The following is a 72,089-nucleotide window of genomic DNA, read 5'->3' on the forward strand; positions in this document are numbered from 1 at the left end:
GCACTGGCATGCATAAGAATATGATGTAAACTTGTTTTTTAAAAGGCATCTTTGGTTTGCGTTAAAACAACTTCAACACACGCAATGTTCTGATTGTGCCACAAGCGCAGTAGTCATCCTTACCTTTCACAGAGGCACTGAGTTTTATAAATATGAGCATGATAGTGTAGAATAATCATATCCAAGGACCAGTGGTGGGTTTCAAAAAAATTTGGAAGCTCTTCTGTAGGTGTGGCCTGCTTTCCCGGTCCACTGGTGGAACCTCTTCTAACCGGTTCGGTAGATTTGATGAACTGGTTCTACCGAATAGGTGCGAACTGGTAGGAACCCACCTCTGCCCCTGGTGGGGGGGAGTGTTTACAGGTAACTATATGGGGTGTTGCTTGTAGAGCATGACCAAAGAGACCGAAAAGCTACCATAGCTTTTTATACTTAGAACTTGCTCGGGATGGAGCAATGGCATCCAATTATATAAATTGCTAGAGAGTTTTGAATTATTATTTTTTTTGGTGTTTTCTCTGTCTGTGGAGCCTGTGGTGAGTTGTTCTCTTCACCTCTTAACAACGAAGGGCAGAGCAGCAATTTGAATCAATCTGCTCCCGACTTTTTGGCCTATGATTTTCCACTGGCAATTTTGCTAATGCTGCCTTTAAGCCACAATGTCGAAAGGAGTTGCAGCGTTTGCTAGGAAAGGGGGCTCCGTTTCTACAGTCTTCCCTCCCCTTGAGGGAGGCTGTGCAATTAATCTTTAATCACATTCAAAAGAGACATCACTGGCAAATAAAAAGCATGCCTGATGAATGCTGATAGGTTTTCCTTTTCTGAGACCAGAGTGGCATTGTTTTTCTCCATGGCAAAACTTTATCACTCATTTTCCTTGATTTTCCTGATAATGTTCTCTCTCTCTCTCTCTCTCTCACACACACACACACACACACACACCCACACACACACACCCCCACACACACACACACAGGAGGGAGGGAGAGAGAGAATAGATAGTTGGTAGGTAGAGGGATAGAGAGAGAAATAGAGAGAGAGAAATACAGTAGGTAGGTAGGGAGAGAGAGAGAAATAGAGATAGAGAGAGAAATACAGTAGGTAGAAAGAGAGAGAGTAGGTAGGTTGGTAGGTAGAGGGATAGAGAGAGAAAGAGAGAGAGAGAGAGAGATACAGTAGATAGGTAGGGAGAGAGAGACAGTAGGTAAGTAGGTAGATATTTCCAGGTGTATTTATCCATGTGCTGGAGAAGGAAATCGCTGACAATCTGCAGCACCTAAGACTTTGTTTTTGCTGGCACAGCACTTGATCAATGTAATTCTCATCAATCACTTAAAGAGCTTTCCAAAAGGAAAAAAAAGTTTTTGCACTATGCAAACCTCCCAAAAACGGCCCGGTTTTTTTTGCAAAAACGGCCCGGTTTTTTTGCAAAAACGGTCCGTTTTTTTGCAAAAACAGGCCTGGTTTTTTTTTCCAAAAAAAGAGGCATGAATAGTCTTGGGGGGGGGGCTTGCAGAGTGCTCCTGGGGGGGAGAGGCCAAAAACGAGCAAAAAATGGCCTGTTTTTTGCGAAAACGGGCCCATTTTTTGTCAAAAAACTTTGCATGCATAGCCTTGTAGAATGCTGCTGGGGGTTGGGGGACAGAAAACAGCCCGTTTTGTGCCCATTTCTGCCCTCCCCAGCCCCCAGGAGCTGTCTGAAAGCCTCCTTTAAGACTATCCACGACCATTTTGGTGAAGGGGGCAGGGCTTCGGGAGGCAAAAACTGCTGTATTCAGTGTATAAGATGCACCCAGATTTTAAGCCTCTTTTTTGAGGAAAAAAGGTACATCTTATACTCCAAAAAATACAGTAATAAGAAAATGAAGAAGCTAAAATGCTATGAGAGTTAAGAATTTAAATAGACACCATATGCCACATAACACCCCAGGCTTAACAACCGATGATAAGAAAGAGAAAAATCCCTGGAGAAGAGACATGGCAAAACCTGGAGACAGCAGAATAGAAGAGAAAGAACTGGAAAAGATAACAAAATACAAATAGAATTTGTATTTCTATTTATGGAAATAGAAATAGAATGAACTGCGGCAAAAAAGAAGAAGAAAAGAAGCAAAGATAGTATAAATAGAAACGGGCACCTTCGGTGCTATCCCAAAACAGCTAGAACATCACCTGAACATCAATGGCATTGACAAATTCAATCCATCAATCAATTGCAGTTTTACTCAGAACAGCTTACAGATAGTCACTGACCTGTGACCACAATTGAGCCTAAAACTTGTGTCCCTAAGCAAGACAGTTCAGCGAGGTTTGCCCCATTTTATGGCCTTTCCTGCCACAGTGAAGTGAATCACTGCAATTGTTGAATAAGTAACTCGGTGGTTAAGTGAATATGGCTTCCTGCTGGCTCTGCTTGTGAGAAGGTCACAAAAGATGATCACGTGACCCAGGGACACAGCGACGGTCATAAAGATGAGCCATTTGCCAAGCATCTGAATTTTGATCATGCGACATGCAATGGTTGGAAGTGCAAAAAATAGCCCTAGGTCATTTTTTTCAGTGCCATTCAGCGGTGGGATTCAAATAATTTAACAACCGGTTCTCTGCCCTAATGACCATCTGGGTAGGTGGGGCTCGGTGGTCATGTGACTGGGTGGGCGTGGCCAACTCAAGGTCACTCAGGTCGATGGATGCTTCACCTTAGCTGTTACAATGTAATAAGGGTTAACCGGAGAGGCAGTTTCTGTAAGCAGGGCAATAAAGATTAGGCTAGAAACAACACCAGAATGTTTCCTTCCTGCCTTCCTTACAGGATTAGCCCTGTAAAGTGGGGAAAAAACAAAAGGAGATTTCTTCCAACAATCGGTTCTCCGAACTACTTAGAAAGTTACCAACCGGTTCTCCCGAATAGGTGCGAACTGGCTGAATCCCACCACTGGTGCCATTGTAATTTGATCAGTCATTAACAAGCGGTTGTGATCCAGACAAGGTTCTGATGATTAAAACAGGTATAATGACAATTTAAACCTTCCTGGTAAATGCTGATGGTTATAATAAGCCAATTAACATCAGGTATAAATGCAAACCCTATTTATCCTTTTTTTAAATTGGGACACATCCTTTCTCTCTCATATTTGTTAGCAATGCATCTGTGACTATTACATTGCTAGCTCTGTTTTTAAAATATGCCTAAATGTTTCAAAACAATGGACCTCACGCTATAAATATCAACACTCGTCAGAATAGAATGGTGTTACATTATTCATGTATTTTTCCTTTTTTAACCCTACCTCTTCCATAGCCTCAGAATGACTCAGAAGACAATGCAACCGAGATATATTTTTTTTCATCTATGCAGTGCAAAACGTTCAGTAATGTTGAGATGAAAAGGAGGTGGCGGCTAGAGAAAAAGAGGAGGTATTTCTATGGAATGGCATAACATGAGGTAAAAAAGGTAAAAGTTCCCCTCGCGCATACGTGCTAGTAGTCATTCTTGACTCTAGGGGGAGATGCTCATTTCTGTTTCAAAGACAAAAGTGCCAGCGCTGTCTGAAGACATCTCTGTGGTCATGTGGCTGGCATGACTAAACACCAAAGGTGCACGGAACGCTGTTACCTTCCCACCAAAGGTGGTTCTTCCCTGTACTTCCTGGGCTCATCTGGGGTACAGCTGAGCCCACTGCCCTGAGCCAGTGTATGGAGGCACCGCCGAGTGCAGCTGGGAGTGTGCTAACCTTGCCCTCACCATTGCCACTGCTAGCTCCTCCTGCTGCCCTCTCTTCCCGCCGCCACTGCCCTATCCTTCCACCGCATGAGAAGATGGATCAGCAGCGGGAGATGCTGGCCAGACAAGGGGTGGGCTAGGTTAGCACAAATGATGTTACCTGTGTGAAGGCAGGAAGAGGCAGTTGTGTGGATGCATGTGGCGAAGGCAAGGCAGGGCGGGCACCCGAGTAAGCCGATTTTGGGGCGTGGTCAGCCAGATATCACTACTGGTTTGGTGACCCACGCCCAATTACCACTACCGGTTGTCCCGAACCAGGAGCAACCCAACCAGATCTATGCTTAAAAAACACAACAACAACTATTGAGTCAAGTATTGAAGGAATGTATGTCAATGTAACGCTGGAAGAGCTTCTACAGGTGATGTGATCAAATGCAAATTCGCAGCAAATTCCTTCTGAATGCTGTTTTGACACTGAAACTTCTTAAAGAAGCAAAAATTCTCTCCCCCCCATCCCAATAATATTTAAAAAGGATTTGTGAATAAAAACAATCTTTCTTTCTTTCTTTCTTTCTTTCTTTCTTTCTTTCTTTCTTTCTTTCTTTCTTTCTTTCTTCCTTCCTTCCTTCCTTCCTTCCTTCCTTCCTTCCTTTCTTTCTTCTTTCTCTCTTTCTCTCTTTCTTTTCCCCTCTTCCTTCCTTCCACCCTCCCTCCCTCCCTTCTTTTTTCATATAACTAATCTACTATATCTCATCTATAACTGTATTTACCTACTTAAATCTCTCTCTCTCTCTCTCCCCTCTGTCCTCTGTCATCTCTTATCTCTTTTCTATCAATAAAATGCAAAAGCTGAGAGAAGCAAAAAAAAAATATTCTGCTTCATTTCTCATCTGTTCCTCTAAGGAATTTCTCTGCTTGAAATTATTTGAGTAAGGGTGGGGCTAAAATCGATGGTTTACAATTCAAGTAATGGGATGCATTGATTTAGTTTCGTAATGTATACACTGAATCAGCAGCAACTAAGCAAAACTGCATGACTATAAAAGGATAGATAAAAATATACCATAACCTGGAGAGAGAGAGAGAGAGAGAGGGAGGGAGGGAGGGAGGGAGGGGGAGAGAGAGAGAGAGAGAGAGAGAGAGAGAGAGAGAGAGAGAGAGAGAGAGAGAGAGAGAGAGAGAATGAGAATTCAGAACAGAAAATGTAGAGAAATTTACATGCCCTCCAGTTGTTCTAGTCCTCTAAAGGGGCAGAGCAAATAGCCTTGAAGGACAGGAGGAAGAGCTTCTACCAAGACCATGGTCAGATAAGACACATTTAAGCCCAGGCCAAGAAACCAGTTTGAGCCTCTCTCTAGTTCCCATGAAAGATTAAAGTAAGGAATGGAGAACCACATTCAGACTTGAACGTGGTAAGCACAATGCTGAATTCACATGTTGAAGTCTCTTGGCACGAAGGTCTCAGTTGATACGTCTTTCTGGGTCAGTCCCTCTCCTCCTTGCTTGTTTATTCATTCCTTTATTTCCCTGGCCCCCCTGAATCCATTCTATGCAGAGGTCTCCCCGCAAATTTTGTCTCGCACAGAGCAGCAAGTGGGACCACCCGCTGCCAGGCCCATAAGTGTCTGCTGCAGCAGTGGTGAAATCTATTTTTTTTTTACCACCGGTTCTGTGGGTGTGGCTTGGTGGGGAGGGATCATGGGACTGGGTGGGCGTGGCCAACTTTTTTTTCACTTTTTAAAGCATATCCCCCCCTACCTATTTGCCCAAACCGGCAGGAAAACAATGCTTTAAAAGGGGGGGTGGGAGGTTCCGATGATTGCACGGATCAGCTGTGAGCCACATGATCATCAGAACCTTCTCTCCCTCCCCCCCACTTTTAAAGCTTTTTTTTTTTTTTTACTACCAGTTCGGGCAAACCTTAGCATTTTTTGCTGCCGGTTCTGGTGAACTGGTCAGAACCAGTAGCATTTCACTCCTTGTCTGCAGGAAGCAGAATGACTGGCCTTAAAAACATGCCTAAATAGGATGCCATAGAACCGGGGTGGGTGGGCAGGCCCACCTGCAATTTCCGCTACCGGTTCGGACAGACCAGTCCAAACTGGCTGAACAGGACCTCTGCATGTAATGACATATTAAAAAGGACTGTCATGGAAAAGCATCCCAAATGTTTCTGAAGATGCAGATCAGTGGTGGGATACGATCGGTACGCCCCAGTAAGGGCATACCGGTGCCTGCTGGGAGCACCAGGTACCGTTCCGGCATGGTGCTCCAGAGGGCCCACCGGCCCATCTGCCCTCCTTACCTGTATTTGAGCCGGTAGGGCCTTTCGTGCATGCACAGGGAGCGTACGGCACCAGTGCGATGCTCCACCGAGCAGCTGCAGTGTTGCGGGCGGTAATTACGCATGCACATGCTGCATGCTTGCTGCATGTGTGCATGTAGTGGATGCCCGGCCCCGTTGCACTGTACCGGTTGCAACAGGATCTGGAACCCGGTTCCACCACAATACCGCGAAGCCCTTATCCGCGGAGACATAAGCGCGAGCGCTAATCCGCGCCATCCGAATCGCTAAAGCAAATGCGACCTTACCGCGCTGACATAAGGGCGGAGGGCAAATCTGCGCCTTCCGAAGCACCCTAACCCTAACCCTAACCCTAACCCCTAAACCTAATCCTAACCCTTACCTTAATTTAAATCGGCTTTCTGCCGCCGCGCTGTTTTAAAGCGCCCTTCTGTCGCCGCGCTATTGTCGCAGTGGTGATGATGCGCGGTGATGACGTCGCGGCTTTAGCGACGCGGTTTTATCACTGCTACTTTCATGAGCGTGGTTTTATTGTGCCACCACTGGTGCAGATGTTAGAACCAGAACAATTATGCAATGAATTTTTATGAATGCAGGGATTTCTTCAGAGGGGAAAATGATAGTGGGAGAAAGCAGTCAGCGGGGGATTCACCAGCAGGATCAAAGAGTCACTTGGAAAGCCACCATGATTTCCCTACTAAATAAGAGGGAAGCGGGGGAACCCTTGCAGGGCAGAGCTGAGGATTATGCCCAATTCTTAGCGGACAAAATTGCTCGGTTTCGGTCAGACTTGGACTCTATCTCTGCAGTTCCAGCCGAGGCACAAGAGGATGAAGTAGACCACCTCTGGGTTGAGTTTCAGGATGTTGCCCCCGGGAATGTGGACAAGGCCATGAGGGCTGTAAGTGCCTCCACCTGTGTACTGGACCCGTGTCCCTCATGGCTGGTTACTAACAGCAGTGAGGTGACACGAGGCTGGATCCAGGCGGTTGTTACCGCCTCTCTTCGGGAGGGGAACTTCCCCGCCGCGTTAAAAGCGGCGGTGGTGAGACCCCTCCTGAAGAAGCCATCTCTGGATCCAGCTGTTCTTAATAACTATCGCCCAGTCTCCAACCTTCCCTTTCTTGGGAAGGTTGTTGAGAAGGTGGTGGCCTTCCAGCTCCAGCGGTCCTTGGAGGAAGCAAACTATCTTGACCCCTTCCAGTCAGGCTTCAGACCCGGTTACAGCACAGAAACCGCTTTGGTCGCATTGACCGATGATCTTTGGAGAGCCAGAGATGGAGGACATCCCTCCATCCCGGTTCTCCTTGACCTCTCAGCGGCTTTCGATACCATCGACCATGGTATCCTTCTGCGACGACTGCGGGAGGTGGGAGTGGGAGGCACCGTGTTGCGGTGGTTCACCTCCTACCTCTCGGACAGGTCGCAGTCGGTGTTAGTGGGGGGGCAGAGATCGACCCCTAGGCCCCTAACATATGGGGTACCTCAGGGTTTGGTCTTATCCCCCCTACTATTCAACATCTACATGAAACCGCTGGGAGAGATCATCCGCAGGCACGGGATAAGATACCATCAATACGCGGACGATACCCAGTTGTATCTGTCCGCCCCGTGCCAACTCAATGAAGCGGCAGACGTGATGAACCGAGGCCTTGAGGCCGTTATGGACTGGATGAGGGCTAACAAGCTTGTACTCAACCCAGAAAAGACCGAGTGGCTGTTGTGCTTCCCTCCCAAAGATTCGACTAATATTCCATCACTCAGGCTGGGGGGTCAAATTTTACACCCCTCAGAGAGGGTTCGCAACTTGGGAGTCCTCCTGGATCCACAGCTATCCTTTGACCACCACCTGATGGCTGTGACCAGGGGGGCATTTGCCCAGGTTCGCCTGGTGCGCCAGTTGCGACCCTACCTGAATCGGGAGGCTCTCACAACAGTCACTCGTGTCCTTGTGACCTCTAGGCTGGAATACTGCAATGTGCTCTACATGGGGCTGCCCTTGAAGAGCATCCGGCGACTTCAGCTAGTCCAGAACACGGCCGCGCGAGTTATTGTGGGTGCACCTCGGTTCACCCACATAACACCTATCCTCCGCGAGCTGCGCTGGCTACCTGTCGACCTCCGGGTGCGCTTCAAGGTGCTATTAGTCACCCATAAAGCCCTCCATGGTAGTGGATCTGCGTACTTGAGAGACCGCCTTCTGCCAATTACCTCCCTGCGACCAATTAGATCTCATAGATTGGGCCTCCTCCGAATTCCATCTGCCAGCCAGTGCCGGCTGGCAACTACAAGGAGGAGGGCCTTTTCAGTAGTAGCTCCGACCCTTTGGAACGAGCTCCCCGTGGAGATTCGTACCCTCACCACCGTCCAGGCCTTCCGCACAGCCCTTAAGACCTGGCTAGCCCGTCAGGCCTGGGGACAAAGATAGCCGCCCCTCCCGAATGATGAATGAATGTTGCCTATTATTTTTACTTATGTGTGTCTATGTCATTGTTTGTATTCCCCTTCCTGATTTTATGTGAGCCGCCCTGAGTCCCCTCAGGGAAAAGGGCGGCCTATAAATGTTAATAAACTAAACTAACTAATAAACTAAACATGATTGGATTTGGCAAGAAGATGAAAAAAGTCTTTTCACTCTCCGTTGTCAATAGTTTTGAAGCATCCCAGTTCTTGTCCTGGTTTTGCTGTTGTGGACAACATTTTAAAAGGAAGTTGGGAAGCAATATAATATGATGATATCTCATTCCCTTTTCTCTAGCAAGCCATTAGAGTTTGCATTTTATGCCAGGCTAAAGATATTGTATAAATGGCTGGCTGATATACAACAGTAAGATAACCTGGGCAATTGATCAAAATCCACCTCAACAGGAATCGGCATCTTCCTGATCTTGGCTGATCTGGGAAGCTAAACTGGTTGGATCTGGCTAGTATTTGGATGGGGAAACCACCTGGCAATCCCAAATCTGTTGGCTAAACTAAGAAATTTAGTTCAATATAAGTCAAACTGTTTCTGAAATGCTATCAAGAAAATGGCTGGATCGGACGTTGATCTTGATTTAAAAGTCTCTTTGCCTTTATCTTTTACCAGATGAAAATCTAGTAAATCCGCACGGCCCTCAAGATCTGGCTATCCCGTCAGGCCTGGGGATAGGATTTACTCTCTCCCCGCCCGAATGCTGAGTGAATGTTGTGCTTTTATTGTTAATTATTTTTTACTCACATTTTCTTTTATGTCTTGTCTTGCACTCCCCTCCCTCATTATTGTAAGCCGCCCTGAGTCCCCTCAGGGAAAAGGGCAGCCTATAAGTGTTCAATAAAAGTAAAAGTAAAAAGTAAAGTAGATGAGGAAATTAATCCCACATGGAAATTATGTGGAAGAGGACATCTCCAGCAATGTCAACTGGGGGGACCATCAAAGGGAAGCAAGAACGAAGAAAGTAGTGTTGTTGCATCACATCCCAGTGATGGAAGTATCCCCCCCCCCTTTTGTACATGACGTCACATGGATGATGCAAAGGGGGAGCAGCTTGAGGGGCAATGATGTGTTGCAGCCTTTGACATTTGGATGAAAACAGTGAGAACCTGTGGAAGCTCATGGCTCCAACCTACCAAATGCTACAGTATTTCTAGTTTAAGAAGAGAAAATATTCTTCTCTTGTCCTAAAAGAGCACTAAAAAAACAACAACCGTGAGGAAAACCGGACCAGCAACAAAATCCTTCTCGCAGACTACAAGCATCAGATATAGATCCACACCATTGGAGTGGGTTGATCCAGGGGTGAAATGCTACCGGTTCGGGCCGGTTTGCCTGAACCGGTAGCAAAAAATGCTTTAAAAAGTTTTTTTAAAGTTCCGATGACCAGCTGTGTGACAATCAGCTGTGCTGCGCATGTCAGAACTTTTTTTTTTTACTTCTTTTTAGCATTTGTTTTACTACCCATCAGCTGTGCAACAATCAGCTGTGCCTTATTGTCTGTGAGGTTTCAGTTTATTGTAGGGGCCATTTTGTGTGAAGTCCATCTGCTTTTGCATTGTGTGTGAATCAGTTGTGTAGCTTTCGTGTCGTTTTTGTGTGAAGTGTGACAGTTGGTTTTTGAGCTCTCTGTGACTCTGTGGGGTTCCTGCTTGTTGCAGGGGACATTTTGTGTGAAGTTCAGCATTGTGTGTGTGTGTCAGTTGTGCAGCCATGCCGACCCAGTCACATGACCACCAAGCCATGCCCGCCTGGTCATATGACCACCAAGCCATGACCACCAGGCCACGCCCATAGAACAGATAGGGATTTTTTTTTGAATTTCACCACTGGGTTGATCAGCTGGAGAATTAACCTCTTTTAGTCTCAGTTCAGTCTTAATCCAACATTTGTCACTACTTGGACAACAGCTAGTAAGTCAACTGCAGTTTCATCAGGTTTTTGTGACTCATGCCCTGATAACTTCAAGATTATTGTAATATCCTCTTTGTAGAATGATCTTCCAAAGTTCCATGTAATCTCTGTGTTGAATTTCACTTGTTCCTGGTTTCCTTTGAAGCCCACATTAAGGGGCTCACAATAGTGTGTAAAGTTTAGGATCAAGGTAACTGCAGGACTGCCAGCTCCCATGCAGTCTGTCCTGCGTTCTTAGATAACCAGGCAGACATGTTTTACAGGCCTCACCAAGGGTATTTTTGATATAACTTAATTCTGTCTTCCCTGGGGTAGGGATCGTGGCTGTATGCTTGTTGATGTCATTGTATTCCTGTAAATTGCCATAAGTCATTAATGGTGCTGCATACAAATTCTCCAAACAAATCAATCAATACAGAGGTTTTTTCAGTATTCATGATTTGACAGTGTATTTGACAATACAGATTTTATTGACATGCTGCTTAGATAGTATTACAGAATCTCAGAGTCTTCATATTTGACCCCTCACATATTTAGAGATACCTAAAATATATTTTTCTCAATTCCAGTGAGTGATGCATTATTTCCTTTTAACTGGATTTAAAATGCTTTGTAGGTTATTTTCATTTTTGGGGGTTATATTTATGCAAAGCACTGAAAACAAACTGAGATAACTGATATAAATAATGAAATTATTATTGACATGGTGTGCCTTAATGATTTAATTATTGATTAGTCTGCTTTATATTTTTAAAAAAGTATTTGGTTGCATTGACTCCATTATGTAGATGTTTGGCCTTTTTGGGACAACACAGCTTTGGATTATATATTATTTCTGTAATGAATTCAGATATTAACCAGAGATAGTAAAATCCTCAGGTACTAACAAAAGCAATAAACTCCTCCAGGGATGTTCAAGATAGCCAGGTTTGGGTGAACAAAACACCATCCCTTTTTTAAATGTGTGGAATTTTTTGATAGCATTGCAAATGCTTTTGATGTGTCCAGGAGTTATATATTTATTACACAGGATTTCTCAATCATGTTTGACTTTGGTGGTCAGCCAAATATTTGGTCACCTGCTCTTCCCCAAATGATATTGACCTTGGGCATATGAGTTGTGCCATGAATAAACTATGACTACAGAGATGAAGCTTTTTTTGAGTTGAGACTAAATCTGTGGGCTAAGCGGTTTGGCAACATTTCTGGGGGATAGAGAAGGGGAAGGGGAGAGAAAGAGGGAGGGAGGGAGAGAAAGAGAGAGGGAGGGAGAGAGGGAGGGAGAGAAAGAGAGAGAGGGAGGGAGGGAGAGAAAGAGGGAGGGAGAGAAAGAGAGAGAGGGAGGGAGGGAGAGAAAGAGAGAGAGGGAGGGAGGGAGAGAGACAGAGAGAGACACAAAGAAAGAGAGAGAGAGACTTATTATACTTTAGAGATAGACACATACAGTGCTGTTCACATTTCCCTACAGGAAGCATTTTTATTTTCCCAAGAGAGAGGAACTATTTGCCCTCGACGTTATATTCTCTGGTGCAATTCAAACTTTGATTTCTGATAGATTAAAAATAATGGGTAATTTCTAAGTTAATCTTTGTCTCATTGCAGAAATGGAATTGTAACTTGGCCAAGTGCTTTGTTGATCGTTTGGCAAGATCTCTGATTTTTTACACCTAGATGCAGCACTTTCCACATTTCCAGAAATTTCTCCTGCAACTCTAGCGAGAAAAAAATTACGTTCCTTCTCCCGTCAAGCAGAATTGGAACCCCACTTTTAATTCCTGTTGCTAAATTAGAATCTTACTTCTGTCAGACTGAAAATCAACTTCACAAGGAGCGGCAGATTTCTTTTCCTCCAAATTTCTAAGTTTCTTTGCAAGAGGGAACATTCAATACATTGCACTTGACTTCAACATGACTGAGTATTGTATAGATTTTAGGCAGTTACATTTTAAGAATGGTTTTCCTGAACATTTGATGTGTTGTATAATCCTTGTTGTTCCTTCCACCATTCTTTAAGTGGCAATTCATTAAAGTCCCCTACAGTGTCCTTATAGGAAGGATTAGAAAAGATTCCCCTCCCTATGAAAGACTATTAGGGATTGTATGGCTGGGCAGATAGGGCCCAAGGACAGTAGAGTTGAAGCCATGATAAAAACGTGTATTGCTGGCCATTCTTGTACTTGAGAGACCGCCTGCTGCCAATTACCTCCAATAGACCGATTAGATCCCACAGATTAGGCCTCCTCCGAATTCCATCCGCCGGCCAATGCCGACTGGCGACTACCCAGAGGAGAGCCTTCTCTGTGACTGCTCCGACCCTCTGGGACGAGCTCCCCGTGGAGATTCGAACCCTCACCACCCTCCAGGCCTTCCGCAAAGCCCTTAAAACCTGGCTGTTCTGACAGGCCTGGGGCTAAAGAGCTGTTGCCCCCCATCTCGAATGGTATGACTGCTGTGTGCTTTTAAATTATGCATTGTTATGTTCCGTCTTTTATTTTTTGTCTGTACCCCCCTCCCCTGATTTGAATTGTGAGCCGCCCTGAGTCCCCTTGGGGAAAAGGGCGGCATATAAATGTAATCAAATCAAATCAAATCAAATCAAATTCCCACTGATCTTTTCCATCCCTTCTAAATATTCCCTATTTTTCCTTCCTGACTTATTCCCTCTTTGCTCATGGAACCTGGTATTGCTCTTACAAAAAAATGTGATATCCACCTGAGACTCAGAGAAGAGGCCACCATAGATATTTTTCCATGCTGGCATGGAATCCAGCATGGATTGCCTTTGTAAAAGTAAATGAGAAGGGGGTATATTTTATCTCTTCATTTTGGCCCCGAGTAGCGTAAACAACTGCTTTTTCACCATAGGTAGCCACAACCCCAGACTCAACATTACCCTGCTCCACAGTTATATATGTTCTGTATCAGGTTGCTTTTGTGTTGATTCCATTATCAAAACTCTGAGCAGCTCACAGTGGTAACATAATACACACCAATCGTATCAGTCATATCCAGGAAATAATAGCATAATGAAACCATAATCACATGAACGTACTGATTTAGTTTACACAATTTCTTCTAAAAGGAAACATGAGGAAGAGGAACAATAATGTAAAATAGCTTTCTGGTTGATCAAATGCTCATTGTGAAGATCAAATTTGCTACATAAATTGTTCGCATTGTGTGGATGAGACACTGCTATTTCAACACTGGAAGACTCAATTCAAGTGGATATCCAATAGTTCACAGTCCATTTACAATAAAATTATTACGGATTAACAATTGAAGTAAGATTTTGTATTGTTTACTGGCAGGTTTGTTTAAAATACCTAACAGATGTGTTGGCTGTAAGCCAAATATTGGAGATATAAATATTTAATATAAGTGGCCCTGGGTCATTGCTTTACTTTAGCAGGGAGAGTCCAATTAATAAGCTCAAAATCTATGCATCCTTTTTGGATGCCTGAAAATAATTAGTGTTTTTATTCTCTCTGAAAATAAGTTGTTAAACCAAAGTTTAATTCAACTTCTGTTAAGGATGAGTAATCTATTAAGGATTCCTTATTTAACAAGTGCCTGCAATGGCATGTGGGAAAGGCCTGAGATGGGGCAAAGAGATGCTGCCTAGGGAATGGTTAGAGAAGAGGCAGCATAGGCTGCAGCTGTATAATGGACAGAAGAGGTGCAGGAGGGACTCTAAGGGTGATGGCGGGAAAATTTAAAGACTTGTAACTTCCTGTTAATGTAACTTACAATACAGTAGAATTAGCTTTTGTGATCCTGTTTCCTTTGGGGTCTCTCTGTAAGGTTGACAGTAGTTATATTTTGGCTGCTTCTTTCTTTGTGTTTGTCTGTGTGTGTGTGTGTGTGTGTGTGCGCGCGTGTATGCATGTGCATATATTTAGCTGCTTCTCTAAGAGCCAACCAGTAACATTTTAATTTCAGGAAGCAAGCCAATTTGAAGGTAGCATATGACAAAATGTTGCCATAAATTTAATTGTTTCTCTTCTGCCGTGAACAAGAAGAAAAACAAATTAAGAGACATAGGTTGTCAGTATATCTTATTTCCTGCTGACGCAGCCTTTTAATTGGTAAGTTATTGACTTCTGAAAAATTGAAGTACGTAATGAAATACTGACACACTGTAAATTAAGCATGTTGCTTAGGTAGTGTGGGTTGTAATTATGGGGACATAAAATATTCTCAGCCATTCCTTTGCAAGAGCAGATGCAAGCCACCGGAAACCATTGAATGTCGTGGGATGAACTACTGAGAGGAGTGACATAGCCTTGAATTTTGGTTGTTTTGACACTGTGCATTCACCAAGTTATCAAAGGTTAATGCCATCTTCATTTATTTCCTTGACATTTGTGCTTGATGCAAAACAGAAAACATCTTCCTTAAGAGCTCCTGTTTAAATGATGTATGTTTATATCAATAAAAAGATGTACACTTGAAAAATATAGTTCAGAGTGCGGTCTTTCTTACGCATTCCAATTTTCTCCTTCATCTTGAGTATTATTGAGGAGCGAGAACTTTGAAGCGTCTAGTTTCTATCGAGAGTCCCATTGCTGTTTTGCTGTTATGGTCATAGAAAAGGACACCAAGTCTGGATCACCTATGACAGTGGTTCCCAAACTTGGCAACTTTAAGACTTGTGGACTTCAACTCCCAGAATTCTGCTCTGCTGGCTGGAGAATTCTGGGAGTTGAAGTCCACAAGTCTTAAAGTTGCCAAGTTTGGGAACCACTGCCCTATGAGATCACTCTCTAGTAATGGATGGGCCTTTTGATCCACCAAACAGCGCCTGAGATATGATTCCAATTACCAAAGGGCTGCAGAAGCTTATGTATCAAATATTAAAACTAGTACAATGTAGTGGTCATGACTTGTATAAAAATACCATTATTCTTTCATCTTCCTCTCTATACAATCCCATTTTAGGTTCCTAAGATTTCCATTCAGCTTTTAACGACCTTGCTCATCTTCAAAGTTCACCACTAAGGCACAATAGCTAAATTGATTTCATTTCAGTTTTCATTTAAAAAAAAAAATCCCAACCTTTTGAGTAATTTCTGTCCCCATCATCAGGAGCTTACTCCTATCATGTCTGCAGTGTATGCACCTAACTATGTATTTCCACAAAGTTTAAACACCAAACACTAGCGCTATTAATGTAGAAATTGTGCTCGGACTGCTGTAGACATTTAGAGAGTTGGGCTTGAATAGTAATTGATTTTCAGTGGTTATATATTGCTCAATAATGTGCAATCTTGGGTAATTTACATACACAGGAATCCTTATCTTCCATTAATACATTCAGTGATTATATTGATCATTGATTTATGTTTAATTTATTGGAAAATGAACTTGAAATCAACACAAATCATGAAATGAACATACAGAATAGGACATTAAGAATACATCTGGAAATTATTTTAATTATTACATAAATTATTTCCAGGATAATATATGTAACGATATTTTATGTAATAAACCATGTTCATACTTGTTATTTTTATTGATGCATTTTATTATTTAGTTTTCTACGTTTACAGTTGTTTCTTCTTCATGGAAAAATATACTGATTTCTTTGAACAGTGTATTTTACTATTATTACAGAAAAGAAAGGTAGGTTATATAAACATTGCTTAAAAAATAAACAATTCTTTTCTCATATATTGCAATGAACATAAACAAAATTCTGGAGCAAGTATCTATGTACGAATGAATAATCTTTTCCATGGAAGAAATGTGTCTCTTTTAAACTTTAAAGAAATCAAGAATTTAAGTCAGCTTTTATACAAAACTTCTGTTAGCTATGCTGTTTTACCCCAGTAGCTAATGGTGCAAAAATTCTTTGCTGCTTTTGGAGATAATGTTATGAAAAAAGCAAAGTGTTGAAGGAAGGTCAGAGCAGGAAGAAGAGAGCAAAAGGCTAGGCTAGGCTTTAAATATTCTGAATCAAGCATTTTCTCTTGTTACAAATCTCTCCCATCCTTTTCCCAGAAGAGGCTATGCCTTGAATTTGACCGAGAACCCTGAATGTAAATATAAGCTATTTCAGAAGGCTTGGACTTCTGCCATCAAGGCCTAAGAAGCTGATCAGAGCGACTGTTAATATTTTGAGGATGTAACAAAAGCTATTCTGAGGGGAATTCTCCCCATTCCAGTCCCACCAGGAGCAAATACACATTAAAGGACACAGATGGTTGCTTTCACCTGCATAATTTAATAGGCCACGGAACTGTGACAGAGTGGGCAGAAGTTATAGTTGCTGATTTCTTGAGCTTGGACACAATGCTTGCATTTATTGCACATCCAAAACTGATATTCTGTGATGGGCCTTCCTGTAGCAACGCATGTTGGAAGCTTTCCTTCTCCCCTATAAAACACAAGAAAAGAAAAACAGTATCACAAGATGTCAACGTTGATAGAACTATATTAGCCATCCATTCAAATTTAAGATTACAAGGGTGGATTACAAATATTTTGTTAGTATGCAGCAGATAAAAGTAAAAGGTAAAGGTTCCTCTCGCACATATCTGCTAGTCTTTTCAGTAGTAGCTCCGACCCTATGGAACGATCTCCCCGTGGAGATTCGTACCCTCACCACCCTCCAGACCTTCCGCACAGCCCTCAAGATCTGGCTATCCCGCCAGGCCTGGGGTTAAAGATTATAATCCGTCCCCTCCTGAATGATGAATGTTGCTTCTATTTTTAATTACGTACTGTTTTATATGTCATTGTGTGTACTCCCTTCCCTATACGTTGTAAGCCGCCCTGAGTCCCCTCAGGGAAAAGGGCGGCCTATAAATAAATTTATCTAAATCTAAATCTAGTCATTCCAACTCTAGGGGGCAGTGCTTATCTCTGTTTCAAAGCCGAAGAGCCAGTGTTGTCCAAAGACATTCTCCATGGTCATGTGGCCAGCATGACTAAACACCGAAGGTGCATGGAACCCTGTTACCTTCCCACCAAAGATGGTCCCTATTTTTCTACTTGCATTTTTACATGTTTTCGAACTGTTAGGTTGGCAAAAGCTGGGACAAGTAATGGGAGCTCACTCCGTTATGTGGTGCTAGGGATTCGAACCGCCAAACTGTCCACCTTTCTGATCAACAAGCTCAGCTTCTTAGCCACTGAGTCATTGCGTCCCTTTAATATGCAACAGGTATGACTGGTTAAAAAAAGGAGAAGCTTGAATTGCAATACAATTATTTTAAAAATAATTGCAATGTCAAGGTAAGATGAATGCTCTCAAAACTGAGTATTATTCCTAGATTAATTTATCTTCTGAGAGGAATTCCCATTTATATATGTGACAAATATTTCCAGGAAACAAATTCTTTGTTTAGAAATATGGGTTTTTCAATTCTGAGAATATCTTTACAGACAGTGCAATTACCAATGAATGAGGATTTGGTTTTCCAAATCTGGAGCTGTATCATATGTTTACCTATTGTCAACCATTAAATAATGGAAACCAACAATTGGTGTTAATTTTCTGAATAGGGCAACGTTGGGATACACATACATAGCACTTTTGATGGGGTGTTTTTGGGGGGGAAACAGTGGGCTGTATAAATGTGATTGTGAGACAAAAGCTAAAATTTCCAGATGATAATGTTCTTTTGCATACCTAGTACTTGGTATTTAACAACTGGACAACTGAAATGGATTGTCCATGTCCTTACAATGAAATGACCAATATTGTAGTATGGGAAAAGTAAATATATGACCCTTTTACTCCATGGATTGTGGACTTAACTGCCACCTATAAATGGACTGCCTAGACGTAGACCTTGTATGAAGTATAATAAAACATAGAACCCATTTATACAAAATATAGGAAGATAAAAGAGCAGGCCAGTTATATACAGGTATTAGAAATTTATGTATACATACTTTAATAATTGCATTAAATTATATATAGAATTGTAATTTACTGTTAAAATGATATGTTGTTGTATTTTACTTCACTTTAAAAATATGTATGTATTTTTATTTTTGCATTTTGCTCTTTTTTCATTTTATTTTAAAACCAAAAGAATACATTAAACATGAGGTGTGCAGGTAGTCCTCATTTAATAACCATAATTGGGCTATTAAATCAGTAAGGGAAGTGATTAATAAAACCACAACTGTGTTTATGAACTTTACTTCAGCTTCCCTTTGCTTTACAAACCTGCGAAGATTGTAAATGTAAGGATTGGGTCTCAAAGTTACTTTTTCATCCGTGTCATAACTGTGAATGGTTGCTAAATGAGAACCAACCTATATAAAGAACACTTTTCAACATAGTATGAAGGCTTTTGCAAAGGGAGAATCCTCTTCTCTCCCTTCTCCTATGTTTTTCTCCCTTAATCCAAACAGACTTTGGGAACAGACAGAACTGCCGGGAGAAAGGGAATATGTATCACCTACAATATATGTTTTTTCTGTTGCACCACTGATTTCCATCAAACTCAGGATATTGTATGGTAATGACAAGAAAGAGAACCACGCTTACTCTTCAAGAAGGCCATCCAAGTCCGACTTTTTGCTATCTTTAGGATAGTGTTTTGTGAATATTTGCAGGGCAAGTTCTTCATATTTTTGCTTCTGGTCTGGATTAAGATTTTCTAAAGATTCCAGTTTAACGAAGGCTTTTGAACAGGTACCGAATGCTCTGTTAGCACATGCACAAAGAGCCAATAGGGAATAGATTTCTACTGCAGGAATAATGTCTTCGTAATCCCTCAGGTGAAGAGCTGTTAATGTAAAAAGCAATTGATTCAGAACATATCCATCTATTAAATTAAATAAGCAGTTTTGTTACATTAGTACTCCTATGTTAATGTATTGAAAACATTGGCTGGCACACAACGGTTGCGATCCACAGTATGAAGTGGCTTAATACAAGCAACAGGAAAGATCTGCGTGGAAGAGCACTCTTCTATACTATATCCCCAAACTGGAAGAAAAATGTTCAACATCTGGAATACAATAGTTCAGGGGTCTCCAACCTTGGCAACTTTAAGACTTGTGGACTTCAACTCCCAGAATTCTGGAAGTTGAAGTCCATAAGTCTTAAAGTTGCCAAGGTTGGAGACCCTTGCAATAGTTGACGACTTAAGTAGTCAATAGCCATAAATGATTCAGGCTAGGAGATTTAGATCTTTAGCGATTTTAGTAGGGTTTCTTTGGAGGAAAGGATTTCTCCAGATAATACAGAATAGGGACACTGAAAACATCTGCTTAAGGACTGGATACGTAACACAAACATTGCCTTATGAATATAAAGTGGAAAAAAAGGCGGCAGCGTACCTGTTTTCATTGCTGTGTCCACATAACCTTCATACAGCTGCCTTTGAGCAAGTATGAAAAAATGGTAAGCCTCAGCTCCTCGCCAAGCATTATCGATCAGGCGGCTGTCTGTGGAAAGAACATCTTCTTCTAGCAAGCCAGCTATGGCTGAAGTAGCCTGGGATAAAAGATACAATAAAAGAAACAAGCGATAGCATGCCTATTATTTACATTAAGTTCGCGTGCATTTCATGCATTGTAACAATGTAATTCATGATATATAACAATGTTAAGTTGTACGCCAGCGAAGTATAAACAGGAAAAGCTTTTAAAGGGAAGTAAGACGATGTTTATTTCTTAGATTACACATTAATCCTAATAACCAAACATAGTTAGCACTAGCACTTAGATTTATACACCACTTCATAGCGCTTTACAGCGCTCTCTAAGCGGTTTATAGATATTGCCCCCAACAATATGTTTACAGCATATTGCCCCCAGCAATCTGGGTCCTCATTTTTACCGACCTGGGCGGATGGAAGGCTGAATCAACCTGCAGCTGGTGAGAATCAAACTGCCAAACTGCTGGCAGTCAGCAGAATTAGCCTACACTGTAACCACTGCACCACAGCTCTTTACTTGGATAATGGTCAGATCAACAGAACTTATACATTTCAGAAGGGGGGGGCATTTTGTATACAATCAAATGTCAATAAAGGGGACCAAGAAGCTGTTTCACCCAAGGTTTTCCTCCTACCCTGTTTCCCTGAAAATAAGAAATCCCCAGGTAATAAGCCCAATCGGGCTTTTGAGGGCATGCGTTAAAATAAGCCCTCCCGAAAATACTGCAACACAGCAGCAGCCATGAGATGACCACGCTTGCTGCCTCCTGCACCTCAAAAATAATAAGACTTCCCTAAAAATAAGGCCAAGTGCTTATTTTGGGGTCAAAAGAAAATAAGACCCCATTTTATTTTCGGGGAAACGCAGTACTAATTAGAATTTTTCTTAAGGGAAAAGTGTCATTGGAAATTCCACGATTTTCCTTTTTTCTACGGAAGATGTAAACAAAGGAAAACTGTCTGAGGAACAGCAATGGCTTCTGCATGATGGTGAGCATGGAATAAGTGTTTTGATTGTGCATCAATTTTTACAAATATACAAAAAAGGGACAGGGCATGGTCTGTAATGTTGTGTCCACCATCTTGCATTACTAACTTTTCACTCCAAAATGCTTATGGTGAGGAATCTATCCTATTTTGACATATAGCTTTGACTGAATGCATTTGTAAAACCAAAGGGTGTTCTAAATATTGTTGGATAATATTGGTAGGAAATATGAGTTGTCACGTTATGGAAATACTTCACAACTCTATATTCTGAGGGGTTCCTTGCAGTCACACCAGAGATGATGAAGTATTCTGAAATTTTACCTCTGAAGTTTTTCCTTTGACTTTTTCTCTCTGTGAATTTTTTATTTGTTCATGGTATTGTTCAACAAGTAAAGCCGACATGACATATAGCTTTTTAACCCGTAAAGGTTTGGTTCTCTTTTTAGTCTCTTCATCTGCAATCTTTAAAACGGCAAACATTACAAATTAGATTTATTTTCTAATTACAATGCCATATACAAAACTAGGACTATAAAAGCATTTTGCACAATAAATAGATTCATATCTTACTCAGACATTTGTAAAAAACTGACAATACTTCAAAGTGTTTTCCCCTTAACAATTTTCTCTCTTCCTTGGAAGCAAAGGATTTCTTAATAAAAGTCTTTTTTTGCATTCTTATTAAATTGAATATGACCCATAACAGAATGGAAAAATAGGCAAAATATGGATCTCTTTGGAGGGAGTGAAAAACATCTGTACTTTTTTTTAAAGTTACAAACCAAATGTTAATTTGTATGTGAAAGGTAAAATGAATCAAGTTTAATATCACAGGAATTCAACATTAAAGGTATCTTCATCTTCATCCAAAAATCTGTATGTCAAAAATACCACGTGTAATTAGTCTTCATGCTCATGGTCTGGAGTCTCAGAAGGATATAGGAAAAAACAAACTGTAAAAGCAGCTTCCAGTTCAATACAATACAACTATTGCCGAACAAACTGATAAATGCTAACAATGTGCACAGAATCTCCTTTAAGCCTGTAAAGGCTTTAACAGATCAAATAGAGAGTATGACAAGAGAAATGTGTATATTTACTGTATTCCTATTAATAGAAGCATTAATGGCAAATTAAAAAAAAATCTACCATGAATAAAAACTGTCAATTTCTTAAATAGTTAGCATCAAGCTATGCTCCTTAATATACCAGTAGACTTTTGGATCTGGCAAAACCTGCCCTAAATCTTCTGCAGCACAAAAAGAAGAATCTATTCCATCAGATGTTTTTAAAACATCACTGTTTATTCCATCTCGCCCTTTTTTGTCCAGATATCCCTTAACAACAGTACCTTGAACATGAGTTTCGCAGCATCGAAGAAATAATTGGCTTTACGATATAGTTCAACGGCATCAAGAGGTTTATTCTTTTCCAATAACTGAGATGCATATCTAGCTAGAAGAGAACCAATCTCTTTCATGTTGTGTTCCTTAGCTAGTTCAACAGCTTTACTCCACTAGAAGAAAAAGCAACATCCATTAATCAATGCAATTCTAAATTTAGGAGCAAGTCTGGAATAAATGTACTTTCTTATCACAGAAAGTAATCTAGGGGACTTGATGATTACTAGGCCATGGGTACACTTCATTTTGTAGGGATATATTGGGGTTGTAATCTTGTGGAACAGTTCTCAGAGTTGTGGGAAAGTAGGGCAAAATAAACATCTTCTATAGCAATAACGCTTAAGAGTTATATTCACAGTACTGTACAGCCCTTTCTAAGCAGTTTACAGAGTCAGCCTATTGCCCCCAACAATCTTGGTCCTGATTTTACTGACCTCAGAAGGATAGAAGGCTGAGTACCTATAAAAATTATTGTTATGTCCGTTTACATGGCTTCTTAAGATAACTAGATGTCATGGAGTTACAAGAAGATTTACTAAACGGTATTTTAAATGGAAAAAAAATCTGTCTTTTATGATAAGATGACAGTTTAAATAGCATAGAGGTAGTTCTTGATTTAACTATTTGGAGTTAAGACAGCCTTGAAAAGGATGCTTTGCAGACTGTAAAGCACTTCCAGCCATCATAAAAAGTCACTCCTACATACACACAGTCACATCATCACATTTTGAGTACTTGGCAGCTGGCTCAGATTTATGACTGGAGTCCCATAGTCCCATGATCATAATTTGTAAAGTTGTTTGCTGGTTTCCAGTATTTTTTGCCGGTTTTTAACAAAAAAGTGCCCATCTGAGAGAATGGATTCAGTCAATGCGTGATCTGCTTAAGAACCATCATAAAAAATTGACCATGATATGGATGCCTCCACTTGTGACTATCATGACTTATGACTGAAATTCCAGTTCAATTTGCAGTCATAATTTGAGGACTACCTGTAATTCACTATTTGTATCATTGGAGCTAGAATTGTGTTTTTAATCTAAAAAAACCAAAAGTAACAATTGAAATCATAGAAAGATGGATATGGTGGGAATGAAAGTTTGCAAGGCCTTGGTGTTATCGGAGTTTGGCTGTTACATGGATGCCATCACTAAACTGTGAGTCACAGATACTCTCTTCTATTGAAATAAAGTTTATTGTACATTTGTTGGATTAGAGAAAATGCGATAAACAGAATAGGCTTTTATTACAGAATGTTTTGTGAGACTATACTTTTAGTTCTTTCCTGGCTGGTTAAGAGTATACTACTATACCACTCTTATAAATGTGGAAAGCCTAACGAATGGTTCAACATGGAGCAGAAAATAAGACAAGTATGTGTGCTATTTCTTCAGTAGTTAAATGCATTTATATATAAATGTTTAAGGAATGATTATGGTAATATTAAAGATATATTTGTCAGGGACATGAATGTACCTATTGAATGCAAATGATACCATGTTGTTAGTCAAATGTTAGATGCAACAAAGAATATGGATCTGGAAATTAACTTTTAGTCTGACAGGACAATGGAGTGAACAATTATAAAACATATCAATGGCAAAAATAGAGCATAGGTAGTCTCCGGCTTACAACACCAATTGGGACTGGGATTGCTAAATAAACTGGTCATAAAGCACAATTTCCCATGGCTGTTGTTTAGTGATGGCTGTTATAGCACTTCCAGTTGTTGTCATTAGGTAACCATCACATCCAACTTCCTGCTGGCTTCACCACTGAATTTCCTTGTGGGAAGTTGGCAGAGAATGATCGAAATTGACAGTCAGCTTTCTATCATGTTTTGAGGACTAGTAAATCCCGCGAATTCAGCACTATCATAATTTTGAACAATCACTGAGTGAATGGATAACTCAAGAAGCATCTATACATGAATTAATTTGTGCACCTTAGTAGAATGTCTACTAAATGTTGGTAGAAAGAAAGTTTATCAGAAGGAGAGAAAAAGGTTGTGTATAATAGCCTGCTTCTCTCCATTGTGTCATGTGAAAATTAGAATTTGGTAAGGTAGGATAAACATAACAGTAAGATGAAAGCACCGACTGTGGGGTGCATCACAACTGGGTGAAATAAAGCAAGAATATAATAGTGGGTGTAATAAACTTAAGGAAAACAGACTCAGAGCGAAAGAGTGTGTGTATTGTGCGTATATGTATGTGTGAGTGATCAGTACAAAAGTAATACATTAAGATGGCCTAGGCATATGGTGAGAATGAATGAAGATTGAATTGCAAAATAAATATACAGAGGAGAAAATGAGTTGAAAGGAAATGAAAAACCAACAAGGCTCTGGATGGATAAGGTAATTGGGATTCTCAAAAGGAGAGAAGTGAACTGCTTGAAGAAAAGAAGTTTAATAATAAAATGCCCATGAGAATCAATATATACTTGTGTTGCTACTGCATTAATCTATTTCCTTACTAACAATGTAATTCCAACTCCATCTGGAATCTCCATTTTTTTATATTTGTATATTTATATATTTTATATTTGTCTATTCCTCTTCCATTATAGTAAATGCTGTAGTACCTACTTTTGAAGGTAATATTTTTGTTGCACAGGGAAGCAGGGATATGGTTGATACAATCATTAAATGTCAGAGTCATTTGTCATTTAGGAAGATGAGAATTTTAAGAGGTGAAACTTGTTCTTTAAACATTTTGTTCCTTAGCTTTCTCCATCAAATGGGGTGGGTGGGAGCCCATGTTTAGGCTTATTTAGACAGCAAAATGGGTCCTTTTTCCTTTACGTTCTTCCAACCGCCACAAAAATGGTTTGATTAAATATTTTGTCCCCAATTTTGCATATGATCCATGGATTAAACCTCCTCCCCCCTCATAATTTAGCTGCAGTATCTTTTCTTCCTACCCCAACAACGTATTTTAAACAAGTAGCCAAACTATGTGAGACAGGAGATACCTAGATTGGACCTCCCATATGTTTCTAAAATTAGTTGTGCAAGACCTTTTGAATGGAACCATGGGAGAAGAGAATTAATTTCCCCCATTGTTAACTGTTTGAGAACCTGTGTATTCCCTTGAAAAATAGGTGAAGTGTATGTTTGATATTTGCGGACTATGAAAAAATATTTAAGCTTCTCAAACTGGGCCCTGGGTTTCCAAACATGCTTTGAGGCAGTAAGAGAACTGATTATATATTTCTCATGTCATTTCTGATTTGGCCATTAGAGATACAGAACATGAAGACACATAAATCCCTAGGTTGCTATATTCTCTTATATATTCAATTTCTTAGCTGCCAGTTGAAGCTGCAAGGGAAGCTATTTTGAAATCAACCATTAAATTAATATGGACAAGCTCCCGCAAACAATGTCTCCTATATGATGCTTATATTTTTACCTGGTTGAGATTTACACAGACTTCTACTGCATCCTTTGGTCTGTTACATTTCAGAAAGGCAGCTACAGCTTGTTCACACATTCCCACAGTAACAAACTTATGGCTTATATCCTAAAAGATATGGAAAGGTATTATTACATTCTAGAAGAGTAGCAGCATACGATATCAAAACTCCTTAATCTCTAACAAATTAAATGTGGCAGGTGCTGGCAAAGAAACTCATTTGGGATGTGATATTCTAGTAACCAAGATTAATCAAGGCAATTATTACCACCATCGTTTCTGGTGTTTTATTCTTTATATTGTTGATATACTTGTTGAAGTATATCAAGTTAACATAAATATATCAAGTTTTATAAATTTAAAGAGTAACCTGTGCTGTGCTGTGCTGCTTTTGCTTTATTATGTACAGAGAGCCATTTCACAATCACAGCCCCTTTGGGTAATTCCATCTTAAAAATGTGTTAAGAGTATGACTGCTGTTATTTTTGTTCTAAAGGTCATATATGACCAAAAATATCATTTTTAAATTTTATTGGATGGCATTATATTTTTTAATTAGATTTTCCTTTCAACATGAGAAACAACCTGGTTTTTAAACTTTCCATTTATGTCCTCAGTATTTTTACCCTCAGTAGAATCAGATCAGGAGGATTTATTTTTTCAGATGAAAAAACTTGCTCAAATCAATAAAATACAGAATACAGTCCTAAGCATATGTAACTAGAAACAAGTCTCCCAGAACTTAGCAATAACACTTAGACTTATATACCACTTCATAGTGCTTTGACAGCCCTCTCTAAGTAGTTGACGGAGACAGCCTACTGACCCCAACAACATTTTACCGACCTTGGAATGATGGAAGTCTGAGTCAACCTTGAGCCGGTCAGGACTGAACGCCTAGCTATGGGTAGAGTTAGCTTGCAATACTTCATTCTAATCACTGAGCTATTATGGCTGTTAATCGATTTCATTCAAGATAAGCAGCTTACAGTAACTAATCCCAAAAAGCTGCTTTTTATACTCACTGGAAGCAACTTGTTATTTTCTGGAAGGGAATTGGCCAAATTTTCTAATGCTTGATAGTCTTCCAGCATATAATAACATTCAGCTAAACGCTCATGGTTTCTGCCTTGTACAAAGTAGGGAACTGCATTCGCCCTACAATGGAGAGGGGGAAAAAAGGGAAATGGCTGATGGTTTGTGTATATTGTTAAACGTGTAATGAATACTCAGGGTATAATCAAGTAAAGGCATGATTGCTGGGAAAAAAAGTCCAGTTATTTATAATTCTGTAACCTAATTTTAACAGATTTTGCACTAGAGTCATTTTATACTTCAGTTTCTCAAAAGAATAATTCTCTATTTCCCTGCAAACAATTTCTTTAATTAAAATTGCAATCGGAGAAATACATAGTGCTATTCCATTTTCATCCTTTGCTCTGCAAAATGCAAAAAATGCTCCATCAAAGTCAGTCGCAATCACAATTCCACAACTGCAATTGGTCACAACCGGAAGTTACAAGCATACCATTTCTGCCTATCGGCGAAGTACTCTCCAATTTCATTGTGCGCCTGTTCAAGGAGGCTGTCGTCTCCATGGCCTGAGCCTGTTTGCAACAGCTGCACTACTCGAAACCCATTGCCTAGTTTCATTCGTAGGTCAACGGCAAGATCTCTGTGAATGTGACAAATAAGACAACTTTAGCAAAACAACAACAACAACAATGCTATGTTCGCTTAATTGTAGAAGTTGGGCATCAGACTAGAAACCGGGAGACAGTGAATTCTAGTCCCACCTTAAGCACAAAGGTGACCTTAGGCCAGTCACTTTCTCTCAGCCCTAGGAAGGAGGCAAGGACAAACAGCTTCTGAAAAACCTTGACAAGAAAACTTCAGTGACTTGTCTAGGCAGTTTCCAAGATTCAGACATGACTGAATGGGGGGGTGGGGGGGGAAGGTAGCAAATGAAGAAAGTATTTACTCAAATCACATCTCAGTGGACAATCAAGATCTCATCTCCTTGGCTTTGGCATCATTGGCAGTCATAGTGGTGCATTTTACATAACCCAGTTTTAGAAATTATTAGATTATGGTTAGAAATGCTCTGTATTTTGTAAAGCTATGTCAAAGCTATACAAAATATTCAGCTTTCAGCAGCAAAGTTGATAATCCATGGGTCTGTGTGTATGTGTGCAAATGACAAAGGGAGTGTTTGTGTTGTTGTACCACAACTCTATCTGTTGTGTACATGAGTCAAAATGTCACACACATGTATAAAAGGGGCAGAGCCTGAAGGGAGAAACAACACGAAGCTGCTTTTGTTATTCAGACATCTCTGGACGCCTCTGAAAACAACTTCAATTCAAGCAAAAAATTTCAATGCTGCAGATTTAAATTGGCTAGTTTGACCTTTCTGTAATCCTCCTTCATGCTTCATGTTCTTGTTAGTCTTTCTAAAGAGTCCAGTTTGGGAAACGTAATTTATGTATGCACTTACACTTTAAAATTAATCAGTTTAAAAACATGTCTTCCCTCCATCAAATGCTATTATATACTTGGGATTTTTTTTTACTCTTAATTAAATTTATCTAGGGCAATTTACCTTCTATCCATGTCCAAATACATTCTTTCAGCTTCTTCAAATTTTCCAAAATAAACGGCCACTTCAGTTTGCCTAAGTGCTTCGCTCTGGAGATTGTGAAGGCGTTTTACAAACTTAATACCCTGGTAATTTTTATAACGTACAAAAGCTTGCTCAGCAGTGTGAAGATCAAGTTTCTGGAGAGCTGTTTCAGCCAGGAGACGCCTGTATAAAGTACACATAGTTTATATCTACATAGATATCATCTTTATTTGGAATACAGATAGTCCTTGACTTATGAGCATTTGTTCAGCGACTGTTCAAAGTTATGATGGTGCTGAACAAAACGATTTATGAACCAGTCCCCAACCTTATGACCATTACGATGCCCTACTGTCATGTGATTAAGATCTGGGCATTTGCAATGCATTCACATTTACAACCAGTTGGTAAATGCCCTGTGATTCTCTTTTGCGATCTTCTCTGCTGGCTTCCCCAGGAAGTCAATAGGAAAGTTGACAGGGTAGATCACAAGCCGTTGCCACTTTCTAAAAGGATCCTTCCTGTCTTTAGGGACTAGCTGAAAAAGCTCTGTGCTGAAATCCAAGAGGATTTTGGCATCAGGCATTTCAGCCAGCCCCCGGAATCAAGTGATGTTTAAAACCAAAAAGGATTTTCAGCCCTGGAGGATTTTCAGTCCCAGATACAGAGGCTTCAGAAGTGACTGGCATGGTGGCTTACTGATGAAAATTCTGAGCCTCCCACTCAGAAGATTGAGTTCAATCCTAGGTAGCAAAGGATGTTTTCCTTCTAGGGCGTGAAGAAAACATATTTGCTGTGAACTCCACATAGGCATCAGGAAGGGCATCCAGCTAGTAAACGTTCAACTCCATCCAGTCACCCTGACTATACCCTGAATTAAGGAATTACAGTGTCATGAAAAGGGAGGTCTTTGTTATGGAGAAGCCTCTTGACACTTGGACTGAAAATCCAAGTGGTAATGAGGCCTTTGCACAGACACCCTGACCCTCCCCCATACCCTTGAAAACCCTCTCTGACTCATGCTGTACCCTCATGCTCCTGCACCATAACCCCATGGACCCACTCAGACCTTCTCATATATCCCCTTACTCCCTCCCTCACCCAGAAGTATGTTGGGGTTTGCAACTTGCTGCCGGCTTCCCCACTGACTTTTGATTATGGGAAGCCGGCAGGAAGTTGCTTCCCTTAATGATCAGGGCTTTCACTACCTGGGATAGCTGGTGTGTTGTTGATAAGGAAGGGGACTGCACTTTTCAACAATCCTGCTTAGCAATGACAATCACAGTATTCCACGAAAAGCTTCACTATTTCAAACATTTTAGTTGAAGCCTACTTCTTGGGATGTGAAAGCTAACAGTCAAATTTGAAGAGAGTGGCATGCCATAATGAGTAGCTTAAAATGTTGTGTGTATAATTCTTCTGAACTTACTTTTGAAGCATATTTAGTCCTATTAAATTTATCCTTCAAAATCACAAAACTGTAAGAAGTCTCTGAAAATCTTTGTCCCAATTTTCACCTCTGCACTTTCTCTTGTTTCTTCTATTTTTCTTTTTAAGTAGGATAATTTAAATTACTGGGAAAAAAAATCTCTGCCTGACCATTATAGAATAATGGATAGTCATTATAAAATAACTATCCATGGTTTAGGAGAAATAAATAGCCCTGAAAAATTTCCCATAATTTCTCTATGTCCAATATTCTCTGCCAGTAATGTTTATTCTAGGAATGTGATAGGAATTACTGCAAGCTACTATTATGAATCATTATACTGATAATACATAAACGGTGTAGGGAAAAAAATGGAAATAGATTTTTACCAAAGCCTTGGATGTGAATTTTCTTCAATGAACTGAGAAGATTCTGCAATCCCGGCCTCTTTAACAATAGCCTGAGCATCTCGTAGTGATCTAATATCAAAATGTATTATGCAGTCCTTATTAGGGTGTTCAGGATTCTATTTAAATAGAAAAAAAAAATCTCTTACTCATTTCCATTCAAGCTATTTTTTTGCATGTGGCATTTTCTTTGATTAAAATGTATTTTTCTTTACTTACCTTTAATATTTCATCCAATAAGACAGATTTGATTTCTAAATCTTCAAAGTTGCAAATATATCCAGAAGTTTGAATGGGCTCCTTGGAATATATAAAGGTAATTAATGGTAAAAGAAAAACTTAAATGCATTTCGGAAAGCCTATACAAAGTCTCTTTGAATCCTGCTTAAAAGATTTTTACCCATGCTATCATAGTTTCTACACCTGCAATTAGAATGCTCAAGGGATTGAACACCATAGATTGAAAGCCCAAGTATTTGAAACTTTTACATCAGTGACTAAGGGACAACTATGAGAATAAAAAGTATCAATTAAAACAGATAGGACTGTACTTGTTCTGAGGGATAATCAAAGATGACTCCAAAGATAATTCAGACAATTGGAAGATATTCAATTTTGGTGATAGCCAAAAGATGTGAAGACAAGTTAATTATTTCTCACCGCATGATTAGGGTAAAAAAAAAACCCTCAGAGAAATAACCGTTATACTTTACTTGTAATCTTCTAAAATGATAGTCTATCTTTAAAGATAAACCATGCTAAACCAAATATTGCTATTGTTCAATACTTTTATGCTCAATAAATGAATGTTTAATTCATTTATCACCTTATAAATGGTCAGATGGAGAGGCACCGAAGGGGTGGTAGTGGCAAAAATCAAAAGCAGAACAACTCCTTGAAAATGATTATTCAAGGAACCTTTAGCCTATTTAAATGACCTTCATCACTTATTATCTTTCTGAAATTCAAAGAGGTGGTTATGATAGTGATCACAATTAAATTAATATTTTTTTTCATTATTGTTAGTTACTTTACCTCCGGATCCAGGTTTCTAAACACATACATCTTTGATTTCTCCATCGTGGCAAACAAATCTGGATTATCTTTGGCCCATTTCATATCCCAGACATCTTTGCGTTCCAATTTGAGTTGTTCACCGACTCCTTGGGATCCTGAACCATCTGTTACTCGTGTATCCAAGTCAAAGAAAGTCAGCAAACCTGACATGTCTATGATAGCTACACGACTGCAAACATAACAAAAGCAGAGGAGAAAAAAATACTTTTGATTAATATTTCAGTGTTAAATTAGAAAGCAACGTTTTCTCTGGATACCTCTTCAGCAAAAACAAAAAGAATTTTAAACTGAAGTTTGCTATGTAATACAAATATAGAGAATTTCTCCTCACTTCTAAGTTGCTTCTAAACTAATTTGTTCAAACAAAATTTGACATTCCCATCGTAGTTGCTCTTTACCTGTTTTAAAATCTTGTTTTCAGTATAGAACATTATCTACAAGCCTTCAAGACCCATTTAACCAATTTATAAGACCTGTAATTAAAAAATTGAGAATTGCTTTAATAACAAATCTTTTTTTTCTTACCTAGACTTGCAATTCAAAGACATTTGGTAGGGCCGACAGTTTAGGATATATTTTCGAATTAAACCAACATTGGGCAACCTGTAACTCTGAATGGTGCCAGATTCTCTTCCCTAGGCAAAAATAAATAGTGAGGCACTATGAAGCAAAACGATTCCTCATTAGAGGCACTTAGTAAGGCAAATAGTGTATCATGTCATTTAATAAACCTTTGCTGCACTTCGGAAAGGCTTCTGTATTAATATTCAGATTAAATTAGTAACTGGCTAAATGAATAATTGGTGCATACCCGCATGCATATGTTAGCTTAACAAACTGACATGGGAGATCTTTTTGCCTGTGCATCTAGCATTCCTTCCTTCAAAACACATAATGATTATAGAGAATTTTTTAGTCATAATTAAGAAAATACTGTTGTTAGGTTTGGTATAAGCCAGATTCTTAAACTACAAAATGCAAAATATTTGTGCAGATTGTCTCTCCGAAATGGGTGACTGTGTTTCACTCAAGTTTTGTCTGTCAATTTATTTTTATACAAATGATGCATAGCTCTAATTCTGTATTTCTTAACTGTTATTTTAATTATCATCCAGAAAAATATTTAATGTGTAAAATTCTTCATGTATGTGGTTGCATTGTGCTTTTATGTAAAATGTTGTAATCCCTGCTGGGGTTAGGCTGAAACACTTGGCCTTCAATTTTCCAATAAACTAATTAGAATATTGTTAAAGTATCAGGTACTGTACTCTCTCTCTGTGTTGTTGCAGATTACCTTTCATTATAATTTTTCCCTATTCCTAATACAATTCTGTTTATTAATGGACAATATATAAATTCAGATCCATAATGGCTAGATACACTACTTACTTTTAAACTAATTTTACTCTTCTCAACTGCTTTAAGAACTGTTATATTTGAAAAACAAAGAACAATTATTGCAAAATAAAGCAAAATTACTTCTCGATTACTTACAATAATCAGTGTCTTATCTGATGCAGTTATTGCACAAATAGGATCCCTTGTTCCCTGAAACCATATAAATAATAAGAGTGTAATAGGCAAAATTAACTTATTTCTCTAGAACAAGATGCAAAGCAAGCCACTAGGATAGGTGAAATAACATTAAGAAATGTTGCTGAGCTATAACACAGAACATGTCTTTTTAAATAAAAAGGTGACTTCATCTTTAAGTTGGAAATAGTAACCCATAAACAAACTTGGCACCTGGAATTCAGCTACTGTTTAAAAGGGGAACTTACTTGTAGGACTTTAGCATAGTCAAGAGCTCCATCACCTGCACCGGAAGGACTATCATCCACATGGTAAATCCTAAAAGAAACCAAGGAAATATTGCACTGCAGTTTACATTGAGAAAGGATACAACAGTTTGGGATAACCTATTCAAATAAAAGAGTTTTAAATTCTAATTATGACGCCTTGCATCAGCATACTTTCATTTTCCAAGAGAGATCTATTTACAAGTAACAAATTATTTCAATTGCATTTGCAATTACTCAAGGAACAGCCATTTTAATTCTTTTTAGATAAACATTCCTTTAAATTGCTTTTGATGCTTTGGTGACTACATGGACAGTTATGCAAGTTCTTGACATCAATGTGGATGTGATTTTCTACATCCTTCTCCTAGAAAGTATTTTTTTTCTCCTGCTAAGGTTATTAATCAAATGTGATAAAATCACCATAAGTGGCAAGATATTCAGCACAGGATAACGAGGTAAGAAACAACAACAAATGGACAAACCTTTCCTTGCCTTCTTTTCTGGTCCGTGCTACCTGATTAATTTCCATTGCTGTGAGCTTCTTGTCTACACGGTATTGCCAGATATAAAATGCTTCTTTTGAAGCTGCTATGACTTGGGTTTTGGTCATTGTAACAAACAGTGGGGCTATTATAAAATTCAAACAAAAAACCCAAATTAAAAAGTCACCCTACAAAGGTGATGGGCGGCATAAATATATAATAATAAATAAAATAAATAATAATTAGAACAGGACCAACAATACTTTGATGCAAATTCATCTAGTATCAAGATGCGAACAATGAACAATAACATTGAAAAGCTTTTGCAAAATTGTTGTGCTTAAATTAAACATATTAGGACGCATAAGTTCTTTTAAAAAGCGTAAATATTTTTGTAGTCTAAGGACTGAGTTGTAGTTTGGAAGAAAAATGTGTCATTTCACCTTATCCACCAATTCACAAGATGAGTGATGTAAATTATATTAATTATATAAGGGACTGTCTCTCAGCCACAGACCTACATTCACAATAAGAATATAATATTGTCCATCTTTATTATTATAATATGATCTAGTTTAGTCTATACTGAGTATCATATGCTGAGTCAGTTTAGGAACTGGGTCTAGGGCAGTGATGGGCAACCTTTTTGGCGTGGTGTGTCAAAAATCGGCAAAAAATCGAGCATAACTCGCGTTGTGTGTCACTTCGACAAAAACATAATTTTGCGCAATTTATAGTTTAAACTACAAAAATGTATAATTGCAATATATAATTGTATTTAATAAACCAAAAACAAATTATTTAACATACCTGCTTAGTAACTTCTTTGTTAAGCGCTTTTGCATGCTGAGCTATGGAGTGAGCAATGCTCAAACTTGCAGAGTTTAAATTTGTAGAGCCTTTCATAAATTTAAGGATGGAGTTAGATTGGCTCTTATAAAGGTGTAGCTTCCTGGAAATGTATTCCCTCCTTTCATCCTCACTTTTTTCCAAGAGCTGGGAATGATTAGTTTCAAAATGTCTATTTATATTCCACGTTCTGCTTACTAGCGTTTCAGTACATGATCTGCCATTTTTTTCTATAATGCCATACATCTCGCTCCATGTCTCTTGAAAGGGTCTGCCACTGCCACTACCACTCCCTTTACTTAACCTTTGTTTTTTATTTTTTGGGTGCTCCATCAGTGGGCCAGTGACAGCAGATAGAATTATAGATAGCCAATTAGGGGTTAACTAGCCTAACAAGCTAACACAACCTCCCCCTCACTTATCTCAGTTATTGTGGGCAATTACAAGTCCATGGCACCCCAATAGTTGCTGCTAATGGGTCTCACAGTTCCCGTTGGCACTCCGCTGTTCCCTGCTGTGGTGCGGTCGTAACCGACAGTCCCAGGAGTAGACTCTCTGTGCCGGCCTGACTGGAGAGAGGCGCGCACTGTTCCCGCGCTCCTCTCCTGCGGGTCCTCCCTCGCCGCGCTGATGACGTGTGTGCGCATGGCACGCACGCCTTACCAGCAGCCCCTGCGCTCAGAAAGGGGCGGCGGCAATACAGTAAGTGAGTGTGGGTGGGGGAGATCACACGTCCCGCCCCCCCCGTTCCTCTAGCACAGATTTTTTCATCCTCGGCGGCCGTGCAGGAGCCGAGGATGAATCGCATGAAATCCTGTGCGTGTCACCCCAATGGCTACGCGTGTCAGCACTGACACGCGTGTCATAGGTTCGCCATCACTGGTCTAGGGAAATATATTTAAAACAATGCAGAAATCAGAAAAGCTTAAGTAAAACAACTTGTAACTTGCAACAAAAAGTCTACCAAATAACCAGTGTTAATGAGGACAGCAGACTGAGAATAATGTTCACACAAACATATACAGATATACATTAAATATTTGCTTACCAATATCTATATATTTTGGATCCAAGGGTGTGCCAATGGAATTACAAAGCACAAGTACATACTAGAGAAAAATAAAAAAAACACATGCAATTATTACAAGAGAAATCCAACACTCCAATATAAGTCAATATTTTGCATGGATTACATAAAGAACAAAGTGAACAATTTATTATTTGAAAATATAACCATATTTTTAATACACTGGGGAAGAAAAAAGCAGCAATACCCATACTTTATTAGCATTACGTTAAAGCCTTTTCAATTTTAAAAAATAAACATAGAGTTTAAAAGACTCCTGTTCAGAAATAGAAGCACCTGTGTTATGTAGAGAGAGCCATCAGTCTCTTCCTTTGTACTACAATATATCTTATATATTCTTGCACAAATCAAAGCCCCCCACCAAATATTATCATTTATAATTAAAAGAAGTACAAAATCTCAAGTGAGAAAAATGAAATATCATAAAATATGACAATTGTGCAAAGTGGAAGCTTTTCCAAGATTGTATTAATTTCAAGATTTCCCCACTAGAGGCCTCTACCCCCTTCTTCCTCCCCATTGTCCCACATAGTCCAGTTTATTCTGGACAGAGTTAACAGTCACAGTTAGCTGCCTTGGTCAGGTCACTATGATCTTGGTCTTCTGTTTATTTAGTCCTCTCTGACCCTTTAAGTCTCCCCCTATGTGCATTCGTGCCTCCTACTAGGCTTATTTGCCTACTTTTGGAATTAGTGCAGGCTTGGCTTAGCCATTACAGTGTTTTGTTTCATTGTGGTTGTGTTCCAGCTGCAAGACAGTATTACTGCCAACCTCCAAGCTAAGCTCTAAGCATCAGCATGAACTCCCAAGCTGAGCTTCAAGCAGTGCTGCTACGTAATGTGGCTCTTGACCCAGAAGCTTCCCATTTAGGTCCTTGTAAGCAGCAGTTGGCAATGTTGCTCAGGTCTTGCCAATGGCATCCCTACTTCCTTTCTCTTTCTTCTCTTCACATGAATGTCTCCCCAGTTACCTATCTCTTTTTATCCTAAGAGTCATATGAGATAGTTATGAATATCTTCAGTAGGAGGGTAATAAACCAAATGAGCACATCTATTTTCTACTCTGTATAATTTTGCCACTAGGCAAAATGATTCTATTCTTATTTATTTGTATCCCACCTTTATTATTTTTACAACTAACTCAAGGTGGTAAATCTATCCAACACACCATCCTCCTCCTAGTTACCGCACAGCAATCCTGTGAGGTGGGTTGGGCTGAGAGTTAGTTACTGGCCCAAGGTCACCCAGGTGACCTTTCACAGCTAAGGTGGGAGTAGAATTCATGGTCTAAAAATCACATATTTCTGATTTTTATATTACTTTGGATTTTGCTTCTTGTTTCTTTTACTATAGTTTATTATTTAGAATATCTATCATAAACCAGTCTAGAATAACTGTTCTGAAGAATTAAAATAAAACATAAATAAACTTTTTTTCCAGAGAACTAAAGACAGTTGTGTAGATATATGCATGAGGATTATATATATACATTTCGACCTATTTCACCCTATGTGAGTAGATAGTGATTTTTCTCATCTAGCAACATCTGTGAACCAAGAAAAGACAATTGCAGGAATTATAATGAACCAAGGTATGGTTTATACTAATTGCTTCGTAAGAAAATGCTATTTTGATAGATGTATCGATATAACCACCACCCTATCAATTAAGGCAACGTTTAAAAAGAATTGTTTTACCATTCCACCAACGGATTCTGTTTCATCCTCCTCCTTTGTAAGCATTGTGCAAGAGAGATGAGAAATAATGTTTTTTTTTCCCAAGAAGATAAAGCAGTAGCAGTTACAGCTAAGTATAGCAGAACATTCTTGCCTGAATCATTTGGATTTCTGAAGTAGATGCTGCTGTATGTGGTAAACATTTACAAATTTCTAAAATGCTGTCACATACAGAAGGAATGGACTTGTACTTTGTTGAAATCAAAGGTAGTACAGGCTGAATACTAAGAGGAATTTCACAATTATAAGTGCTGTTATGCAACAGAACAGTTTGCCCAGAAGAGTGGTACACTCTTTACTGGATGAATTAGGGCAGGATGGGCACCTATCAAGAGATGGTTTAGGGGATTTCTATACTGAGGAGAGGATTACACTAGGTAACCTATAATATTCTTTCCAATTCATATGTTCAATAGTGCTAGGAAGAATTTAGAATTTCATGATAAGAATTCAATTATAGATCAAGAAAGCATAACAGTTGGGACTAACAGATAAGATGATAAAATAAGCAATAATACCTGTAATTGATTTTCATCAGCTTTAGTGGCCAGAATACAGAAGTCTCCACAGGTTGTTATGGAGATTAAACTCTTGACAAATTTCAAATACTTTTCATTGTTTTTTATATCCCAGAAGACAACACAATATTCTGGACGGTCAGGTCGGGTATATGCATACACTACTGTGTTCGTGCAATAACCCCACTGTTAACAAAAACAATAATATTAATATACCTCAATAACATTGTAATACAGTATGTAGAAATTTACTTATAAAGTCAACATTGATGAATATCATTCTCATACCGATAATTAATCCCATTTAAAATTTTTAACACTGTAGATAATTATTATTTGTGAGAATGGTATAGGGTCTTGAAGGACACTCCCTCCCCCCCAACTGATGTTTTGAATCACAATTCCAATAATTGAAATAGAATTTATAGCAATAAAAATAATCGTAACTAGTGAACTATAATATACCAAAAGCCCACCCAAAAACATATTGAGTAGTACAGTAGCAAGTAGGTGCTCAATTAGAACCTGTTCAGGGTCTGATAGTATTTTAACATGTTCCTTACCTTGTAGTCTGGTCGAATATTTGCAAAATAAATACAGTGATCAATAGCTAATGCTATTTTTAAACCACCTCCTTCCCAAGATAAAGCCGATACTTGTTTCCCTGGAATCTTTAAGGTACGCAAATGCTGAAATGACATCAACCATAAATTAGCTGCATACTATTAGAAGTATTTTGAAAATAGAGATAAATAAGTAGCATATTGAGTATTTTCTTGGAAGTTACTGAAAGAGGTTAAATGAGCAAAGAAAAATCTTGAGAAATATTTATCTTGAGTCTTAAATTTTAAAACTGTATCTTCTAATAATGTTACATATTTATGTGAATAAATTACTTGAAAGTTGATTACTTCCAATGTAAACCTTACTGTTTTGAATATTAATTACAAAAAAACCCCAGATATTAACAGGTTTGAATAAATGCAAAGAAACCCAGATGACAAAAATATCACCTCAATCATGTGAAAATGTTTTGAGAAAATCATATTTACATTAGAATTAGATAAGCACACCATAGAAAAACAACCGTAACTATTTTAAATAAAACATTACAAATGCTAATGTTAGAGGATATAAGTCATTCACAATATTTTCACAATCACTATAACTGAATTATAAATCAAAGTCTTTATGTGATTCATTCATTCCACCTATAAGGATAAGTACTGTATGTTATATAAGCTGGTAGAAAGATTTAGAGTAGCCCTCACTTCAACTTTACAATACTGCTAATCTTCACAGCACACTTTTCAGTATAAGATTTCAATTTTTTGACTTTTGGAAACACTGTCCTATTTGTTTTTCTGCCAAACGTGTTGAACATCAGTTATCACTTGCATATTAAAAGGAGGGGTTTTTTTCATCCACATTTTGTGTACACAAGTTACAAAAGGCAGTCTATAAGACTTTTGGACTGGTTATCCCAGATGTTACAGAGGAAAATTGGTAGTGTGCAAGTTTAAGGAATATTTCTCGGCCTTTACTGATTCTATTCACTTCTCATAAGTTCAAAATGGTTTGAATATTTTGGTTTTTCAGCTATCAATATTTAGTTCTTTTTATTTTACACTGAATATAGAAATAGGAAAATCCACAACATCCATATTTTTTACCTCACCAAATGGAGAATAGAACTGCATAACATTGATATCTTTATCTTGCACAGGTATCTTCTGGACGCCTGCAATAGCCAGCATGTTGCCACAGTGGTTCCACTGGATGGTCACAACAGTCAGGGCCGCATCAATTAAGACAGGATCTGGTTGTTGTTTTAAATAAACAAACAAATACTGATATAAAGGGCATATACAAATATATTAAGGGAAAGATAATTCTTACAACAATATTTATTCCTTGAATGGAATATGGAAATGGAATGGAATATTCTTTATAGCCAAGTGTGATTGGACAAACAAGGAATTTGTCTCCAGGACATAATCTCTCAGTGCACACACAAACAGAATAATGATAAGTCAAAGTTATGTGTCTCACATAAATTGTAAGACACAATCATAAATCATAAGATACAAACAAGGGATAAATCCTAAAATACCAATAAGAAAAGATAGTCGGAAAGCTGAGAAAATGAGAAAGATGAGAAAATGGGGATGGCAATAGCATTTTGACTTATGTACCACTTCATAGTGCTTTATAGCCCAAAGTGGTTTACAAAGTCAGTATTTTGCCTCCCAACAATGAGTCCTCATTTTACCGACCTCAGGAGGATGGAAGCCTGAGTCAACCTTGAGCCAATGAGAATGGAACTGCCAAACTGCTGACAGTCAGCACTCAGCAGAATTAGCCTGCAATACTGCATTCTAATCACTGGGCTACCATGGCTCTTTAAGAGCAATAGCAATGCAACCTTACTACATGAATAGGAAGGTTTCTTTAGGCCTAAGACAGTGCTCTGGGAGTTAGGTGTTCAGCAGAATGATGGCATGGGGAAAAATATTTTTGTGCCAAGTTGATTTGCATGCAATGGCCTATAGCAGCATCCTGAGGGGAGAAGTTAAAAACATGTTATGTCGAGAATGTAGGGGGTCTTTAGATATTTTCTTAGCTCTCTTTAGACAACTAAATTTATGGTACTTCTTTACAACTCTTAACCACAATGTATGCTTACTTTGATCATTCTCATGTCTCATTATTTGGCATCTTCCATTGTCAAAACAAATGGCAAGGCAAGGACAATCTGGTTCTACATAGCCCTCTGTTCCTGGGTACCAAAGGATTCCTGCAATGCTGAATGCTCCAGTTACATTCACCAAGCAGTTCATTTTCATTTTCATCTATAATAGTAATTCAATATACACAGGTAAATATATATTTTCACAAATCTAATTATTGTCTGATTGGCTGAACACTATTTAACTAACAAACATTTAAATGAGCTTACTCATAAGTAAGTGAAGAAACGTGAACCACATAACAATAAAATCAACTTAATATTAATATGTAAATCACAAAATTCTTTTTAAAAGTGAATTAAATAACTTTCTTTTCATATAAGATTTTTTTACAACAGATGTATTATAAGAAATAACTAGAGTTCACAAATCAAGGTGATGTCCCTTAAATCAACTTCACAAATAGGCTAATTATTAGGCCTGTGTTATGCTATATTAAATAGTATAATATACTACTTTAAATCCCTGTGATGATTGGAAAAATATTTATAAACTCTGCAATTGCAGAATTAAAAACCATGGTTTTATATCTTATCACTGTAGATTGTGCTCGAATGCTTAGAAAAACATTTCTAACACCTGGATACTAAGATATCCGAAAGGTAATTACTTAGTACCATGTTTCCCCGAAAATACGACATGTCCTGATAATAAGGTCATGCCACATTTTTCGGGTGGGCAAAAATGTAAGCCCTCCCCCCAAAATAAGCCCCCTGGACAACCCCTTCCTCCAGCCAGGCAGAGTGCCACGCACTGACATAGAGGTATGCCAAAGGCGCCAAGCGGCAGGAATGGGGTGGGGTGGGTGGGGGCAAAGGTTTGTGTTGCTTGGTGCCTTTGGCCTACCGTTAGGTCGGTGAGCGGTGCTGTGCCCAGCTGGAGAGGGGGGTTGCCGGGCGGTTGCTCTCTTGCGAGCGGGCTCCTGAAGAGCCGGGCACAGCCTCAGGGCCGAATAGCTGTGTTGCCCTGCCGCAGCAGCACTACACAACAGCCATGAGGTGACTATGCTCATGAGCAGCCACCCGGCAACCCCCCTTTCCAGTTGGGCACAGCGCCATTCACTGATCTAGGAGTATCTCTAAGCCGTGTGAGCGCCTATTCGCCGCCCTCCAGCTCCCACAGCTTGGCGCCTTCAGAATGTCCCTAGGTCAGTGAATGGGGCTCTGCATGGCTGGAGAGGGGAGTTGCGCAAACGGCTTTTCCTCTCCCAGCTCGCGTGCCTCCCAGCCTCACGATGCCCTTGCCTAACTCTCCCTGCAGAGCCAGGGCATCTCCGCTGCCGCTGCTGCCTACCACCGCCGCATGGCTTTTTCTGCGGCTTCCAAAGCATGGAGGTAGGATGCCGAGTCTTCCGGAAGTTGCCACTCTGGGAATACGCTCTATGGTTGTACGCTCTGGAAGTACGCTCTGCTGGCAGCCAGCCCACAACCATAGAGCATACTCCCAGAGCGGCCACTGCCAAAAGACTCAGCTGCGGATCTCCGGAGTTTGGAAGCCGGAGAATAGGTTATGTCTGGAGTGCTGCCGCAGCGGCAACAGCCTGGCCTGGCAGGGAGAGCTAAACCAGGGCATGGTGAGGTCAGGAGGCACATCAGCTGGGGACGGAACAGGCACTCGCGAAACCTCCCTTTCCAGCCGGGCAGAGTGCCATGCATTGAGCTAAGGGTATCCTGAATGCACCAAGCCGCGGGACCTGGGGGGAGGGCAAAGCACCACGCGGCTTAGCACCTTTGGGATATCAGTGGGTCGGTGAGTGGTGTTCTGCCCGGCTGGAAAGGGGGGTTGCCAGGTGGCTGCTCGTGAGCATGGTCACCTCATGGTTGGTGTATTGAGCTGCTGCGACAGCACAACACAGCCATTTGCTCCTGAGGCTGCGCCTGGCTCTTTGGGCATCCGCTCGCAAGAGAGCCCCCCTGATAATAAGACCCAATCAATATTTTGTGGGTCAAAAGAAAATAAGACCCTGTCTTATTTTTGGGAAAACCCGGTAGAATATATCTCTAAACTTACCATAAAAGTCCCATTTTTGTCATAAATGTGTATTTCTCCATTGGCCATTCCAAAGAGTAGAGTTCTACCATCTGGAGACCATGCAACATGGTGAAGCTGTACTTTTAAATCCTTTCCCCAAATACGATTCCCTTTTAAAGGAAAATAAATTCAATTAATCTCACAACTAGGACAAAATGTTCAAAACTGAAAATATTAAAAATGGAAATTGGCAAAGAATTAAATCTCTTAAACAGGAATGAAAGCTTTATTTCTTTTTTTATCAATTCCTCCCTCTAAAAGCTACCTTTTCAAAATTACTGATATACATTCTTGAATATATAAACTTGGATCTACATATGTGATTCTTACTGTTGATAACACTACCCTTCAGTCTTCAGTTTCTTTTTTGTGCTGTGTTGTTACATACCATTCTGTTTCAGAAGATCATCTCGCTCAGCATTAAATGTATAAAAAAATAAGGATTATGGAAGACAGGAAAGTTCCATTCTTGGAACACAACTCTGTTTCTTTCACAGTGACTAAAGTAGGAGATTACTGTATTTTTTGGAGTATAAGACACACCTTTTTCCCTCAAAAAAAGGGGCTGAAAATCTGGGTGCGTCTTATACACTAAATACAGCATTTTTGCCTCCCGAAACAGAAATGAGCCAAAAACGGGCAGGTTTTTGCCCAATTTTAACCTCTCCCCAGCTCCCAGGAGCACTCTATAAGCTTTCTAAAGGCTATTCATGCCTTTTTTTAAGGGTGGGGGGGAAATGGGCCTGTTTTCATGAAAAACGGGCAGTTTTGGGGCGGTTTGCAGAATGCAAAAACTTCTTTTTAAAATTTGCCTCTTCAAAACCTTGGTGCGTCTTATACTCCGAAAAATACAGTAACTGAATCAGGACTTATAAGCTTTAAGAAATTATGTCAAAAACGGAAATGGAATTGTACATCTTCATAATTATACATTAACTTAAATATATGCCTATCTATCTTCTAATAAAGCTAATTGGGTTATTTAAAAATGATATTCATGTACTGGGAAAGCAAAAATTAAATGTGACTTAATTTCAAATGTTTCTTTTAATATGGAAACAAATGATAAAGTAAAATATATGGAAAATTCCTTCTCTATGGTTAGATATTGCCCAGTGAATCTAAGTTATTGAAAAATAGTGGCATATTCTTTTTGGACAGCAATCATTCTAGTGATGGTAACGTATCTTGGAATGGAACTATTTGAAGGGACACGTGGGAATACATGGTTTAACCTCTTCTGCTCAAGGACAAATGAACATTTATGACCCCTACACTTTGGGCGTTGGGGGCTCCCTCCCTCAGCTTTGTACATTGAACAGAAAGACCGGATAGAAAACTGCACAGTTGTTGAAATAAGTTTCAAATCCTACATAATCTGAAAATTACAGCTATTGGGAAGATCTTAAATGCATTCTGCTGAATATGCGGAAACATACTCTCAGTTCTTTCTTTCCATTCAAGATATGGGAACCTAGAGATGGAGTTAACAGGGCAATTGTGCAAGGGAATGATTACTGAAGGGGGCTAACACTATAAGAGTTATTAAACCTTTAAAAAAACTGCACATTCTATTAACATAAGTAGTACTTTACCATCCACAGAACCAACAATTACAGCACCATCTTCATATATGATGCAAATTTTCTGCCCATCAGCATTCCATCTCATGCTTCTAACCACTGATTTATTTCTATTGTTGATCATCTCCTCATACCAAGCACCTAAAGCCAAAGGGGAAAAAAATCATCCATATCTACCACAATCTTATTTTTCATCTGAACATTTCTTATTGAGAATAATACAAAAGGAATTATTTGCAAACTCAGTGACTTCTATTGAGCTGGACATTGATTCATGGTTATTGTGTCACTGCCATGAAGTTGCTCTGAAGAGCATTCCAACCCTGAGAAATGGAACTGGAGGTGCCGAAGAAGGAACTCTTAAAAACTGCTCTTCAATTCTCCTTCCTTAGCAAAAGGAAGTTTTGATGTGTATGCAATAACGTATTTTTGTTTATGCGTTTCAGATGTTCTTAAAAAGCTCACGCAGCTCTAGATCGCGTCTGGGTGCTTGTGGTTTTTCATTCTGCTCCTTATATAAAGAGGCTGGGAAACGGAAGAAGCTTCCCAAATATTCTAGTATTAACACATGGGGCCAAAGCAATATATTTAGTTGGTGAGAATGCCAACGTGATATTAATTTAAAAATAAATCTCTTAGACTAAATTGCAATATTATTTGGGGGGGGGAATAAATAATTCTTTTTAGAATCTTTGAGCTTACAACTAAAGAGCCAAAGGTATAGTGTAGAAAGCTTGGAGCCAACTAGGAAATAAAATGCCACAAATATATAATAGCCATTCTCCAGTAAGTCACCTACCTTTATACAGCATCCAAACTATAATAAGTCCATGCTCGTCACTACTAGTTAGCTTTTGATATTGTTCATTCCAAGTCACTACTTGCACAGCACCTATAAAATTGTATAACAATACTGTTGAATTACACTAGTAACAACAAGATTATTTGGGGGAAAAAAATTTTCTATTAAAAATAAGCATCATATATAAAGACTGATCCAAACCCAGCTTACAACATAGGGACTGTCCTGGACTCACGATTCCTGCTTGATGAACAGTTGTGGCTAGGAGAGCCTTTCTTAGCACAGCTTTGGTTTGTGCATCAGTCTCAGACTTTCCTGGTTCACAACGCCCTGTGCTTGGTCACTGAAGCCCTAGTTTAGTGATGGCTAACCTTTTCCGGACCGAATGCCCAAAGCATGTGCACACCCAAACCAAGATGCAATGTCCGTGTGGCCCCTATGCATGTGCCCCACTCCTGAATATGCATGCACGCATCCCCGAATGTACCCCATCCCCCATGGATGTGCACGTGCCCTCCCCCCCCACGCATGCACAGCAGAGACCCGAAGACCAGCTGGCCAATGGGAAGCATGTGTGCATGCACAGTGAAGCTGAATTGGGGGCAATGGGTCACGTGCCCAAAGAGAGGGCACTATGTGCTACTTCTGGCACGGATCACGGATCTATATATCCTTGTCGTTTAAGGAAAGCATCATGACTTTTGAAACAGCTACTTTTTTCCATCTCTTGAGATGCTCCCTTTCAAAAACTTGGGCTTACTGTCGTCAACAGGGTAATCTCTGATACTTCTTTTCATCTGCAGAGTTGTGCTGTCAGTGGCTTCCCCCATTGACAAACCTTCTAACACCAGGGCTTACAGAAGGTTATTTCTACAATCAGTATCTCAGCTAGCATCAGCGGGGCTTCAGAAAGGCAAAGATTTCCTTGTATTGTTCCAGTCCTTTTAGAGGAACTTGAAGGTAATTGTATCAAATGTGCAAATAATCAATTTCTTACTGCTAGCATAACCGGCATTTTGTTCTGATTATTTTTGCATTCTGTGTGAATATATTCTGAACGATGCATAGGCTAATTTGAAGTTGCAAGGAGAAAATTTTCAGTATACAATGAGAGCTGAGGTACAGGCATATTTCTACTTTATATCCATATCCATATCCATCCAATATCCCTGAAAGCAATTTGTCTTCTTTTATATTCAACAATAGATATTTCCATAATATTATTTTATTTTTAAGCTTGCTAATTTATATCCCAAGAAATTACGGGAATTTATCTGTTAGCAATTGAAAGATCATCACTGAAACTATCATTTTCTAAACAAATTAGTAAAAAAGCAATTTTATTTTACTGCACAGTATAATTCGTACCTGTGTGGCCCTCAAGAGTCTGATTCATTGAGAGATTGCTAGGTGCAGCAAGTCCTTTTAATTTGGCTTCATCTAAAAGCAAAACAAAACCTCACATAAGACATGAATCCTAAATAAACTAGCATTTATAATTTTTACTAGCTTACTTTTTCCCTAGATGGTGCCCCCTTTCAATTAATCATAATATTTAACCTTTGTATGTCCTGCAGAACCTGATGAGGGAGAGGAACTGAATGTCCTCTTTTGCTCATTAAAAAGAAGTTGAAATCCCAAATCCAACTTCTCTTTTTTTAAACAGTATTTTGATTATCTAAGCATAGGAGAAGGAATGTTAGAACTTGAGAGCAGAGTTAAAAAGAGGGATCAGCTTAGAATCCCTATATAGCCACAAGAGGACTAAATCCAGCCTCTCTTGAATTCCGTTGACCCTTATCTAACTATATATATATATATATATATATATATAGATAGATAGATAGATAGATAGATAGATAGATAGATAGATAGATGATAGATAGATAGATATAGATATAGATATATAGATATATATAGATATATATAGATATATATAGATAGATAGATAGATAGATAGATAGATAGATAGATAGATATAGACATAGATAGATATAGACATAGATAGATATAGATATATAGATATATAATATATCATTTATTTAGTTAATTGTAAATGACTACTAAACTTGAGCTAAAGGTGAATATCAAGAATCAGAATCAGTACAATATAAATCATTGAATGGAATTATAAAGTATAAGTTCATTCCATATTACTAAAATATTTCGATAATTATACCTGAAATCCTGCCTAGCACCAAAGGATTAAAAAAATGTCCATAACAATTAACACCTATAAAATAACATATTGCTTGTTATCAATTATATTAAGATTTTATTAGGCTTTGCATGAAAAGTCCTCAAAAGACCTTTTCTGTAACTTAGAAAAGATATATCCTTTATTCATACTTTTGATATTGAATACTTCATATTCTGGACTCTCATCATTGAGGCAATTTTGCCTACAAGTCATCCTCCATTAACAATGGAAATAGGGCCTGGAATTTCTGCCCACTAAGTGACGTGGTCATAGTTTTGGTCTTCCAATGTCCAAAATCAGTGGGGAAGCCAACAGGAAGTTGCAAATCCCACGTGATTTGCAAGAAGGCAGGAAATGGCTACTGCTGGGTGGAGGATGGAGTGTGAGGGTGAGTAGGTGGTTGGTTAGGCGTAGTAGGTTTAGGGGTGTCTGTTGCTGGGTGAATGAGACTGTCTGAGGGTGCAATTCGTCCCAGAGTTATGGTGTGTCCCCCCCCCCCATTCATGGCCAGGATGGGGAGCCCAGCAGAGTGAGGCAGGTGAAAATGATCATCTGCTGGGGGAGGTGGCAGGAGTGATGGGTGGGTGTGATCACAAATGCGATTTGGCTCAAATTTTTTATCATGTGACTGCAGGGGTACTAATGACCTGTCACAATTCAATTTTTTCAGCATATTCATAATGTTCAATAGTTACAGAAAAGACCTGAAGTGAGGATTACCTGTACTTTATATGAATAGGAAAACTGCAAGTTACCTAACTCTGTTATTTAATATACAGGGAATTTTAATAAAATCTGTCTCAACAAAATGTGTCTCAACTACATTTCATATTGTTCAGGTTAGTTATACTAATGTTCCAAAATATTGGAAGATTAGACTATAACAGAGGTTGTGGGATTGTCCTAGAACAAATAATGTGAGCAATGCTTGGAGAGAACAAGATTGACAAGTTACAACACAGCAAAAAAAAGAAAATCACTGTGTGCCCCAGGTTGCCAACAAATTTATAATGTTACAAATGTCATTTACCTGCTTTTGTTTCTAACTTTAAAACTTTCAGTAGACCATCTTCACCTCCACAGGCTATATAACCTTGGTCTTTGCTCCAACAAATAGATCTAAATCTAACATTACCAGGAATTGTAATCTGAAATAAATACATTTTTTAAATAAAATGAAAGCAATACCAACACCGAAACTGGACTCTAATTGTGAATTGTTCCAGCAATTAATTTAACTTAAATCAAAACTGGCATATACACTATTTTTAGGTACAAATGTTTTATGGAATATATATATACAAATAACAAGCCTGCAACAATTATTAACAATTTCCAGAGGTGCTCTGCTTTTAAACTTGTTCATGTAGCATATCTAAAAGTAAAAATATTTGACACAATAGCTAATTTTACATCAACATCAAAATGGGAAGTGAGGTATGGCGGTTCTGAAAATGTCTGCAAAATCAAATCAATATTTTAAAATTTCTCAGTTTTAATTTCTAATACAAAAAAATATTGATAGATTTAACCCACATAAACCAAAAAAAAATTCTGTACCCAATTTTTAAGAATGAGACCAAATAGTTTGAGAACTGTTGCTATATAGAATAACTTATTCCTTATATAATAATATAACAATAACCATTAATAACATTCCATATTATTATGCCATATAATATTGTATAATATTATATCAATTAACCAATCAGAATAGAGCTGGAAGGGACCTTGGAGGTTTTCTGATCCAACTCCCTGGTCAAGCAGGAGACTTTATACCATTTCAGATAGGTGGCTGTCCAATCTCTTCTTAAAAATCTTCAGTAATGAAGCCCCTACAAGTTCTGAAGGCAAATTGTTTCTTACTATTAGGAAGTTTCTCCTTAATTCCAGGTTGATTCTCTCCTTGATTAGTTTCAATCTATTGTTATGTCTTGCCTTCTGGTGCTTTGGAAAGAAAGTTGACCCCCTCTTCTTTGTGGCAGGCCTCCAATACTAGAATACTGCTATCATGTCACCCCAGTCCTTCTTTTCTCTAGACTAGCCAACTTCTTCATATACTGTATTTTTCGGAGTATAAGACGTACTGGAGTATAAGGTGCACAAAGGTTTTGAAGAGGCAAATTAAAAAAAAAGTTTTTGCACTCTGGAGACCTCCCAAAAATGGCCCGTTTCTTTTTGCAAAAAATGGGCCTGGTTCCCACCCCCCCCAAAAGGGCATGAATAGCCTTTAGGAGGCTTGCAGAGTGCTTTGGGGGGGGGGAAACGAGCCAAAAATAGCCCGTTTTTCACGAAAACAGGTCTGTTTTTTGTCAAAAAAAGGGCATGAATAGCCTGAAGGAAGCTTATAGAGTGCTCCTGGGGATAGGGGGGAGGCAAAATTGAGCAAAAAACAGACCATTTTTTGCTTATTTCTGCCCTCCCCAGCCCCTAGGAGCACTCTGAAAGCCTCCTAAACACCATGCACAGCCATTTTGGTGAAGGGGGCGGGGTTTGGGGAGCCAAAAAATGCTGTATTCAGTGTATAAGACGTATCCAGATTTTCAGCCTCTTTTTTGAAGGAAAAAGGTGCGTCTTATACTCCGAAAAATATGGTATATCTGTCTCCAAGCCTTTAATCATCTTAGTTGCTCTTCTTTGCACCTTTTCCAAAGTCTCAGCATATTTTTGTAATGTAGTGACCAAAACTGGATGCAGTATTCCAGGTGTGGTCTTACTAAGGATTTATAAAGCGGTACTAATATTTCATATATGGGACTCAGTGGCTAGGACACTGAGCTTGTTGATCAGAAAGGTCAGCAGTTCGAATCCCTAGCGCTGTGTAACAGAGCGAGTTCCCATTACTTGTCCCAGCTTCTGCCAACCTAGCAATTCGAAAACATGTAAAAATGCAAGTAGAATAGCAATAGCAATAGCAGTAGACTTATATACCGCTTCATAGGGCTTTCAGCCCTCTCTAAGCGGTTTACAGAGAGTCAGCATATTGCCCCCAACAATCTGGGTCCTCATTTTACCCACCTCGGAAGGATGGAAGGCTGAGTCAACCCTGAGCCGGTGAGATTTGAACCGCTGAACCGCTGATCTAGCAGTAGCCTGCAGTGCTGCATTTAACCACTGCGCCACCTTGAAAAATAGGGACCACCTTTGGTGGAAAAGTAACAGTGTTCTGTGCGCCTTCTGCATTTAGTCATGCTGGCCACATGATCACAGAGACATCTTCGGACAGCGCTGGCTCTTCGGCTTTGAAACGGAGATGAGCACCATCCCCAGAGTTGGGAACGACTAACACATACAGTATGTGCAAGAGGAACTTTTACTAATACATGTGATTTTGATTCTATGCCTCTATTTATACAACCAAGGATTGTATTAGCTTTTTTGGCTGCCGCCGCACACTGCTGGCTCATGTTTAAGTGATCATCCACTAGGACTCCAAGGTCTGTCAGACAATTACTGTTTTTGAGCAGGTTTCACCTAATCTATACTTGTATCTTTGGTTTTTTCTGCCTAGGTATAAAACCTTGCTTTTCTCCACATTAAATTTCATTTTGTTGGATAGGGCCCATTGTTCAAGTCTGTCAAGATCCTTTTGGATCCGGAGTTTGTCTTTTGGGGAATTAGCTATTCCTGCCATCTTAGGGTCATCTGCAAATTTGATGAGTTCCCCTTCTATTCCCTCATCTAAGTAATCTCCTGCTTGAGCAGGGGGTTGGACTAGAAGACCTCCAAAATCCCTTCCAACTCTGTTATTCTGTTTTAACTGGAATTTCAACATCCCAAGTTAATGTCATTCCAAATTGATTTGGATCACTGTAAGTAGAAACTACCAAATAGAATTTTAGTCTTTCTTAGTAATATTTTAATGAAGATATTAGCATTTTAGAAAGTATTCATATCTGCTTTCAAGTTTTTTTTTATAAATTAAAGCCATTTCCTTTGAGGAAAGGATAAGGCTAGATTCTGAAGTCCTTGATTAAAGTAGAAAGTGTTACAGAAACAAACTCCAGTGGGAAATGAGGAGATGCAACATAGTTTAAGAGGGTCTTTTCACAAATCTAACAAAATAAAGACTTTGTGTCATTTATTGTTTGTTTTGTTACTTTCTGATGCATCACCTGAACCGGGAGGCCCTCACAACAGTCACTCGCGCCCTTGTGACCTCTAGACTGGACTACTGCAACGTGCTCTACATGGGGCAGCCCTTGAAGAGCATTCGGAGACTTCAGCTTGTCCAGAATGCAGCCGCGCGAGCGATCGTGGGTGCACCTCGGTTCACCCACGTAACACCTATCCTCCGCGAGCTGCACTGGCTGCCTATTGGTCTCCGGATACGCTTCAAGGCGCTAGTCGTCACTTATAAAGCCCTTCATGGTATTGGACCTGGGTACTTGAGAGACCGCCTGCTGCCAATCACCTCCACTAGACCGATTAGATCCCACAGATTAGGCCTCCTCCGAATTCCATCCGCCGGCCAGTGTCGACTGGCGACTACTTGGAGGAGAGCCTTCTCTGTGGCTGCTCCGACCCTCTGGAACGAACTCCCCGTGGAGATTTGAACCCTCACCACCCTCCAGGCCTTCTGCAAAGCCCTTAAAACCTGGCTGTTCCAACAGGCCTGGGGCTAAAGAGCTGTTGCCCCTGCCTCGAATGGTATGACTGTTGTGTGTTTTTAAATTATGCATTGTTATGTTTCGTTTTTATTTTTTGTCTGTACCCCCCTTCCCTGATTTGAATTGTGAGCCGCCCTGAGTCCCCTTCGGGGGAAAAGGGCGGCATATAAATATAATCAAATCAAATCACATATCTCAAATTTGTTTCTGTACATTATATAAAGTATTGACCCCTATTTAATACATGCTTTTTATTTTGCCTGAAGTACTTATGGTTTATATTGTTGGGTGTATGTGTGTGAAAGTATTTTCAATCTATTTGCAAAAGTATTGGGCATTCTTAAATTCAGGAACTAGGTTCTTTCCAGCTGTATGCCAACTCTGGTGCACAGGTTTTATGGGCAAGACTATTTCCTCCACCCCCATGGGATTTGCTAAGTCTCTTCGTAGTTATAATTGATCTTATAATGCTCATAAACAGTAGTACAATGAATTCATAATGCTTTGAAGTTAGTTGTCATGCCATAAATTGACATCAACAAAAAAAAAACTAAAAAAAAAAACAAATATTTGAAGGACAAATTGTAAAATTCCCCCCCCCCCCGAAAGAATCATGAAATTGAAATACTGGGGAATATTATATATGATACGCACACATATCTATTCTCTCCATAGGCATACACATGTTAACATAGGTTACATTACACATCATTGTGAAAATAAAATTGGGGTAGAGAAGCCAAAGTGAACACTTTGGGAAAAATATAGGTGAAACATATAGTTCATTCACACACGTAAAAATAATGCATTCACATCTATAAATACTGTGAAGGCTTCACTTATTGCCAAGGATATGGATCCAAATACCCAGCTACAAAAATAGGACTATATACAGTTTAGAAGTATGAATATTTCTACAGGTAGTCTTCGTCTCATGACAATAATGGAGCCCAAAATTTCTGTTGTTAAGTGAGACATTTGCTAAAGTGAGTTTTGCCCCATTTTACCACCTTTCTTACCATCGTTAAGTGAATCACCGCAATTGATAAGTTAGTAATCCGGTGGTTAAGTGAACCTGGCTTCCCCATTGACTTTGTTTGTCAGAAGGTCACAAAAAGGGATCACTGAACCCTGAAAAAAGTGGATTTAAGACCGTTTTTCACAGTTACGGCCATTGCAGCTTCCCCATAATCAGGTGATCAAAATTCAGTTGCTTGGCAACTGGTTCATATTTAGCAACGGTCCTAAATATGAACCAGTTGCCAAGCAACTGAATTTTGATCACCTGATTATGGGGAAGCTGCAATGGCCGTAACTGTGAAAAACGGTCTTAAATCCACTTTTTTTTCAGTGCCACGTTGAAAGTTTGAACCGTCACTAAATGAACTGTTGTAAGTCGAGGAGTACCCGTATATAAAGAGGCAGGGTTAATGATTGGAAGCACAAACTCTTGCAAGTCCCTTCTCCTCCCTGCTTTTTAATCTGCACTGGGAGTAATACATAACTCTTAATACATTTCAAGCAATTTAGAGATTAAATAAGAATAGAATGCAGTAGAATAAGAGAGTTGGAAGGGACCCTGGAGGTCTTCTAGTCCAACCCCCTGCTCAAGCAGGAGATTACTTAGAAGAGGGAATAGAAGGGGAACTCATCAAATTTGCAGATGACCCTAAGATGGCAGGAATAGCTAATTCCCCAAAGGACAAACTCCGGATCCAAAAGGATCTTGACAGACTTGAACAATGGGCCCTATCCAACAAAATGAAATTTAATGTGGAGAAAAGCAAGGTTTTATACCTAGGCAGAAAAAACCAAAGATACAAGTATAGATTAGGTGAAACCTGCTCAAAAACAGTAATTGTCTGACAGACCTTGGAGTCCTAGTGGATGATCACTTAAACATGAGCCAGCAGTGTGCGGCAGCAGCCAAAAAAGCTAATACAATCCTTGGTTGTATAAATAGAGGCATAGAATCAAAATCACATGTATTAGTAAAGGTTCCTCTTGCACATACTGTATGTGTTAGTCGTTCCCAACTCTGGGGATGGTGCTCATCTCCGTTTCAAAGCCGAAGAGCCAGCGCTGTCCGAAGATGTCTCTGTGAACCCCCTGCCTAGACAGGAAATCCTACACCACTTCAGACAAATAGTGATTCAACATCTTCTTAAAAACCTCCAGTGTTGGAGCATCCACAATTCCTGGAGGCAATGAGTTCCACTGATTAATTGTTCTCACTATCAGGAAATTTATCTTTAGTTCTAAGTTGCTTCTCTCCTTGATTAGTTTCCACCCATTGCTTCTTGTCCTGCCCTCAGGTGCCTTGGAGAATAGCTCTTCTCTGTGGCAGCCCCTTAAACAAGAGCCACAAAACTGGAAAGAAATCGTTAAGAAAAGTTATTTAAGGGAGAAATTCTGGCCGCGTCCCATTGGCCCCTTCGGGTTTAAACGGCGAACTTTTCTTTTCAAAAAGAGACGGGGGTGGGAGGGGAGGAGGAAGGGGGAAAGAGGACGAAGAAACCACAGGAAAAGCACCGATCTCACCTTCTTGCTGAAGTAGACAAACATCCTGCCCGCTTTTATCGCTCCTTGTCGCTGCGCCGCCTGGTCCTCGGCGCCACCGGGATAGGCGCTTCAACTGGCCGGAGCTGCTGTCTCCATGACAACAGCGGGCGCCGGAGTGCGGCCGCCGTGGCAACCGACCCTAAACCGGAAGCACAATATATATATATTTAGAAAGGCGGAATCGCAGCGCTTCCGGGTTAAGGGAAATGGACGGTCTGGTCCCTTTGGATCGTTAGCGGCCTTCCCAACCGCTGTTCTAGTACAGTGGTCTCCAACCTTTGGCAACTTTAAGACTTGTGGACTTCAACTCCCAGAGTTCCTCAGCCAGCTTTGCTTTGCTTTGCTGGCTGAGGAACTCTGGGAGTTGAAGTCCACAAGTCTTAAAGTTGCCAAAGGTTGGAGACCACTGTTTAGTGGATTGGTCTCCGCTGAGGGGAAACGAAAGAGTGGGGTTTTCGGTGTCTTTTAGCCTTTCTTTGGCAGCTTCTGAACTATAATGAAAAGAGAAGCGCCGAAATTTAAAAAAAAAGATCGGGATCCTTGAAATAGTCTTTGTTTCCTGCGAATTGGGAAGGGTGAATAAATATTACATTTATATATCGCCCAACTCCCTGCGACTCCAGTTGTTTTTCCAGAGGTGGACACTTTCAGTCCGTATTTTTGGACTCATTTTTTTTAAAAAAATCCTATTAAAGCTCTGGGTATCTCTTAAAAAAGGTTGAGGCAGGAATTCCAGGGGAGGGCATACATTTTTGTCCCTAACGCTCCTTTCTTTGACCAAGTGTTGGAGGAACAGAGCCTTGATTAGGGAAAATGTGTTGTTGATTTGAGGCAACAACAGGAAAAGAGTGTGTGTGTGTGTGTGTATGGGGGTGGGGAGAATCACATTAATTACCCTACATTCATCATTGTGAATGCTCCCAACACTGGATGTTTTAAAAAGATGTTGGATATCCAGTTATCTGAACTGGTGTAGGGTTTTCCTGCCTAAGCAGGGAGCTGGACTAGAAGACCTTCAAGGTCCCTTCCAAATCTGTTATTCTAAGACTTTATCATTGCCCCCCATCATTGCCCCAACACTCTTCTGAGCTCCCCCCCCCGCTCCCCAGTTTGCTTTTCCTTCATGCCGAGCTGACCTTGAAAAGGTTAACTCTGGTTTGGAAGTGTAGAAAGTTAGGTACGACCCCTCTTATCAAAATTAAATATTTAAGAAATATTAAAAAGACAGAATATTATATTTTCCCTAAAGGAGAAACATGTTTCAAAAGACTGAAACTCAGAGCTTCAGCTCCCTGCCCCCAGCAGATATTTGGTGCCCTTTGAGAAGGACAGGGCCAGCCTTTGTTTTGCCTACAAGAAGGAGGAGGAGGAGGAGGAGGAGGAGGAGGAGAAGAAGAAGAAAAGAAGAAGAAGAAGAAGAAGAAGAAGAAGAAGAAGAAGAAGTAGAAGAAGAAGAAGAAGAAGAAGAGAGCCGAGGTGGCGCAGTGGTTAAATGCAGCACTGCAGGCTACTTCAGCTGACTGCAGTTCTGCAGTTCGGCTGTTCAAATCTCACCGGCTCAGGGTTGACTCAGCCTTCCATCCTTCCGAGGTGGGTAAAATGAGGACCCGGATTGTTGTTGCGGGCAATATGCTGACTCTGTAAACCGCTTAGAGAGGGCTGAAAGCCCCATGAAGCGGTATATAAGTCTAATTGCTAGAAGAAGAAGAAGAAGAGGAGGAGGAGGAGGAGGAGGAGGAGGAGGAGGTGGTGGTGGTAGTGGTGGTAGTAGTAGTGGTGGTAGTAGTGGTAGTAGTGGTAGTAGTAGTGGTTCAGCTCCAGGATGATGGGATTATCCTTCAGGCCAAAGCCATTCAGCCACAATAGAAACTGCACAACAAAGCCCCTTCATTGCATCAGCCCAAGCTTCAACCAAGCTTGATTCTAAGCTACAAAATCAGCTATGACCCCTGCATATTCAGCCCCATGGGAATTTCACAGCAACCAATAGTATACATGTCCTTGCCACAGGAACAGGATGCTCAAAGGCAAGGCCCAAGAGAGGGTATAAATAACCCTCACTCTCCATGTGGTCAGCTGCCAGAATCACAGGTGCTTGATGGTTCTGCTCCGTTAAACCATCTTCCCAAACGGCCTCCATGTTTCCAGTGTCTTTCTCCCCACTTGGAACTGAACCAGATGGATATTTCTTCCAACAGAATTAAATGGGAGACCCAGTGGGAACACAGGGTTAGACTTGAGTATTGAAAAAGCAGAGGCAACCAATATTGATTATATTTCCAGGAATTTGGGAAAAGTATAGACAAGTAGTGATCACTGGAACATGTTTTCCTCTGCACTGTTAGAGCAGAATCTCAGAAGTCATGCTTTGCTTTCTTGATCTCACGTGGTTAGTATTGGACCTTGCTCTGTTGATCACCATCTCCACAGTGATGGAACTGCTGGTCTTTTTAGGAATATTTTTAAAATGTTTTTTTTCCCAGTAGCTTTCCCATTTGAAAAATTTGCCATTCTATAACTCCCCCCCCCAAATAAATCTTACTAATGAATTCAAAGACACTTGGTCATTTTAAGTTCTGATTATTAAGGGAAACCTGACAATGTCAAGGACTAAAGGAAGTTAGCAATAAGGCTTAGGGAGAAAGACAAGAGAAAAAAGAAAGGTCTGGGGATCAGATTGAATCTGGCTGTTATTCAGTTTGCATGTTAAAAGAGTTTTGATTTTTTTTCAGTTGGGATGCAATTTTGCATCCAAACATCCCTTGATTCTATTCAGCTATAAAGACAAAATGTACTTCAAGATTTTTAAAAATCTGGAATTCTAAATCCTTTTATTTCCCACTCACTTTTATTTTTTCCAGCTCAGTGGAATGTTATAAACAAACATATACAAAGGTGCTTTTATAAAGAATTCTTTCATTTGAAGCCCTTTTGAATCCTTCACATCTCAAAGTTTAATTGAATTGAATCTTGGCTAGTTCTCACATGTTTAGTTAAGCATGACTTCATTTGTTTAGGATCTAGATCAGGGGTGTCAAACTCATGTCATCAAGGCAGCATCATGTGACGTATCAGGACTTTCCCCCCTTTTGCTAAAGTGGGCGGAGTCAGCATGTGACGCATCTGGCTTACGGGCCACGAGTTTGACACCCCCGGTCTAGATGATAAATAATTTGAGTCTTAACTGAAGTCCAGTTTTATATAAATAACTTTTAATTAATATAAAATAATAACAAACCCACTGATATCAATGTGACTCAAAATGACTAATATATCGCTCATTTTGCTCCCTTATTTATAATAAATCATTTAATTTTTGAATGCTTGCAATGATCAAACATGCAGAAAGTCGAGTTTGTTGTCCTACCAAGAAATCGAGGTTTATTTAGGATCTTAACCCAATTGTAAGTAGCTGAAGCATGAACAAGCTCGGCATCCTTTTCCTTTTAACTTATTCTCAGCTCATAAGTGAGATCTCCTTAAATTTGTCTTAGCTGTATTTTCCTTTATTTCGATACTGTCCAAGGTCAGATTCTTTGTAAAAAATGATCATTATCACTAATTATCTTGGAGGAAAGTCAAATGATTGCAGTGGCTGGGAAGTAGTGTGAGGCAGAATATGGATTGGCAATGGAGAGCAAATTTCATGCCTCCATAGTTTTCTGCTGATTTAAGGATAATTAGATAGCATTATAATTAGGATATCCAGCCAGTTTGCTGTGCTTGAGGCATCAGGCTAGAAACTGGAAACTCTGAACTCCAGTTGTGCCTTACGTACATACTAGTTGGTTAACTTTGGGCAGTCACTTTCTCAGCACGGGGAATTAGGCAATGCCAATCCACTTCAGAGGTGGGTTCCTACCAGTTTGCACCTATTCGGTAGAACTGGTTCGTCAAATCTACCGAACTGGTTAGAAGAGGTTCCACCAGTGGACCCGGAAAGCAGGCCACACCTACAGAAGAGGTTCCAAAATCTTTTGAAACCCACCACTGGTCCTTGGATATGATTATTCTACACTATCATGCTCCTATTTATAAAACTCAGTGCCTCTGTGAAGGGTAAGGATGACTACTGCGTTTGTGGTGCAATCAGAACATTGCGTGTGTTGAAGTTGTTTTAATGCAAACCAAAGATGCCTTTTAAAAAACAAGTTTACCTCATATTCTTCTGCATGCCAGTGCTGTGTGGGAGGTAATTTAAGGTGGTTCTGACAAGTGTCGTCGGCATCTATCTTCATATCCGGTCACATGGGCGGCAAGCCACTCCCATCTGGTCACATGGGCAGCAAGCCACTCCCACAAAGGAGGCCACACCCACAGAGTAGGTTCGAACAATTTTTGAAACCCACCACTGATCCACTTCCATTTATTTTAAGCCAACATTGCAATCAATTGCCTTACTCATGTTCTTCAGCTAATACAATAAGGATATTTAAAATTATTAATTATATTTCACTGGGGGAAAAAGAATATTTAATATGAAATATCACAAGACCAGGTCTCATCAGTCAGAAACAACCAGATTAACTATAGCTATAAAGAGTCCCTTTTTGAGGGAAATGGACGGTTAAGAAAAATGAAATATAAATAAATGAATTGCTAATTCAGAATCAAAGTAAAGTATGATTTATTAAAAAAAATCAGAAAATAAGAGCAGATTTCACATGCAAATGATCTGGAGAAAGTAAATTTAACACAATTTTACACAGAAGATGATCTTAATTAAATCACAGTGTGGCGTTTATTTAGAGTCATTCAAAGAAACTTGGTATTGTATTTTTCACAGTCATACATTATTTTCCTTTGGACTAATCAGTTTTTGGGGTGTTCCGTTTGTTTGTTGCACCAATGATAATGGGGAAAAAGAGGGAATGAATGAATTACTGTGATTTACAGTTGATATAATTATCTAATTGAAGCCAAATTCTGCAAATCCCCCACCCCCTTACATTGGGTTACATTGAGTTACAGCTTACAAGGGCTGCTTGGTCTGCCTAGACCTGTGATGGCGAACCTATGACACGTGTGCCACAGGTGGCATGCGGAGCCATTTCTGAGGGCACACAAGGCATTCCCGTGTCAGTCTCTTGAAGCCTCCAGAGAGAGAAAAACGGTCCAACAGGCAACCTGGAGGTCTGCTCCCAAACTTCAAGTTTACATGTTGGGCTGTTTTTCACCCTCCCCAGGCTCCTAGAAAGCCTCTGGAGCCTGGGGAGGGTGAAAAATGGACCTATCTGGCCCAATTACCTCCAATAGACTGATCAGATCCCACAGATTAGGCCTCCTCCGAATTCCATCCGTCGGCCAATGCCGACTGGCGACTACCCGGAGGAGAGCCTTCTCTGGCTGCTCCGACCCTCTGGAACGAACTCCCCGTGGAGATTCGAACCCTCACCACCCTCCAGGCCTTCCGCAAAGCCCTTAAAACCTGGCTGTTCCGACAGGCCTGGGGCTAAAGAGTTTTTGCCCCCCTTCTCGAATGGTATGGTTGTTGTGTGTTTTTTAAATTCTGTATTGTTATGTCTCGTCTTTTTTTATTCCCTTGTCTGTACCCCCCTTCCCTGACTGAATTGTGAGCCACCCTGAGTCCCCTTCGGGGAAAAGGGCGGCATACAAATGTAATCAATCAATCAATCTATCAAACCACTGGAAGTCGGAAATGTGCCATTTCCGACCTCCGGAGGAGCTCCAGGGGAACAGGGGAGGCCATTTTCGCCCACCCCAGGCTCCAAGAAATCTGTGCACGCATGGTGGGGAGCATGCCCGCATGTGCAGGAGCACGGCATGTGGGGCATTAAAGTATGGGGGTGGACACACACGGACACAAGATACCGCGTGCGCTTGTGCTTTTGCCGCCGGAGGCGTAAAAGGTTCCCCATCACTGGCCTAGACTATAGGTTATTCTAAGTGGATACCTAATTCAAGGGCCCAGGATATTCTCACAAATTTCTACTCACTGACTTATTTTTGGCTCCATGTTATATTAGGTGAGTGCAGGCCTGTGATCAGAAGGTGTATAGCATTTGGAAGAACTGCAATGTCTGGCATGAATAACATCCAGAAGGGTAAAGACATCAGCCTCACAACCAAATGCAGATTAGTTAATGCAATATTTTTTCCAATTGCTACTTATGGCTGAAAATGTGGACTCTGAAAAAAGCATATAGGAGAAGGATGGACGTGGATGCCTTTAAACTGTGGTGCTGGAGGTGACTATTGCTCATCTTATGGGCTGCAAAAATAACAAACCCTAGAACGAATGACACCCAAAAAATCACTTAAAGCCAAGATCACCGAATATAGACTGTCATGCTTTGGTTATGAAATGAGAGCTGACTCACTCAAAAAGTCAATCGTGCTAGGAGTGATCAGTGGAAAAAGGAGAAGGGTCCGCCCTAGTACCTGCTGGTTGGATACTATAAAGGATGATACTAGAATGAACATGGCGGATCTGAAGGAAATGGTGCGAGACGGAGGGGCACGGGGAACGCTGATAGCAATAGCAATAGCAGTTAGACTTATATACTGCTTCATAGGGCTTTCAGCCCTCTCTAAGCGGTTTACAGACTCAGCATATCACCCCCACAATCTGGGTCCTCATTTTACCCACCTCGGAAGGATGGAAGGCTGAGTCAACCTTGAGCCGGTGAGATTTGAACCGCTGAACTGCAGATAACAGTCAGCTGAAGTGGCCTGCAGTACTGCACTCTACCCACTGCGCCACATGATTCATAGAGTGGCCAAGGTTCAGACGCAATTGAATTTTTGATTTGATTTTGATTTTATTAACATTTGTAGGCCGCCCTTTTCCCTGAGGGGACTCAGGGCGGCTCACATAAAATCAGGGAGGGGAAGTACAAACAGTAACATAGACACATATAATAAAAGTAATAGGCAACATTCATTGAATGACTTACAACAACAAGAACACCACATTGGGACCTAATTAGCTCACCCAATATCTTGAATGAACCTCTCTTTGCACTGCATCTGCAGTAGGATTCAATTGGTCAATATCTTAGAACAGTCCTTTCAGGTTTTCCATCTTAGCAGTGTGTGAACACATTACTCAGCCCTGTTCTCCAGGGATGTTTATCAAATTTGGCCAGCCAAAGATATTTGTGGTACCTAAATTAATCCTAAAATACCATTTATCAAATCTGGCTCCCAAGATATCACAATAATAATTCCATTAAATTGGTTCCTAAGACACCTTAAGAATGTCTCTTCCTCAATTACACACATCACTTCATACACATGGCCCCAGAAGAAGAAACAGGAGTCACCTATAACACACCGTGTAAGGATTGCAACAACTATTCCATAGCACAAGCAGGCAGAAAACTAGTAGAACACATCCATGAAGACCAACTAGAAGTAAGAAGACATGACGAAAACTCCTTAATTGCACAACATCTGAACAAGATTAACCAAATGAGAAACTGATCCGAGAGCCGAGGTGGCGCAGTGGTTAGAGTGCAGTACTGCAGGCCACTTCAGCTGACTGCTAGCTGCAGTTCGGCGGTTCAAATCTCACCGCCTCAAGGTTGACTCAGCCTTCCATCCTTCCGAGGTGGGTGAAATGAGGACCCAGACTGTGGGGACAATATGCTGACTCTGTAAACCGCTTAGAGAGGGCTGAAAGCCCTATGAAGTGGTATATAAGTCTAACTGCTATTGCTAACTGCTATTGCTATTGATCATTCTAGATCAAGCCAAGTCCAAAAACTCTAGATAATTCATGGTAATGTGCTTCTCCTTGCATTAATTAATTTATGGTTGTTTGTTCAATGCTTTATTTGCTTCAAGCTTTGTTTGAACATAGATCCAACAAAATACAGCAAAATTGAAGAGAGATAACTGTATCCATGTACGTATGTGCATATGACTCTATTGAGCTATATCAATTTTATGAGCCACCTCATTTTCCAAAATTTAAATGAAGTTGATGCACATTGTATTCTTTGCAAGAGCTCATTCTTAATCCCCTGTGATAGAAAAATGTTAGTTCTTTGAGGCTGAGGTAACCCAATAAATGCTCTTTTAAAGCAACTGCAGGGATATAAACACACACTTTGCTTATTTTATGGAGAACCATAATAATGTTGATTTTTTTTATCTTCCTGTCTACCTTTCGCCAAGTATATTGGCTAATGTTTCCATTAAATCCAGAGCAAAAACTCATTAACAGCTAATGTCCTGCAACATCATTAAATCATTTCATCTAAAGAGAATCATGGGCTCAATAAAAATTGTCCATTAGGCAGGGTTGGGAGAACAAGTATCAAAAGATAATGTGGCTTCAGAAATTGAAAGACACACTATGATACATCTTTTCCATTCTTTGAATTCATTATAGAGTCCATCTATTTTTTTCTTAAAGTCTTTTGAATGATCCAAATAGGTGTTTAAGATCTGTAGGCCATACCATTTCATTGTTACAGAGTATATTGATTATCCAGTATCTCAAATTGTTAAACTATAAAAGCTTACAAAGCTAGATAGCACCATTTTTTTGAGCTTCCTGTTCCTGTAGCAAGGGCAGGTATCCTATTGGTTGCTGTCAGACTCCCATGGAACTAGGCAGTCATAGCTGAGATTGTCCGTGTCCCAGGCTTGGTTGAAACTTGCTGGGTGATGCAATGAAGGGCAATTTCCTATTGGGGCTGAATGGTTTTGCCCTGAAGGATAAACCCATCACCCTGGAGCTGAGGTCTTTTGTTTTATAGATAAGATGGTACCAAAATATCTGCTGGGGGCAGGGAGCTGCGGCTGAGTTACTGTCTTTAGAAACATGTTTCTCCTTTAGGGAAAATATAATATTCTGCCTTTTTAATATTTCCTAAAATATTTCATTCTTCTAAGAGGGGTGAGTGCTAACTTCCTTCACAACATTGCCACTTTTGCATAAACATCTAAATTCCAATAGTTATTTTACCATTAATTGTTTCCCTGCAAGTGCAGGATCTGCTTTTTTCAAAGTACCCGGATATTGATCCAACTTATCAACCAACCCTGAGCGGGGCTCATGAGTGGCCAGCTTTCAGGCCGAAGGAGGGACTAGAACTCACAGATTCGGGGTTTCTAGCCTGGGGCCTGAATTATTACACTAGACCAAACTGACTCTCTGCTTTCCTAAATAAATAATAATTATGTTTATAATAGCTTATTTGTATTGTGTTGTATTTTTTAATTTATTTCTTGGGTTTATATTCTGCAATTCCTCTAGAAGTCCAAGGTGACAGGCATTATATTTCTCCAGTTTTTTATCACCCATAGTCTTATCAGGTAGTTTTCGGCTGTGCAAGAATGATTCACTCAACCTCACTCAGTGAATTTCTGTGACTGAAAGTGAATTTGAGTGAATATTGGGGATCTCTCCAGCTTTAATCTAATACATCCATGTGAAGAAAAGCATGTTCACATAACAAGATAGCTATATACATTTTTGGCTGTAGTAGTTTGACAAATGGGCTGCTCGGTATCTTCTTTCCAAAAATATCTGGTTCTTTATGATTTTTTTTCCTGGAGTTGAACCCTTTCTTGTAGATTTAATGCAATTGTAAAATCAATGAAAAGTTTATTAAGAACCTACCTATTTGAGAATTATACTCTTTCCTCTTATTGTATCCTGACTGTTATTTCAAGTCCATATATTTGTAAATACTGGCAGTCTTCAGCTTACTACAGTTCATTTAGTGACCATTCAAAATTACGACTACACTGAAAAAAGTTACTTATGACCAAGGATAAATCAACTTACCTTCACTACTTGTTCGCAAATGTGAGCACGTCACACGCATGCGCAGGACCTTCCACGCATGCGCAGGGCATCAAAAATGGGATGGGGTGGGTGGGCGGAGCCTCCTGCTGCTACCGCTACCGGTTCGCCTGAACTGGATAGAACCGGCTGAATTGCACCACTGCTTATGACTATTTTTCACACTTACAACCATTGTAGCATCCCCATAATCATGTGATCAAAATTCAGATGCTACAAACTGATTCATATTTATGATCGTTGCAGTGTCCCAAGGTTATGTGATCTCCTTTTGCGACCTGACAAGCAAGGTCAACGAGGATGCCAGATTCACTTAATAAGTGTGCTACCAACTTAACAACTGCAGTGATTCACTTAAGAACTGTGGCAAGAAAGGTTGTAAAATGGTGCAAAACTCACCTAACAAATGTTTCATTTCTCAACAGAAATTTGGGGCTCAATTGTCATAAACCGAGGACTACCTGTATTTGGAGTTATTTCTGATTTCTAATTAGGGTTTTTTCTATTCTTTTTTCCTCCTATATGTAATATATGAAATATAAGGGGGGGGGGATTCTTACCTGAATTTGATTAAGCTTCTATTATTAATATATATAATTAGTTTTGCTAATTGCTGTGGATTATCCACGTTTAATTTCCCAATCTGATATTGTCCACAAAAATGGACTATACTGTTTTTGACAACGTCTAATGCTATTAAATAAGCTCACAATATCATATGAAGTGTTAATACCACTTTATAATGCCTTGGTAAGGCCACACTTGGAATACTGCATCCAGTTTTGGTCGCCACGATGTAAAAAAGATGTGGAGACTTTGGAAAAGGTGCAAAGAAGAGCAACTAAGATGATTAGAGGACTGGAGGCTAAAACATATAAAGAAAGGTTGCAGGCACTGGGTATGTCTAGTTTAATGAAAAGAACGACTATGGAAGACCTGATAGCAGTGTTCCAATATCTCAGGGGTTGCCACAAAGAAGAGGGAGTCAAGCTATTCTCCAAAGCACCCGAGGGTAGGACAGGAAGCAATGGACGGAAACTAATCAAGGAAAGAAGTAGCTTAGAACTAAGGAGAAATTTCCTGACAGAACAATTAATCAGTGGAACAACTAGCCTACAGAAATTGTGAATGCTCCAACACTGGAAGTTTTTAAGAAGATATTGTATATTGGACTAGAAGACCTCCAAGTCCTTTCCAACTCTGTTATTCTGTAATATTTTAACTATTTCTAAAAGTCCTTTCCAAGCCAAACTTCCACATTTCAAACAGATTCACAACCAGTCTTTCCAGTGAAAGGCTGCAGAAGTGAATTCGTAGGTCCCTTTAGGATGCTCTTTGAGGAGTGAACAATCCATTTTCCATATTTTTTGTCTGGACCACAATTGAACTGCCAAAATTCATCAGCAAAGGAGTGAGTGATGGTGGTCTGAATTTTCACTTTGACTTTAAAACCAAGTGAATTGCTTTCTTTCTAGGATCAGTTTAAGTAGTTTGTTTTTATCTCTTGAGCTTTGGATGGATAGACCTGCCCTTGGGTGGTTTTCCAACTGAAGTTCTAACCAGAGAGACTTGAAGTTCAAGGTGCATTGAGTTGTTCATTCCATGCTTCCAAAGTATCCCAAAATCTAGAAGACAGGGCACGCTAACACATGGCTGGTTGGCTAAAGGTTACACAGGTAGTCCTTGACTTTGGACCACAATTGAGCCCAACATTTCTGCTGCTAAGTGAAACATTTGTCAAATAGGTTTTGCAGCCCCATTTTACGACCTTTCTTGCCACATCATTGCAGTTGTTAAGATAGTAACACAGTTGTTAATCTGGCTTCTCCATTGACTTTGCTAATCAGAAGGTTGCAAGGGGGATCATATGACCCCAGGACAGTGCAACGGTCATAAATATGAGTCAATTCAATTCAATTGGTGAAACGAGTCAATTGCCAAGCGTCCGAATTTTGATCACGTGACTGTGGGGATGCCACAATGGTCATGTGTGAGAAATGGTCAAAAATCACTTTTTCAGTGCCGTTGTAACTTTGAACAGTCACTAAAAGAACTGTTGTAAGTCGAGTACATGCCCTGACCAAAGACAGCAGAAAACAGGAATTTTGAGCAGAAGGAAAATCTATTCATAAAATTCTATCCAAACCCTGCGGTAATTAAATATTTCCCCCAGATGACACCATAAAATGATACTGTTGTTTCTACATTAATCTAACTGGTATAAATCAACAATATATTTTGAAATTCTGATTAGACTCTGCTTGTAATTTATTGCGTTCCAGCTGCTGCTAGCATCTCATAAGTAATTGCAACTTTTTGTTTTTGGTGACATCCTATTGGACTGTTACCAATTTCAGCAGAGTCCTGCAATTTATTAAAGGATTTGTGTCTAACTTTCGCTGCTTTCATTCTGAACAAACAATCCCATATAAACCATTTTCTTCTCCTCTTCCCAGAACCCTATTTCATCTGGTCTCAGAGTGGTCATAATATAGGAGTCACTGAATCCCTGGCTTTACAGTTCATACTGATTCTTGGAAACAAGAGAAGGAGAATGTGACCACAGGATATAGTCCCTGACAATCGTAACTTTAATTTATGATTTTTTTTAAAGCAATGTCATAACTTTTAAGGATGCAAACAACAGTGCTGGATATAACTGCACGACAAATGAAATCCCAGTGAGATGGGCGTCAATATCCTTTTGCCTTTCCTTGTAGTTGGTGAAAGAAATTGTGCAAAATAAACTTTACTATGTTAAAAAGAAGAAGAAGAAGAGCCAGCTTGGTTTTATTAATCAAATTTTATTTATTAATCAAATATGTAACAGCCCATCTTACTCAAGGCAACTCTGGGTAGCACATTCAATAGATAGAAAGTACAAAGACAGCAAATGCAAACATAAAAATCATAGTAGTAAATATCAGGAGTGGATTCCGGCAGGCACTACTGCCGGTTTGCTCGTGGCCGCTCTGTGCACGCACGCTTCGCACGAACGCAGGCATAGTGCAATAAAAATTGTTCTGCGCATGTGCAGAAGCGAAAAACAAGATGGCAGTGCCCATGGCACTGCACAGAGAACCAGTTTGGGGGCGTGGCAGACCTGGGTCGCTGCCAGTTCCAGCGATCCAGGCTGCCAAACCACTACTGGTTCAGCCAAACCTGTCCAAACCAGTAGAAATAAGGTGACCAGATTTTCAGATGGGTAAAGAGGGACACCTTTGACCGGGGGGGGGGGGAGATGATTAAAAATTTTATACGGAGCAACAAAAAGTTTTCATATAACGCAAAAATAGTATTGTAATATTTTTTTTATTTCAACATAACTACAATTTACAAATATAAATTGTAATTGTTGCCAAACATCAAAATTTTGATCAGGTGACCATGAGGATGCTGCAATGGTAGCTAAGTGTGAAAATGGTCGCTAAGTGTGAAAATGGTCGCTAAGTGTGAAAAATGGTCGCTAAGTGTGAAAAATGGTCATCAGTCACTTTTTTCAAAGCCATTGTAACTTTGGTCACTATACCACCTTTCTTGCCAGAGTTCTTAAGTGAATAACTGCAGCTGATAAGTTAGTAACATAAGTGAATCTGGTTTCCCCATTTGACTTTGTTAAAAGGTCACAAAAGACAATTACACGACTCCAGGACACTGAAACCATCATAAATACGAATCTATTGCCAAACATCAAAATTTTGATCGCGTGACCATGAGGATGCTGCAACGATCGCTAAGTGTGAAAATGGTCACTAAGTGTGAAAAATGGTCATCAGTCACTTTTTTCAATGCCATTGTAACTTTGATCACTAAGCCCATTATACCACCTTTCTTGCCACAGTTCTTAAGTGAATAACCAGCTGGTATTTTGTATTTTGGATAGAATCTTTTTTTAAATAGTCTAAGACAATTTAAAAAAAGAATCCACACAGAATAAATTGAAGTAAAACATTTTAAACTATTCCACACAGAATAAATTTAAGTAAAACTATTTTTAAAAATTCTATGCACAATATATTTCAAAGTATTGTGCATAGAATTTTTAAAAATGGTTTCACTTCAATTTATTTTGGAAAGAATCTTTTTTTAAATAGTCTAAGACAATTTAAAAAAAGAATCCACATAGAATAAAACTATTTAAAAAAATCCTATGCACAATAAATAAAATATTATTTTAAAATACATTTAAAAAATAAAAGAAAAAAACCCGTCTCACTTACCAGCAGGCAGACACTCCAAGTCAATCCAGAATCGGTCACCTTAAGTAGAAAGCCACCATTGGTAAATATCCTAAAAATAAAAAAAAATAGCCACAAATAAAGGGAGAATAAAAATGACCCTTCAACAATAGAGCTACCTAAACAAGTCTTTAGTTGAGTTGTTTAAGTCACCATATTCAAAACTGGGAGACTGTGAGTTCTAGTCCCACCTTGAGCACAAAGCCAGTTAAATGATCTCAGGCCAGTCAATTCCTTCAGTCCTAGGGAAAAGCAATAGCAAATCACTAGTGTTAAAAAAAGAACTACAATTATGGCATTGCATAATCTAGAATAATTAGAATAGTTCATTGGGTTATTAAAACCTGGGAGGTTTATACATTTGTGTATATATAGATATGATGGTGTTCAGACTGTGAAAAATGACTCATAATAGAAGTGATGACTGGAGCAACCGAACCACAAGTTCAAATCTTACTTCTGAAACCTGAAGCTCCAATCTCTAATCTCCTAAAATAGGCTAGTTGAGAATAAAATAAAAAAGTAAGGAGCATCTATATTCTCCCCATATCTTTGGAGTAAGAGCAGGATATGAATATTAATACCTGTAATAACATTAAACTTTCCCTACAAAGTTCACATTTCACAGAGAAGCTTAGAATCCATGACATCTAAATTTCTTTTTTAATATGAGTAATAGTTTTGTTCAAGGCAGAATATTGAAATAATTTCCAACATAATAGACTGGAATAATAAAATCTGAAACTATTTGTTTGGTTCTGTTACTGTTCATGCATAAGCTGTCAACAGACTACCCAAGTTCAATAATAATTTGCAGATATATTATGCCTATAGCAAAACTCTGCAGTCATGATGTGGATAAAATGCCATGCTGCGTTGGTTTCTATGCTTTACTTTTTGTATTCCTTTCTTGTTTAACACTGCTTAAAAAAAAAGGATTTGAGAAAACGATTCTTTAATAGTTTAGCAGCTGTCAAGAGAGTCAAACCGAGGGATTTTTACACTCTGACAATTTTATACTACATCAAACTGCAGAATAAAAAAACAATCAGTAATCTCGCTTCTCAGGATGAGAGATCAAAACGAGAAATAATGAAAATGTACAAACATGAAATGAGACATTAATCTGTTTCTAAAGTACTTATGCAATGGTTTCATTCTGGGAGGGGAAAAAAATTGAACCTCAGAAGAACTGATTCGATGCTATGAAACTGAGAGGTTGAAAATTGATATCTTGGATGGAAATATTCTGGGGCTGGGGGTAAAGCCAGCAAGGGTCAGAGAGTTTCTTGCAGTGATGGATTGGGGATGGGGTAGACTTTTTGGTTCCTATTCTCCAAGTTTTTAGGACTCGGGATTGTATTTATTCTTTAAAAAGATGCATTAATTCTATCAGCTGCTTAAAGCACTTTTTAACGCACTAAAGAAAATAAAACATCTGCTCTTTCTTCAAATTTCATGCAGCATTTTGCTTCTGAATTTAAAGATTCAAACAGCAAAAAAGATCTGCAAAAGCTTTTTCCCTCAGCCAGCAGAAAGGCAGTCTTTCCTTTTAATGGAAATCCAAACCACTTTGCAAAGAAGCTTTATCAAGTGAAATGGCTTGAGGGAGCTGAAATTGCCATGGAATTGTCCAGTTTCAGCTGGAAAGACTCATAGCCTTCTCAACTGTCCTGATGTTTTGGCGGATGATGGTGCCACTTCCCTTGCTAAGAGGTCCTGAGATGTGTCCTCCTGTGTAAAACCACATATTTACTGTTAGTGATCATTGGGTTTAAAGACACCCCCCCATCCCCCAAGAATTGCAATGGCTTGGCTAAACCCATGAAGGATGATAGTTCCCTTTTGTGACTCAGCAGATGTCTCCTGTGAGTCTTTTCGGGATGCAAGTTTAACAATGCAGCTGGGGCTCGTTAGTGGGTCTTCTGGTGATAAAAAGGACGGATGGTGCCACGCCCTGGTTGCAGGAGTCAACGTTCATTCATTCGTTCAGCATTCATCGGTGCTGGTTTGTTTGTGAGAGACACTTGGAGAAGTGATTTGCTTTCTGTAACCCTGATTCAAGGAGACACTTGGAGAAGTGAATTGTTTTGTAAGAGTTTTGTTTTGTATTCTGTTATCTTCTCGTCAAAGACTTTGTTTATGTTTATTTTTGAGCTCGCAGCCAGTCTGAGCCGAGAACTGATAAAGTTCTTCCCTTTTACGTTTGTTGTGCCTGTCCTCTGTTAATGAGCGGAGAAGGGGGGACAGAACAGTTCCCTAGCAGAGGAGAAACAAAACATTGGAACAAACAAGATATGAGATTTTCCTCTAAATACTGTGGTAAGGGGAGTACCGAAACAGGGTAACAGTAATTAGTTTTGGGGGTTGTTTTTTCACTTTAAATTAACAGAGAACTAAATCACATTCTCAGAAAGGATGGTGGCCCTGTCATCTTCAAATTCTGTAATAAAACTGAAAATAACATGGGAAGTTACTGCAGCACCATGACAGGAATTTAATCTTCTTTGGCCTGAGGCTGTATCGAATCCTGCTATATTCAATTTCTGCTTGAACTGATAGGTTTCATTGCTTTAATTTACCTCAGGTGTTCAGGACAGCTTATTTTCTCATTTAAAAGGGGAAAAAAATTACTTTCAAATCTTCACTATGTTCATTTAGCTTCTGGCTCATCTTATGCCAAATCTGTGAGAAAAGTAATTAAGAAAAGAAACATGTACTTTTCAAAAAATCAGCACCTGTTGTTATTTGAATGCTTGAAGTAGGCCATACTTTGGCTTAATCTACTGTAGGAACACACTATGAAGATAAATATTTCAGAGAGTGACTTATAGGAGTGTAGACAAGCCCCCAAATCTAATAGAAAATAGACTGCATATCAATTTCACATGCACATGTCTATGTATTGATGAAAGAAATGTCCTTCTGGGTTCGGTTCCAAGTGGGGAAGAAGACACTGGAGACATGGAGGCTGCTTGGAAATATGGTTTATTGGTGGACAGGACCACATGGCTTGAGCCCTGAACAGAAAAGGTGATCACATGCTTCAATGTTGGTGGAGAAGAAGAGAAGGGGTGAGGAAGGGGCTTGCTAGGCTTTTTATAACCTGTTCAGTCCCACCTCTCTGTTTCCTGTTCCTCTGTAAGAAATGCATTCTGATTGGTTGTCAGACTCCCATGGGCCCATGCAGGGGCAACTCTCTAGACTGCATTTTGAATCCAGGTTTGGTTGAGTTCTCAGATGCCATGTGGCGAGTTGGGTAAAGGGCCAATATTATCATGCCTTAATCCCATCCCCCTGGAGCTGAACCGGAGAACTCTTTATTATGTAAAGGGACTAGCTTGGCTTTCTTAATGGCCCATTGACAAAGTGGGGATGGGCAGGAAGCTACAGGAAGCTATTCTGTCTTTTAAAACATGTTTCTTTCTTTTCACATCCAGAGAAATATTCTGCCTTTTCAATATTTCCTAGGATATTTCATTTTTCTGGGAGAGGGCTGGGTGATAACTTCCTACAGTATATATGAAAAGGACTGAAATGTTCAGTGGTTAATGACCTAATGATTTCATCATGCATTCCCCTTCATCTTAATAAGGGAAAAATTATTAATATTTAACTCACCAAGTATCATAGTGTTTTTAGTGAATTTATAGTGAAGCAGTATACACCAGGGAGTATTGCAATGATCTCTGAAAGCTCTAACATATCCAACAAACTGATGCTGATTGTAGCTAATTATTAGCAATAATCTATGGCTGAATATAGAAAGTTTCCTGGATTTTCTTAGACCCGTGGGATTTGATAATAGATTGTGTAAATGCTGAGCAAAATACCCCTTGGCCCAATTTGAAATTGATGCTGTTGGAAAGCATCACAAAAATCCTGCCT

The 72,089-nt window shown here is 39.5% G+C and overlaps 1 protein-coding gene across 1 annotated transcript; it reads right to left on the reverse strand.

The window, feature by feature from the left end:
• Positions 1-15,896: 15,896 nt before the first annotated feature.
• WDR35 (WD repeat domain 35) lies at positions 15,897-54,314 on the reverse strand. Its single transcript, XM_032212447.1, has 27 exons — positions 54,162-54,314; positions 48,041-48,158; positions 46,179-46,250; positions 44,808-44,900; positions 44,021-44,149; positions 42,405-42,535; positions 40,331-40,496; positions 39,318-39,463; positions 38,208-38,333; positions 37,645-37,830; positions 35,353-35,413; positions 33,456-33,600; positions 32,953-33,022; positions 32,666-32,719; positions 31,697-31,806; positions 31,130-31,340; positions 30,314-30,394; positions 30,077-30,213; positions 28,238-28,441; positions 27,164-27,310; positions 26,661-26,793; positions 25,633-25,743; positions 22,165-22,329; positions 21,135-21,275; positions 19,723-19,879; positions 18,926-19,166; positions 15,897-16,798 (listed from the first exon to the last, which is right to left on the reverse strand). Exons 1-27 carry the CDS (start codon positions 54,183-54,185, stop codon positions 16,645-16,647), a joined length of 3,513 nt encoding a protein of 1,170 aa, XP_032068338.1. The 5' UTR covers positions 54,186-54,314; the 3' UTR covers positions 15,897-16,644.
• Between the last annotated feature and the right edge of the window lie 17,775 nt (positions 54,315-72,089).

The sequence above is a fragment of the Thamnophis elegans genome, chromosome 3, assembly GCF_009769535.1.
Source record: "Thamnophis elegans isolate rThaEle1 chromosome 3, rThaEle1.pri, whole genome shotgun sequence".
In the NCBI taxonomy this organism is placed as follows: Eukaryota; Metazoa; Chordata; class Lepidosauria; order Squamata; family Colubridae; genus Thamnophis; species Thamnophis elegans.

Coding starts and splice junctions, on each gene's coding strand:
- WDR35 (XM_032212447.1), bottom strand. CDS start 54,185: ATGTTTGTCTACTTCAGCAAGAAG. Junction 46,251..48,040: donor AAAGTTAGAAACAAAAGCAG/GTAAATGACATT, acceptor TTTTGCTTTTAG/ATGAAGCCAAATTAAAAGGA. Junction 44,150..44,807: donor AGTTTGGATGCTGTATAAAG/GTAGGTGACTTA, acceptor CTTTGGCTTTAG/GTGCTTGGTATGAGGAGATG.